The sequence below is a fragment of the Corvus cornix genome, chromosome 2 (assembly GCF_000738735.6).
Source record: "Corvus cornix cornix isolate S_Up_H32 chromosome 2, ASM73873v5, whole genome shotgun sequence".
NCBI lineage: Eukaryota > Metazoa > Chordata > Aves > Passeriformes > Corvidae > Corvus > Corvus cornix.
In genome coordinates this window covers 15,381,214-15,453,302 of record NC_046333.1, presented here as the reverse complement: position 1 = coordinate 15,453,302, position 72,089 = coordinate 15,381,214, and the positions used below count along the sequence as shown (strand labels likewise).

Genomic DNA, 72,089 nt, shown 5'->3' with positions numbered 1-72,089 from the left:
CCATTGTGGGTATCCTGTCAAGCCTCCCTCTGCACAGACCGCAGCCAGTAAAATGAGGACAGGGATTCTTCTTACAAAGGGTTTTAGACAGAGAAATATCTGGTTTCTTATGAACACGAAAAGCATGTTCAGTATTTGTTGACAAAACACCAAAGATACAAGCTTGTTTTTGAAGGGTATTGCTGCTGCTTGTGTAAGAAAACGCCACAGTTCTGTGTTTAGTGGAAATATGCCAGTGTGCTTGGACTGGCCTGAGCGTCCAGCGCGCCTGCTGCTGGGTTTCTAATGACAGTCCTCTTCCACAATTGCTGCAGCAGCACTGCTCTGCGTGTATGAATAAATAATAAAAGTTATGACTCCAGTATGGAGATTTTATATGACAGTGTACAAAAGATTTAAAGTTCATTCTGGCTACTGTCACACAGAACCAGCTTTCTGGCTCCCTCCTTTAGGCCCAAGGCTTTGGTTTGCAGAAGGCATCCATTTTATCACCAGTAATTTGTGAGCCTGCATAAGCACCCATGACATACAGCAGAGCCCTCAGAGTGAAAAAGCTTTTTGTTTTCTTCTCCTCATCTTCACTGAGCATCTGTTTGGCTGCTGCTTGATAAGATGAAATCAAACTAATGAAATTTAATGCCTTGGATGCAGGAGCAAAATACACAATTATGAAGCAACTTATAAGAATTACATAATGTTATATGCAATTCCAGTTTAATATATGTGAAATTATTTCTGCAAGAGTCAAATGGTGTATTTCAAGATTATATTTTAATGCAATACAAGGTCTTTGCCCTGAGTCAGTCTAACTGGTAAAATCCCCGATGGGCTCCACTCTGTCTGTTGCTTATTCTCACAAGACTATCATGAGGGCCATTCAGAGAGATGTCTTTTCTCTTTCAAACTAATGCATCATGAATAAGCAGTGGAATCTTACTATCACACCTCTGAAATTCAGCTGGTATCATCCTTCTGTTTCCTTTTCATCAGTACTCTGACTAGGCAGCAGTTTTAAAAGAAGACCTATGGAGGAAACAGATACACTGATTTTGCATTCTGTTGCTTGTTTATCCTGTAAGTAAAGAAGGTCTGGGTTTTTTGTTTGATGGTTTTGGTGGGTTTTTTTAAAATACCTTTTCAAATCTGCCTGCATGGTTTTATTGGACAATTTGTTGATGTGACAGAGGAGAAGCTTTTACTGGCACCCTTCTGACGTTCCTTTTCAGGCCATTAGATAGATATCATCTACAGTGGGATTAGGCTCTGCTTGAGGGCCTGGAAGAGCTGAGGTTCTTTTGGGGAACTTGAATTTGAAAACAAAAATATCACAAAAGCCAAAGCATGAATCCAATTTCCCTTTTCCATGAGCACCTGGAGAGGTGAATATAAAACCATAAGCCCCCAGCATCATAAAACCTTCTGAAATAACAGGTGGAAAACAGATAGCTCACGGCATTTGAGCATGGCCTCCCCAGCCCACAGAGGGGGAAATGGCAAGAGAGGAGGATGGATGAGCAGAAGGGCTGTATCAGAACAGGGCACAGCCTGCAGTCCTTGGGGATCTCACACTGCAGTTGCACACACGACTTCTCTGAGATCAAAGCTGTTTAAAAATGGCTGCTCTGAGCTGGCTCCCTTCCTTTGTCCATCATGCCATTACTCTGCTTGTAGAGGTTTTTCATTTCAACCAGACATGAAACCCATGCATTAGAGGTAAAAATAACCTCCACAAGTCCACAACTTTTTTTGAAAAGTTTCTTAAATTTGCATTATGGCACAGTTTAACAAACAGTTGCACTGGTGTAAGTAAAAAGATGCTGAAATATAGCACATGGGCAGAAATAAAAGTCTGGGGGCAAGAGCTCCTTAACCTTAACCAAGCAAGACTTGCTGTTAAGGAGAATGCTCTCCCAACTGCAGCCGGCGTTTGTGCTCTGCCAACCAGGCAGCTGTGGGAAATGCTTTTGCAATGGATGCCTCCTTTATTCTTTAAAATGTTGTTGTTCCCAGTCCCTTCTGTAATAACAACAAAAAATTAAGTGTGGGCATCGTTTGTAAAACCCATGCAAACTGTGGTTCAAAAGGTTCTGGAAAACAATTATTTTCATCAGTCCTCTAAGCAACTCCTTTGCTTCCAGGGGCTTGGTAGGAGAGCTCCAAAATGGAGGAAGGACCTCCAGTGGGACTATACCACCTTACACTGAAATGTTTTCAATTTCTATGGTAGCTTGAAGTGATCTCAGATGTGTGAGATTCCCTTCCCTTTCAGCATGATGCAAACTCACAGGGTAAGTAAGAGCCCTTCCCATGCTGTGATCGTAGCAGGGTCTTGGCCAAGGCTTTCCAAAACTTTGCTGCAGCCCTGTGCTGACTCCTTCTCCCACAAGGAACATGACCAGTGGTAGAAACACAGTCTTTCTCACCTTCCCTTATATCTGTGGCATGGGAGGAAGAGAAGCAGGGAAGGAGGTCAGTCAGGCAATGTCCCTGCTAGCATCCCTGTTCTTTTGGTTAGTGGGTGCTTGGACAGATGATTAAGTGTCTGTACATTTTCACTGAAAGGGAGCCGTTTCAGGTTTCCCATTTTAGCTTGGCCTTTGCTGACTCTAGGACATGAAAAAAAAGTCCCCATAACACTGGTGATTCCAACAGCTGCAAGAGTCTTTGCATTTGAGATAATACTTTGCTCACTAGGTTTAAAAATCTGCTTTTCTAAACTAATCTTTCCTCAAGCTACAAGATCTTGGGCACATGGACCTTGTCTGCTTTTGCATTTGTAAATTTCTCGATATATGGGGAGCTGATGCTCTGCCACAAACGTAATGGATGCAATAGTGAAAAAGAAACCCCAAGGCTTGTCATCCTGATAGGACTAAATTGCAGCTCTGGGCACTGCCTCAGTACAGGCTGTAAAATGTTATTCAGCCACTTGAGTATGAAGTACTTCCTCTCCCACCCATTAATATCTCTCAGCAGGTTCCTGAGAATAAGATTTAAACTATATATACAGAGAAATCCCATGTGTGTGCTGCTCCAGGATAACCCTAATCCTTCCTGAAGAATTTAGAGTATTTTTCCTCCTCATTTCTCTCCTGTTATGTTCCCATCCTGACAAGGTCGCAGCAGTTCTTGTGTGACATGATTTAAAAAAATCAGATGTTTTAAAAGTCTAGAGACTGCAAACAAAAAGCTAATCAGAAATGTTCAATCCTCACATAATATTACTCTAAAAGGGTTATTTACGGGTCTTATTGTGCTTTTGCATAACCTTCTAATTTTAGTCTATTTTATAATGTTTAATAACAAGTTCCTAGATTTGAATTGCCTGTCTGGGACTAACAATAGTATTTCTGTAGCATTTTACCCTTAAGCTATGATACAACCTCGGAATTAAGACCAGGTTAATGCAGCTTTTAAGACTGGAGTGTCTTCCAAACTATCCACATTGGCTGCAGGAGGGGCTCCAAACTGTGATATCCCATTTTTCCAATGGAAATCCCTTGTGGGGAAAGCCCACACAGTTAGTATCTGCTGGGCAGTTTGAACAACTATTCTGCCATAGCCTATAAAGTTGATCACAGATATTTTGTAGCATATAATAATAAAAAAAAAAGTAGTAGAGAGAAAACTGGTAGCTGTGATTCAGTTTTAGTCTTACTGCTGACATGGGAGAAATTAGTTTGGGATTCTGGCTGTTTGGAATGGTGAAAGCAGTCTACAAAGATAAATCAAAAGGAATTTGAGGGACTGTGAGTGCAATGGAACAAAACAAAACAATTCTCTTCTTTCCCCATCTCCCTCTCTGCCCCCTTTGAGCCTGCTGTAAGCTGCCCCTAGCAATTATTTTTTAAAAAGCATAGTCATACTTAGTAGGATGGTCTTCTTCAAAACTAATGCCAGTGCATTGGTAATAGCAGCAAGGAAACAGACCAAACACTAAAAAAATCTGTTCTTTGTTTTCTGTGGGAAGAAATTAAGATCTGATGGCAGGGATTTTTCTTAAGCAGCAGCAAGTAAATTGTTTCAAAGCCATGTATGTTCCAGCTCTGCATATAGTCTGTGATAGACTAAATCATCTGCATTGGAAGCAATGGGAATTGAATTACAGTCTTCAAGGATTTTGGTGGTGTATGGTTTGAAATGATGAATAAGAGCCACTACTTCATTGTAATAAAGAACCTGATGCCTTTCCCTGGTATTAAAAACAAGAGTCAAACACGGTTAGAAGGGAAAAAGGGGTTTTACCTTTGCATTTATTTTAAGGATCCTTAGGTGCACCACGTCCAGGTCGAATGCACCTCAATGCCCACCACAAGGCACACCCCCAAAAGATCTGGTATCACATTATAGGTCTTACTAATTAGCATATCTATCAAAGATTCCCCAATGAGAGGCTCGAATGAGCCTCCCTCCCCAAGGAACCTTCCCCTGGACGGTTCTATCTTAGTTTACAGAATGTGTTCTGGAGAGGACCTTGGGGTCTGGGACACACTCATCCCTAGCTACGAAGCTTCTAAAATGTTTAGTCTCTTAGCTTGGCAAACAAACCCAAGAATGTAGGGAAAAAGCACTAAGAATACAGAAGTTGTAAAAAAGGTATAACAGGGGTATAAAAGAAAAGGCAAAAAATCACCATGGCATCAGAGCAAATATGTAATTGTGGGATGATGACTAGAGGTGACTCAGTTCTGCAGGACTCCGAGTTCTTGGAGTCCTGCAAGTCACTTAAATTCATGCTGAACATACAGTGAGGGTTGCCCTTCACCTCAAGGCCTGCAGGCTCTGGTCACCTATAAGCACTGGCATAAAGAACCATGATTCCCAGTAGCCTAGGAGGAGGTGAAGGTCCGCTTGGCTGGCAGGAAGATGGATGAGCTCGTGGTCGGGTGCATGCTGGGGCTCCCAGCAGAGGTAGCTGAATGGGCTCTAAAGCTGCTACCGCTTTCCCAGCAGGACAGACTATTCCTGCTTTCAAGAGTTTAGAAGTAGGTTTTTATAGGAATTTGAGCTTTACCCTTTTCCTCCAGAGGAAGTAAGCACTTTTAGCATTCTCTAAGAAAAAGAGGGAATGAGCACAACTATTTGAAAAATCAGATTTCTTGGGATTTCCCTGCAGCTCCCTTCTGCAGTGAGGGGCTGAAGTGATACGGGAGGGAAGGGTTCCCACAGCCAATTCCCAGTGTTCAAGATGCATTGCTGTGATACACTCCTGTAGGGTTCATTCCTTAACAAGACACGCTTTAGTAGTTGTATTATGTACCTGCTCTGACACGTTCCTGCAGAAAATATTCTAGTCACCAGCAACTGACCCCATGTGAATTAAAAGACTTATTTATTAGGAAATCAGATGAAAGGTAGCTTTATGCAAGCCAGCTGGAGTTGTGAAAGGAAGCCACATTATAGATGAAAGGGAACACTTAGTCCAAAGTAAAATATGTACTGTGTTTGGTCACATCCCTGGCATGACAAAGGATGGCTTCCTACCCACAAATGATGATATTGTCTTCAGATAATTGCTCCCTTATCAGATAAATCACTGAATTTCTCATTAAAAAATGAGTATATTCTTCTTCTTGAGGACGCCGTGGTGCCAGTCCATGACGTGTGGGTGGGGACAGAGCCCTGCCACGACGCCAGCAAACCCGGCCAGCTCTGCTGGGATGACGGGCTTAGTGTTTCCAACAGTTTCCTTTTGTTTGCTTTCACCGCCATTTCAGACAGCACTGAAAAAGTCCACTAACCCCAGTATCTCCTCCTTGTTCCTGCTGTGACACTGGGAGCTGCGTGTTCTGGTGCTGCCAGCTCTCCCCCTGCACCACGGAAAGAAACCATGGCGTGTTGGAAGCTGCTTAAGTTTGTTTGGATAAACATCTGTGTCTCCATGTTGCACTTCTGTATGTTTTCGCAAGTCAAAAAGGGGGGATCGGAAGCTCTTACAGAGTCCAGCAGCCATGTCTGAAAAGTACTTCTGGATATTTGGGAAAGCTCTGCTGTTGAACCTCATAGATGTGCATGTATGATGGACACCTATAACACACTGTGGCCCACATGGTATCACTCAATCTGCAATGTCAGAACTTCAGGGAGTACCCCACAAGGATGAGAGCTGGGAGCTCAGGGTCGTTTGTACTACCTACCAGCAAACAAAACTCTTCTACACCCAGAGGCACGGCTGCAAGAGTATTTCTGCTGTGTACGGCTCATTTCCAAAACAAAATTAAAGGTCAGATGAGAATTCTGTACTTTGAAACTTCCCCTAAGTGGATGCTGGCACTGGTGACACTGAGTGGCGAGGAGGTGGCTTGTAAGGGAGGGTGTGCTGAGCACAGCCAGGTACTCCAGACCAATGGTTCACCTGTGTGCCCAAAGTAGGATTTCAGTGAAAAGGTGCAGAAGTATATACATAAGGGTCAAAATTTCCCAGCACTTAATGGGAAAGTGATTTTATAAAGACCTGGTTGGTCAAGCTGGTGCTGCATTTGTGTCTCTAACATGCCCTCATTCAGATGGTCTCTATGGCTCAGAATGGCTTTTATCACTTCAGAGGAGAGTAATACTTTCACAGAAGAACATTTTTGCAAGCAGTAGTGAGTAGTACTAACAAATTTGTAACTTCTTGGATTTTGCTTAGGTATTAGATAATTAGCAAACACACAGGCAAAATTAATCCACTCACTGACTAATAGTCAATTCACTCAGTTGCAGGATGTATGATCAGTAATTTTATTTTTAAATAAATGACTAAATAAATGTAGATTGCTGTTTTTTATTTTTTCAAGATTCCGCAAGAAAGAATCGGAGAACTACTGCTGATAGTTGGCTGTTTCCCCAGAGAGATTTCAACACATCTTGTGTCCTCTTCTTCTTGCCAAGTGCCAAGTGTACAAGCATCTTATCAGATTAATTCTGGTGGGAGGCTTTACAATTATTGTTATGATCTTTTACTCTAAACACTGATGGGGAATTTAGAAAAACATATTATGTGATGAAGCTCACATGCAAGAATTTGATCACAGAGAAAATATAATGAAGAACTTATTTGTATTAGACTAATATCACTGATTAAAATTGAATTTTTCCTGATTCACACCAGCTTGAACTGAATTAAGTCAATAATGCTCATCTCCATTCAAGGAAATACTGTGAAAACATGCTTAATCAGTACAACTAATGGAGAGAAGGTAATTTCTTTCTTATTGGTTCAAACTTTGTCTATCATGAATGGTATGGTAATTCCTCTTTGTGCTGCAAATGAGCTGTCAGCCTTTCTAGCCCCTGCAGCAACTTTCAACACTGATTATATTTGAGATCAGCTGCTTATTTGGACTTCTAACACTTAGAACTTGTATGAGAACTGCCATGAACTACCAGGATCAAATGCCCTTAATGATCATAAAAGAACTGGTAATTCAAGTCTTGTTTTTCAAATAAAATTTTTATCCTACCAGTAGGTTTCAGAGATGACTGTAGCCGGAGCACATTATCTCAGTTTGAATTTCTCAATTAAACAACAAAAGAAGTCTTTGACAAATTGACATTGACAAATACTGTAAATCTTTGGATATCAGCTTTGCACCCTTAAGGAACAGCTTACTGCAATTGTCCAAGTCTGTAAGTAGAGGAGAGGATGTTGTCCACATAAATTAAAAAACCCCATACTTTGCAACCCTTAAATCAAAAGAAGAAGTCTCCATATTTTTTGGAGCAGCAGCTAAAACATCTTCAGGCATAATTTATGCTGTTGACAGCCGTTGCATATATAACACCAGGAAGTCTGGTTTTAATTCTTGTAATATTGCTGGGGAGGTGGGTGGCTTAGTTAATAAACTTGATCTTTCACCTTTGGAATCAGATTGAGTTTCCCTTGTTGCAACATGTCTGTCTTTAATTTGAATGCTTATTTACTTACAGAGGCTACCTGCTGACCTGCAAGAATCAGAAATTGATGTCTAACACACATCACCAAGGCCACAGGCAGATGTGCAGTGAGAGGTGCACAGAGATGGTCATCTGCCCTGGGCAGAACATCAGAGGGGCATCCTCTGGTGGCCAAGAGGCATGGGTAAAGGGGAGGAAACCATGGCTTCATCAGGTTAATGCAGTAAGGAGACATTCCTGAAGTGTTTAAGGCTGGAGATATATATCCTGTCCCATGTCCCCTGTGCTGCCGTGGTTGGTCTGTTCAGGGTGCTGCCAGAACTCACCTGCTCCAAAGGGAGCAGTGAGGCTGGGATGTCAGCGGGATGGCTGCTCCTCCAAAGATTGTTCAGGGCCATCAGGGGCACCGGTGAAGACACTTCCAGGCAAAACAATTCAGCAGCTACTGAGCATGACTCTTGCGAGACAGAGGCCATCAAAAGCAGGTATTTTTTAAAGTGACAGACTCCCATGTGCTAGCTCAAGCCCCAGCCTCAACCCTACTATAAACAGGAAACAAAGCTTTTCAGTAACAGAGAATATTCCACCTTGGCACCCACACACACCACATGGTCACTTCCCAGCTATCATGTCCCTGAGGCATTCAGGTTCCTTCATGCCTTAGATTCCTTGGCTCTCTCTTGGATAGCCATCATGAAACACCCAGAAAACAGTCCCTAAAATAAAGGACAGCATCAGATTTTGACTCCTATTAAGACAATTCAGTGTTCTTAACATTGTTGCTTCCTGTACATAAAAAGAGGCTCCCAGAGGAGAGCCACTAAGTCCAGAGGAGAGCCACTAAGCTGACCACAGGGCTGGAGCACCTCTCTGATGAAGACAGGCTGTTAGCATTGAGGCTGTTCAGCCTGGGGAAGACAAGGCTCTGGGGAGACCTTATAGCAGGCTTGCTCTGCATAAAGGTGGCCTATAAAAAAAGCTGGAGATGGACTTAACACAAGGGCCTGTAGTGACAGGACAAGGGGGAATGGCCTTAAGCTAAAGGAGGGTAGGTTTAGACCAGATATTGTCAAGAAATTCTTTGCTGTGAGGGTGGTGAAGCACTGGAACAGGTTGCCCAGAGAGGTTGTGAATTCCCCATTCCCTGAGTAGTTCAAGACGAGGCTGGATGGGACTGTAAGTAACCTGGGCAAGTGGAAGCTTCCCTGGCCATGGCAGGGGGTTTGGAGCTACATGATCTTTAAGGTCCCTTCCAACCCAAACCATTCACTTTGTCAGAGGCTGAGAAAGGCATAGAGCTCCCCAAGCAGCAGAATTATTTTAATTTATAGGCCCTGGAAAGTATTACAATAATTATGACTTGAAATGCAGTGTTTTCTGGATCACTAGGTTAATATCGGAAAGTGCTATACAGGGACATAGCCTACCAACAAGTGCCTGCTTACTGAACTTTCTGTGCTCTGCCTGATACAGCAAGAAAAGCCTGTCTGTCTGCTTTAGATTTTGAAACCCTAGACCTAACCCTAACCTCAACCTGAAATGTACCTGGGTAGCAATTCAAACAGGAAGACATCCTCTGCTCGATGTGCTATATTCCTCTTACATCCCATCTCCTCGGCTGGCCACTGCAGGATGATGCAGTAATGATGTCCTAAAATTCCTTCAGCTCTGGACTCCTAAACAGCTTCATTCTCAAATGTACTTAGGGTGCCAATTGTGGAAATACTTACAGCTTTTTACCGGCTAGGCTTGTAGTTCAATGCCTTAGAAAGCCTCGGGCAGCCTAGAGAGGTAGCACGGGCAATCCAGCATTTCAGTAGCTCTAAAAGCGGCAAATATTAGCTGCAAAACTGATACCACTAGCAGAAGCAAAGAGGGAGAAATACAGCTTTCAGCTTGCCTAATTCCTGCAATTAGAAGCTTTCAAACAGAAACAGAAACACACAGACGTTCGTAGAAAGGGTGCAAGCCAAAAGAGGGTGGACCCCCTCTCGTGCCTTCTTTTATTCGGAGAAGGGGAAAGGGGAGGACTGGGGGCGTACCCGGGGTGACCGGCCAATCAGACACTGCTAAAGAGTTTGAGTTACATTTGGTTTTGCCCCCGCTTGGAAGGAAGGGGTTCAGAGCGCATGGCAGAGGCAAGTGTCTTGGGGAGGAGGAAGGGAAGCTCGGAACAGGCAGCAACAGCCAACCACTTCTGTGAATAGTGCAAGTGCCCCACTAAAGGCAGCTCTGTGCCTGCCTTTCTGGGCTCTGCAGGTTGTGACAAGAATAACCTGTCTGGCTGCTTTTGCTTCTCTGACTTAGCTGATTTCAGGAATGGGATGGCCCCATGGGCCACATATCACTTTAGGGGTAAATTTCTCATGGTAGACATTTATGCACTTAAAGGCATTTTTACTGAGACATGCTGTAAAGCCTGGGCAATAAACCATGGGGGCTGAAGGCTGTTGTGTCCTGCTATATAATTGCATTTCACAACACATTTCAGGTTAGAGGTCGAGAAAATGAAGCAGCCAAACAAGTTATGCTACCTGTATCCTGCACAGACCAGAAAGAGAGGAGGAGGATTCATACTAAAGGGAATTGGGGCTTCTAATGTAGTTTATGGTCCCCTGGGAAGTTATGATGTTAGGGATTAAATTACAGTTAGGGATATGGGGATTTAAAGCATCTAGGCAGTGTTTTTATGCAGGGCACAGAGAGTAAGAGAGCCATCTGTTTATGGGGTTCAGCCTGGAGCTATCTTGGAGTGTATTTACTAATGTCAGGGTGATGGGAGAGTACCTAAAGCAACTAGAGAGCGTCTCCTTGCTGCATCCTGCAGCTCCTAAAAAAGCAGGAGGGGACAGAAGTTAGAGATACTCAGGTAAGGCAGATCCTGTCTGCATAACTGCCTTGGATGCTGGGTGCAGATCCCAATGCATTTAGAGATATTTTTCTTAAGTTGCTTTGCAGCAACAGGATTTTGGGAAAGAAGAGTTCTTCTTCGGAGGGTTAAAGTCGTTACATCATTGTGCATGACCCAGTGTTTTTTATATTCCAAGAAAGGGTTCCCTCAGGATTAAGCAGACAGGCTAAGTTAATGTCAGGTTTAAGGTTTGAGTTGGACAAGCAAAAGAAACTGTTCTTGGTGCTTTCTGCAGAGCTGGGAGGGTTTTATGGAGAGGAGTTAAATTTGATGGTCAAGATCCTTTTATTGTGACTTCAGGTAGGTATGGCCTTTTGGAAATTTCTGATCTTATGCATGGGGATTGGTTTTGAGACCAAATGCCTTCCCTGTGGGATGTGGAGTGCCCAGGCAGAGGTTGAAAACCTGGTGGTGAACAGAAGGCTATCTGTCCCTCATGCCTCTCTATATATGGAGATTCCTTGTACATCCATCTGGGACTTGTGGTTGGGAGTAGGGGTGAAGAAACAGCCAAACATGATTTTCTTGCTGTGCAAGACCTCAGAAGGATGAGGTGAGAAAAAGAATTTGGCAGCCCTGAGCCCTTCCGTGATGATTTTGGGGAAGGTGCTTCTCCCCATCTACCTGCTTTTGGGGTCCAGGTCTTGATGTGCTGCCTTGCATGCTACAGGCAGCAAGGGTGGAGGCAGCTGATAGAACAGTTGAGAAGCTTAGTTTCAGTCTGAAATAACTCCTGCTGAAATGCATTTCATGCTGGCTTTGGGTGGGGATTCGGGGTAAAGCTGGAGGGAGCAGAGTGGTTTCACAGAACCAGATGCAACCAGAAAGTTCATTATTCTTCAATACTACACAACACAGAACATTTTGATGAGAACAAGAGCTCTTGTCCTTTTATTGTTATTTACTGTATGGGATAAACAGCTTTTTAGTTATCTAGATCCTCTCCCCATCTTTCTAGAATGAGCAAGGCACAGCAAGACCAGGCATTCTTCCTGCTGTAGTTTCTTAAAATGCAACCCTGACACACACACCCCCTCCTCACCTCAGTTTAAGGCATTTTTTAATGAAAATCACAAGATACTGTGAGAAGTCTCCAGTAAGCCCAGTTGTACTTGAAGTCATAAACAATCTCCTGGCCTCACATTTACCACTCATCTCTATGATGCTTCTCCACCTGCAGGATGCAACAAAAAATAACCCATCTGGCAATTTTGTCTCTGTAACACTAACCCTAGCCTGAAGGATACCCACATAGGAATTCAGAAACTAGGAGTTAATCTTGGCCCTTCAACTCTACTATTAGTTGCTTCCCCCTTAGTGTCTGCAGGACACATACTAATACTTTTAGCTACCTAAACTCCCTGCCCACAAAGGGTTCCCTCATTCTGATGAGGGTAATTTTTGAGGCTATTAGTTTCTCTAACCCTAACTCTAACCTTAAAATAAGATTTTCTCATGGGATAAAGTTCTACCTTAGGATCAAACTTTATGTGACTTTAAAATTTAATTTCTCAACTCCTTTTTAAAAAAGTCACCAACTTCCTAGACACAGACCTATGTAGTAAAAATATACTACTTGACTGCTTTAGGTTACAACTGTAACTCTAAATCATAATCTTAGCATGAAATGTAGAAGAATAGTAGTTCATACTCTAGGACACCATGGAAGGCAAACCCTCTTCCTTTCTTATCCCTGAAGAAAGTCACAGTAAGATAATATTAGCTCTAGCCCTGTCCATGGCCTTATTTACCCTGTTAATAATTCAGATGGTCAGATGTAGCATAAGGCCTTCACCTCATAAATTTGCAGTATTGTGGGCCTTGGAAGACAACACAAAAATAGAGTCTTCAAGTACACTATATTGTAGCACCTGGAACCCACAACATGATACGCAGCCAGGTCATTGCTTCCTTTAACTCACGAGACAAACCCTGGGAACCCCCCTAACACGAGTCCTATCCCTAACTTTTCAGACTTTTCATGGTGCTGCAAAAATAAACTGTCTCTTTGCTGGAGGTTTTCTAATCATAAACCAACCCTCACCGCCCCTGGAGTTGCTGTAAAGATGCACTAAAACCTGTCCTGCTCTGTGTTACTAAGCCCCACAGGGTGCAGCAAGACTAACTTGGCAACACGGACAGCCCTGTAATACCAATCTTTGTCGTGTGGTACTGTTAGAGCAGCATGTGTGGTACTGTTAGAGCAGCATGTGTAGATCCCCTGGCTTTACAAATGCTAAAATTATCATCAAGCTATTTGACAAGGCTTCTGGGTCAGAAACCCCATGTTGTACTGATGCCATGAAGATTTTTGCCTTTTCTTTTATACCCCTGTTATACCTTTTTTACAACTTCTGTATTCCTAGTGCTTTTTGCCTACATTCTTGGACTTGTTTGTCAAGCTAAGAGACTAAACATTTTAGAAGCTTTGTAGTTAGGGATCAGTGTGCCCCAGACCCCAAGGTCCTCTCCAGAACACATTCTGTAAACTGAGATAGAACCGTCCAGGGGAAGGCTCCTTGGGGAGGGGGCTCACTTGAGCCTCTCATTGGGGAATCTTTGATAGATATGCTAATTAGTAAAACCTATAACGTTATACCCAATGTTGGGGGGGAAGGAAGAGAGACACAGAGACACAGGGAAAGACTCGGTGGGGTGCATCTCGATGCATATGACCTGGACGTGTACACCTAAGGATCCTTAAAAATAAATACCAAGGTAAAATCCCTTTTCCCCTTCTAACCGTGTATGCCTCTTGATTTTAAGACCAGGAAAAGGCATCAGTACAGCAGTGGGTAGCACCACACTTCTCCACACTGATCAGGGCTTTGAAAGATGCAGTAAATGTGGGTCGTCTAGATGTGTTTTCTTCTAGAATGAAACCTGATCCTATCTCTAAGCCATAAAGAAAGGAAGTGCCTTGTGCAACAAAATGCAGTATAAGAGGCCTACAGACCCTCTGCTTCAGTTTTTCTCCCAACCTTTCCATCTTCCTCAAGGCTTAACAAATACAGATTTTTCTTCAAGATGCTTTTTATTATTCAGCCCTAATGCAAACTTGTAGGGTTTCCAGGGACTTGCTGTTACAGAAAAATGAAACAAGCCTGAGAAGTACTTACAGTACTTAGTTGCTTTCTAGACTCTGCAGAATGCAGCAATAGTTAATGTATAGAGTTCTACATTCCTAAACACTGATCCTAATTGTAATTTTAAAATTATCCAGGTGCTGATCTTTATTGTCAAAGGTAATCCAGTATCTGCATAGTATCTTCAGCACCACCAGTAGCAGTCTTGACCTGTACTTCATTGCTTCAATACACTCAGTTTAAGTATCTGGAGGCATCCAGGGGCTCTCTCACACCATCAGCCCTACTAATCCTTTCTGGCTTCTGCACGAGGAAGCAGGAAGTGCCTATCCATGTCTTCAGGATCTGGATTACATCCCTCAGTACTAATCTCAAACATTAGGTACATGTATGGGGCCAGACTTTAAATCTCAATACAAGGACTTGCAATGTTGAAGTGAGTTCTCACTGCACTTTTCTAAACTCTTCAGGGTTTCATAAGAATGATGTCTGTATTGTTAGATTCTAGAAGCCTAATCTCAATGTTACCACGCTTCCTTAATTCTGGAAAGAACCCCAACACCTGCTTTGATGTTTCCTGAATCTCTATGACCTGCCATGGAGCTGTGCCACTTCACACAGTCCAGCAGATGTTTCGTGGTATTTCATTCTACTGATGACTCATGCCAGAAAATTATGTTGGGAAGTTCTGTTGGGCAGAATGCATTTGGGAGCAAAACTGAGAGAGAAGAGTTGCAGTGCTCGAATGTGTCCCCTTCTCTGTGCCCCACATGTACCTCCTCCACTGTAATTCAGCGCTGACAAAATGGTAAGGAGACAGACATCACTGCTTTGTTATTCCCAGTACCTCCAGGAGTGGGAAACTGTTTACATTACTTTTTGATTGCCAGGTCCTGCTATGCTGGCATTTTCTTATGCTGGCCTGTTTCTTTGCCTCTCTGTTGGTTGGCCATGGATTTCATCACAGTAGGGAAGCAAATGGGCCAAGTTCAAGCAAAGAGAATTCCTTATCTCCTACAGACTGTCTCTACTGGGGTGTGCAGTTTTCAATGGTCTCTACTGTAGCAGGCAGGATTTCTCCTTATTGGTATCATCTGGGTTCAATTACATCTACATTCTTCATCTGGAGAATTCAAGTGCAAACCTCCAGCTACTTTTGGCTGGAGTTACCATGGACGTGGCTGGAGAGTTAATCTATAGACATCTGTGACTGTAATTCCACTGCTGTTGCTGAAGTAGGAATTTTCTGAACTTTATTCAGCATTTAAGGAGATGGGTAGATTGAGATTTAAGTTACATTAGTTGTAGGTACTGTTCAGTGTGGATATTTTGCACACAGCATCTGTTATACTGAGGTCACTATTTTGTGACAAAGCCAAACCTTCCAGCACCAGTGTCTTAAAATAACATGAAACCAAAGTGTAAACCAGTTAAAGAGCAGAAACAGCATGTGATGATGTAGGTCTACATAACAGGGCTCCAAGAGCTCTCCAGGCCTGGACTCTCGCCTATCTGAAGGCATCCTTTCAGAAGACCAGATCACTTCTCACGCGTCCCGTATCCTATCCCATAATCTGGATTAAGGAAGCATTTAAAGGGATGGCTCCATCTCACAGCCTGGAGGATGCAATTGGCACCTGATGCTGATATCCAGAAGTCATTACAGACGGGTGTGCGCCTCAATCTTCACATTTTAAATGGGTGCCCTTGCTTCTAGACTTTAAAACTGGGAATGAACTGTCCTTAATTAAATGGATGTTTAGAAAATTTGACTACTGTGCTGGGAGTAGTCTCTTAGCTCTCAGACATTAGAGCTCCAATGGCTTCAGAAAGTCAAATGGCCAAACAGTGGTGCCCACAAAGCTAGAGAGTGGCTTAGCAGTGCCTCAGGTAGATGGGGTCAAGTAGCAAGGCAGATAAAAGACCAAGCACTTCTGCAGCTGTGTGTCTTTATGAGCCTTGAAAAAGTCACCTTCCTCTGTCTTTAGAAATGATCTCACAAATACTACTCTGACTTAATGAGAAATTCATAACAATCTATGGTTTATAAAAATGGTTCTTCAGCATTTCCTCTTGCCTCTACCTAGTCCAGAACTGTACATCTTCTGGTTCTTATCAAATTGAGACCAAGCATGATGTGCATAATTCTTACAAGGGAATGGCAAGTACCACTTCTCTGCTGTTCCTATGAGAAAAGGCTGAGAACTAGGATTGTTCAGCCCAGGGAAGAAAAGACTTCAGGGTGATCTGATTGTGGCCTTCCAGTACCTGAAGGGAGCCTACAAGAAAGATGGAGAAACACTTTTTAGAAGAGCATGTAAGGACAGGACATGGGGAAATGGCTTCAAACTGAGAGATAATAGGTTTAGATTAGATATGAGGAAGAAATTCTTCCCTGTGAGGGTGGTGAGACACTGGAACAGTCTCCCCCCACTGCCATGGAGTCCTGGGAGAGGGGCCCTGAGGGCACAGACACGGGGTTTCCCTGCCCCTGCTCAGCCTCGTTCCCATGGGTTGGTTTGTGTTCCCCGGTGTGGCCAAGGACCCTCGGGTCCCGTGATTGGGGGAGTTCCTGAGCACAGCCCCGGCCATGCGGCTGGAGAAATAAACATCTCTGAAACATCTACCAAGAATCTGTCCATGTATACTTCTTTTCCATGGGATTCCTGGTTTGATATACGCGTGTTACAGTAATCCCTGCTGTAACAAACTGCTGGTGAATGCGGGCAGACACCGATCCCTGAGGAAAATTCGTGAGTAAAAAAAGCCACTCTAGACCTCTCTCTTCTCATCTTGGTTTGGATATTCTCTCTGGACTATGGAAGAATCGTGGGAATTGGGGCTCTCTGAGCCACAGAAAAAAATGTATCTAGAAGTAAAAGGAATCCTTGAACAACAAAACAAAAAGGTATTGGAACCGGGAGATCTAGAACATTTTTTTAACTGGCTTTTCAAAAGGTTCTCCTATATTTCTCAAGACTTACTTTTTGATATCGAACCTCCTGGATCTTGTCAGGGGTGTTTCTGGGACGAGATCTGGGATAAGGTAAGGGATCAAAGAGAAGCTTTCCGTGCATTCCCAGTTTGTTACAGCGGGGATTACTGTAACACGCGTATATCAAACCAGGAGTCCCGTGGAAAAGAAGTATACATGGACAGATTCTTGGTAGGTGTTTCAGAGATGTTTATTTCTCCAGCCGCATGGCCGGGGCTGTGCTCAGGAACTCCCCCAATCACAGGACCCGAGGGTCCTTGGCCACACCGGGGAACACAAACCAACCAATGGGAAATGAGGCTGAGCAGGGGCAGGGAAACCCCGTGCCTCCCCCCCAGGGCCCCTCTCCCAGGGCTCCATGGCAGTGGGGGAGACCCCAACAGTTGCCCACAGAAGTTGTGGCTGCCACATCCTTGAAAGTGTTCGAGGCCACATTGGATGGGGCCCTGAGAAACCTGGTCTAGTGGAAGGTGTCTCTGCCCATGGCAGGGGGCTTGGAACCGGATGATCTTTAAGGTCTCTTCCAACCTAAACCACTCTACAATTACATGATTCTGTGATAGAGATTTTTTCATTGATTTGTGTTGCTTCTTCCCTTCACTTTTTTTCCCCCAAAGACTATTGCACCTATAAAAATTCCAATACTTTTGTTTTGAACTGGTCTAGTAGAAATCCATTAAACAGTGCATGACAAATACATGAGGCAATTCATGGCAAAACTTTCTGTAACATCCAGTAGTTATCAGCACCATAAAGTAAAAAGTGTCATCTTTAACAAAGTAACAGTTCAAGTGGATGCGGTAGGCTGGTAAAAAATGCATGGTGTACTGAGTTAATTTAGCCAGCACTGAAAAAAAAAGATTTTCTGCCCTTCTGTATGGAAAAACTCCTGGAAACTAAATTGAGGGGTGAGATGGACCTTTGGGTGGAACTTTCTCTCCTATAAGAATCAGTGCTCCAAAAGGCTGTGCTCAGGACTAACCAAGTCCCAAAGGGCTACAGAGACCTGGTCTCTGAGACATGAATTGAGATCACTGAGGGCTGCAGGCTTGTCTAGACCCTGAGAAGGCTTGCTGGTGCAATATGTACAACCTCCAGGCAATGGGAAGTGTTATATCACATCTGTTAGCTATCAGAGGTGGTTTGTCCATTGAGGCATTAAAAGCAGCTACCTAAGGATTTCAAGCACATATCACACAGAAATATAATTTGTTCCAAATTTCGGCTACGACTGTATAAAACCTTAATTTATCCAGCTGAGCCTGAGGTCAGTGTGATCTACGAAAGCAGGTCTGTGGTCAGAGGGAGGACTACACCCATGACTGGTGCTGGTCCTCTGCTTGTCTCCATCTGCTGTTCCTCTTCCCATAACCTGTCGACATAGCTGGGTTTGGGGATGTGGCTAGGAACAGTGCTGCTATAGCTTAAATTCAAGTCTGTGTGCAAGCATTAATCTGTCTCATGCTCTGATTTTTTGAACCCAAGTTCATGCTCATTTTGGAGTCTTTAGAAGAGACCAGAGTGTGAGCTGGGCAGCGAAGCTGAACAGCTTGATTGATTTTCCTGTTAGCCTGTGGCAAAGTACAGCCCTCTTTCAGTGCAGACAGGATAGATCCTTTGTGTATCTGTTGTGTAGATCTGCAGTTATGGAAGATTTTCCAGAGGCAAGGATGATTTTGGTTCATGACAGTAACTCTGGTGAATGCAGTGCAGTGTCTTGGGATGAGTGCTAAAGTTTCTTGCCAGCCTCCAAAAACGAAGTGAGGCCATATCCATTCCTAATTAGCTCTACAGAAATTGAATTAGCTTGAGTTTCCGTGGAGAGCAGGGCAGGCTCTGGAAGTGATTCTGCTTGTGGCCCAGATGCTAACCAACATCTGTGCTGTCTGGGCCTTGCCTGGGCTGAAGCCAGATAGCATGTCAGTAAATACGTATTTATTGCTTTACACACATATCCCTGTACAGAGCACAGCCCACGTATGCACACACATTTATCTTTGTACTTTACACATGTGAATTTCTTATTTTCCGAGGAGGACATTTTAACTGGAAATAATGTCTGGAAGCAGATGGGTTGAGAGCCTTTGATGAGCAAATGGTTATTGTTAGTTTCAGCAACAAGAGCAGTCATCAGTTAGGGAGAGTGCCACTACAATTGAATGATGATGGGTTTTAGTATTTCTGTGCATAGAAAAAGGCTGGGTTGACTGAGCTTTAAAAACCAGTATTCTGCAAATGTTTTATCTGCATAGTCAAGTTTCTTTTCTTGGTCTAGCTTGGAAAAAGGTCAGATGCGTGCAAGACTTCAAGTGTCTCTGAAGCATTTGTTAGACCTTAATTTGATTTCAGACTTTATAAAAAGTTTTTTAGAGCCAGTTTTGTTTCTTTAGGAGTCTTTTAGTTTATTCTCTTCAGATTTAGAGACTAACATTACATTATGAAAGGGACACAGCCTTGTAACAGGTGGAAAACTAATTTTTTTGGAGACACAATAGGCAGCACAATTCAATTTGGTATATAAGAAATCATTTAGCTGAGAAACAAAGTCGAAATCATTTAGCTGAGAAACAAAGTCAAAATCATTGGGTAAATAATTGGGTTTGTAGAAGTGGGATTCCACTGCAGTGGATGAAAAGACACCAGGACCACTTCATAAGGGCCAGCTCCTCAGGGAAAGAGATACCAAATGGGCTTTGGATGTGAAGTCCAGATTTTCTTTTCGTGAAAGCATAATCTTCCTTTTCTGTTTTTTTTTTTTTCTTAAACCTGACTTCTACATACGATTTCATTACTGCTCCATTCACTCAAAGTCCTATTTAGAGAAGTGGGTCCCTAATGCACCCTGTGACATTTTCGATACATTTCTAGAGATCCATCTTCAATTATGTGTCCTGGCTCTCCTCTAAATTAATCCTAAAGAAATAGATAATTGGGTTAGTCTAGTGATTTGCCATTTACAGATCCACACTGGCCCACAAGATTTCTGTGGTAAATTACGACAGGTATCCTCAGAGGATTCCTAAGTACAATTTCTAATACATAATTTTAGTCCAACAATAAAAATGTCTTTGAAAATAATCTCCTGATTTTGTTTGGTAGTGATTGTGAAATAGAAAGGAAAACTCATGCTTTAGAGATTTTTTTTATACTTTGTCCTTTTTATAACTGTAAGAGGATTAAAAAAATTATCTGGACATTGAGGTAAGGTCTTTTTGCAATCGATATCTTCATAAAAGAAAGTGCATGTTCATTTTGGTTATATTAACATTTTGGACACTGGTGCCGTTCAAGTCCATGCATTCTTTGATGCAGGACTGACATGATGGGAGGTGCTATGAGGTGTTATTTCTGATGTGAAACTGTCCAAGAATGAAATGTTTTTCTGAGTTCTGTGAACATATCTCACCTCTTGCAATGTGTTCACAGTGGTCAGTTCTGTGCCTTTTGGGATGGCAAAGCAAGCAGGGATGAGCCAATGTTCCAGCTTTGTGAGGAATATTTCCCTCACAGAACTGTCTCATAATCTTTTTTGTTTGAAAAGTTCATTGAAAGTAGCATATTCCTTTGAATGCCTACAGCAGCTATACGCAGGAGATGGGGAGGAAAGGGTGAAAGAGAAGAGTGCATATATATGGTGCTTGCCTCTGCATATTCACCTACTCTTCAAATTAGACTTAATTGCTGTCTCTTAGTCCCCATCCATGGGCTCTGGGGGGCTGTGGCAACACAGCCCAGCGTGGCTCTCGCCATCAGACCATTCCTTGGGTGGCAGGATGGAGCTGGGTGTCAGATTTTGGTGACTGTCCTTGACACTCCGTCACAAATCTAGGCAGCCAGACAGATTTTCAGACTTTACCTCCAGAATTTGTGCTACCTTGGAGGTACAAACATACTGTAAATCATGCAGATAGGCCAGTGGAGATTTTTTTCCATGCTGAACAGAGAAGAGAGCTCATCCACAATTCAGCTGAGCTGCAGTGAGCTTTGTCTGTCAGACCTGCCCAGCAGGCTGGACTCATCTCTGTGGTAGGGCAATGGCTCCAAAAGGTTTAACCACCTTTGTTCCCACTCTCTGGACATATTTTGGCTGTTGCTGGGGATGTAGCTGCCTCAGATAAAAAGATCACAAGTTTGCATTGTTCTTAACTAGCAGCATTTCTCTGTAATTCTCTAATTCAAAACAGCTTTGCTCACTTTGTGCTCTCTATACAAGCCACGATGATGATAGGATTTCCGAAATCAAAGCTGAGCGCTGAACTGAATTAAGAGAGAAAAAGCTGCGCTGCCTGGTTTGGGAGAGTAGAGAATAATTGTGGAGGATACTCCCAGCCAGTTTGGCAGTGCTGGTAAGGGAATGGTTTTCTTCTATCAAACTTGTTTTATTTTTATTGCAAAACAAACATTTTCTGGGCATTGCATGGCAATTACTCACTCTGCCCCTCCAGGGATGAGGTCGCACCAACCGCACATCACAGAGGAAGGCAAAACTTTCCCATTTAGATTAAAACTTACATCAAACAAAGTGAACATCAATGGAGCTTGGTGTTTGTTCCTCTTAAGACTGGCTCACGCTATTTCTCTGAACACTATGTCTGCATTAACACATTGGGCTTTGAACTTTGATTTGATGGATAAACTGCTCTTCAACTTTTTGCCACAGTACGGCAATAAGGCTTATTCCATATTCCTTTACCTTCTTCTTTCCAGGAAAACTTGTTCACTGGGGCAGGCCAATCCATTCAATAACTTCAGGTATGGTATTACAAAAAGTTAATTAAATGGGTTAGTAAATTTCTTGAAAAATGACTGATTATTAGCTAAGGTCACTCACCATGGCAGAACATAACAAAAAGAGTAGTTACATAAGATATTTGAGAAATAATGTGAAATTGAGCCTAAAGGAGCAGTTATCTTTCAGACTGATCTAAATTTAAACTGCCCAGCCCTGCACACAGACAGAGCGATTGTAAAGTCAGAAATACGTGATTTCGCAGCTCCTTAAGGTTATCCTCCCAAAATATCTTCAACTAATACTGACAGTAATCAAGTGATACCAAAACATTTGGTAAAAAATTAAGTTTTCCATGAAGTTACAGCTGCCCAGTTAACAATTGTCTCTTGCTTCACAGGGTGAAAGAAAAGTACTTTAAATGCCACCTCAGGGTGACTGGTTTGCTAATGCTGCTTAAGTAATGGTTACCATTTCACTTTTATTGTGCTCTTGTTAATTAAGTCCCACAATTAAAGAAAACAGAAATTCAATAAGAGGAAATAGAGTTCTTAAGTTATTAAATGCTATACATCTGTGAAATCTGGCTGAGAAATAAGGCTTTAGTACTTGATTTAGTGTTTAATAGTTTTTTATTAAGCTTTAGAAACTGAAAAAAACTTCTTTGACCTACATAGCAAGGATAAACCTATTTTAAATGTTGAAGATAAATAAAGAAGGAGAAATACTGTCTGTATGTTCAACTTAAAATGACTAAGATTAGCTCAGCTGGTTAGAGTATAGTGCCAGTAACACTAAGGTCATGGTTTTGATCCCTGTATGGGCCATTCACTTAAGAGGTGGACTCCATGATCCTTGTGGGTCCCTTCCAGCTCAGAATATTTTGTGATGTGTGCAAATCTTGGCCATGGACCATATCCGACTCACAGCTACCTGTTGCATTAGCCATTGGTGGTGTCTTTGGTCATCCATGAAGAGCCACTGCTGGGGCTTGGTTACAGCTTCTTTTCAGGTTTCCTGCTCCACTGCAGGTGTCTATGAAATCTAAAACTGGAAAGCAGGAATCTATTAAACACTTAAACAGAAAATTATAGAGGATCTGAACTGTCTAATTAAGCAACAATTTTACTTTGTTGGTCAGACAGGTGTGTTGACCTATTTATTATCCAGGCTGCCAAATCTATAGCTCTGCAGGTTCCCAGGAGTGGGGTGTGACAGCACTGAGATGCTATTTGAGTGCATGGCAGTGACCCCACACACTCGTACTTTGGCTGTTTTGTCCTACCACTCTTTTATTTTATTTTCCTGAAGGTTACATAGAATAAACATTTTGTCTCAGACACATTCGAACGGTGTCCCAGTGGAATGGTCTTCTTTTGCCAGTATGAATGAACTATATAAAAAAATTCTGCTTGGATAGCACATACTGAAAAGCCATGAAACTATCTTCTAGAAAGTTTTCCCAGCTTTCTCCATGGCTAAAGGCACCCTTTTACTCCTACATTCTTCAAATTCAAAAATTTACTTCCTTTGTATATTAGTGAACTTTTTAGCTAAAAATATTTCTGATTTGGACAGTAAGGACATGTACTAGTTGCATTCTGTATTGTCTGGCTACATCTCTCTCACAAAAGCTGAACTCTGCATCAGCTTACCTTTCTTGCATTCCACTTCTTTTTGACTATTAGAGATGACTGCCAAGCAGAAGAGTACTGAGCTTGGTTTTTGCTCCCGTATGATATATAAAAATGTTCTCTTTGCGTTAGAAGTTCAGACTTAATCTGTCCTTGAAAATTCTACAGGTTGCTGTAGGAATGAAAAATTAAACTCAGCAGTACTGGGAAACAGGAAATTATTCTTATCCCACTGGGTTTGCAAATACAAATACAATGCTTGGTGTGTAGAACAACTCTTCATTAAAATCCAGAACCATGGAAGTTATACCACATACTGTTTTCTGTTTCATGTGTTGTTATTTGATTCAGCTATGTTCACAAGTCTTTAGGTTATAATTTTTTAACTGTAACAGTAAGTGAACTGTGAAAATGTGTATATGATGTTTCCATGGCTAGTCCAAATTTAGTTATAAGGTTTTAGCACCTATTTTACTGGCATTGTAACTACTTGATATAAACAGATAGAAACTGATGCAAAAATGCAGTATAGGGTACATCAGGCTAAGCTCTGCTAATAAATACTTAAACACAAAAGTGACAAAGATTTTACTATTCCCACAGAGGTACAAACATATCTTGCAAAGTTAAATGTTAACCTATCTTTCTTAGGTCTGTGGTAGTTCACAAGATTAGAATATTACATTCACAACATTAAAATAAGTAAAAATATCAATTAAAAAAAAGAAGTGATTTTTTTAGCCTGTATGGAATACATACGTTATGTTGACTTCGAGTAACAGTTTTCCAAGCTTACATGAAATCACATCTAGTTCCAACTCCCCTGTCATGGGCAGGGATACCTCCCACTAGACCAGGTTCCTCAAAGCCCCATCCAGCCTGATCCAGCCTGGCCTCTTCCTTATCAGCAGTTACTGCTTTCTAAATAGGGAAAAAAGCAAAGAAGTCCTCAGTGTACCTATGCTGTCCGTGAGCAGCAGTAAATGCTCTCGCCACTGCTAGGTTTCTTTGCCCTGCAAAGCTGCTTCATTCCTTATGTGTTCTCTCTGAGCCCCTGTGAGTCTCCTTTGTCACTGCCTTGTCACCGCCTGTATCACTTCGGTGTCTGTTCTGCTGCCCCACCGTTGCTTTCCGCTGCATTACTAAAAATACTGGCATAGCGGAGATTGTAAAAGAGCCAGATTTTTAATCTTGGGCGTGTCCATTTATTTCTGTATAAATATTTGAGTTAAAATTTAGAGTAGTACCAAACCAAACACTTTGGGGAAATTCAAATAAACTGCATCAGTCAACACGGTTACCTTTATCAACAAGAAATGTCATCTTCTCCAAAACAGAAATGGTTTGTTTGACAAGATCTGTGCTCCTTGAAACCCTACATGCCTGTGCTGGTTCTGTATTACTCTCATAATATTTTTTTTTTCAGAGACAATATGTTCCATTATTTTGCTTGGGTAGAGAAGCAATGTAGCAGTTCCTCGGTAGATCCTCTCCATCTTTTTCAGTCTTGGAAAAATAAGAACATATCAAAGCCAGGGGAAATGCCAATCTGTTTACTCCTAACGTATGAATTTCAGCAATTCCCCAGCCTTTAGGACCCTCTGGGGTAAGTGCTTTGGTCCTTTTGATTTAAGAAGATTCAATTTTAGTAGATTCTGGCTTGAATTCTCCCTCATGAAAGACGATTAGCTTTTCAGTGCATATATGTCCTATGAGTTGATTCAGTTCTCCCACTCTGTTCTGAAGGCAAAAGCATCTATTAAATATCCACAGTCCTTTTGTTTGAGTTCCTTTTCTTCCTAACACATTTTATATACCCCGTTATTAATGCCACTGATGACTGAATTTTCATTAATTTCTTTACCTTTTGTCTATTTTATCAGTTGGCTCCAATTTCAATTTGTATCTCACAACTTGCTATTAACTTTCCTTTTATATTCAAACACCATTGTGTCACTTCTGTTGTTCTGGTCAGTTCTCCTAACTGGGGTGTTTTTGTGGCTAGAATAACTGTTTTTCCCCCTTCCCTCTCTGGATAGTCAGGCTGGGTGCATCCAGTAGTGTGTCCTTGAGCAATTTCCAGCTTTTGCTAGTATTTCCCACTTCAAATGATGTACATTGCAATGGCAGTGAATCAGGAACTGACAGACAGAATTAAAACCAGTGTTCAGCCCTCCTCAAATTTGTAGGAGAAGTAATGGAATAAACAATGTCAGAATAATTTAATACTGAGAGAAGTAATTGAATTAAAGCACTCTTGTGTACATAATGTCAAAATGCATAAAAGAAAGTAAGAAACCCATATGTGGAAAGGAAACTCAGATTTTCAACAAAATCATTTTCAGAACATGCAATTTTCCTACAAAATTCCCTGTTTTGTAAATGCAGACAATTACTCACTTTCTTGCATGAGACACAGCTGATGGCTTGGTGCTCACCCTCAGATTGAGCTAAAACTCAATGCTCAGTCTGTACTGCTGCATCTGGGGTTTAGTGCCCAAAGATCTTGGAAGAACCCTCTTTTAGGATGTGGTGAGTTACCCACCATTGGGAACTGTCTTCCCAATGAAATTCACTCTATTTTATGTTGTTTTATTCTACTTTCCATAGCTAGCCCAGTTTAGGTGCCTTCAGTTGGCTGGGAGGAGTGCCATCTGCAGGGAATGCTGCAATGGAAGGTGGCAGAGGGCCACTGGGGCTGGGGACTGCCAAGCCACACAGTGCCTGAGCACAGCAACAAGCTCATGGCCAGACTGGAGGAAACCTGGGGCTAAAGGTCAGGGAACTTGTTCTGAGTCCTCCAGATTCTCAAGGAAATGCCTTGGGATGCATAAAAGTGAGGCTAAAGCGTGGCAGGAGGCTTTGGCACAGCTGAACTAAGGCTTAGGGATGTCACTGATGCCATTGATGTTGGACCAGGGACTCAGAGAGATGTAGGGCCTGTGCTGTTGCCCCTTTAGTCCCTGGGGCAGCCTTTTTGTATTGGGCTGTGTTATGGCTGGTACCATGAAAAATACAGGAAGCTGAATAATTTCATGATTATTTGTACACAGCAGCTGCTCTCATCTCAGTATTCAGGATCCAAATTCCAGCCTGAGAAGGGGCCAGAGGGATATTGTCCAATTCCTCAAGGATGTCCCTCCACACCTCCCAACATATCGGTCACCTGAGGTGAGTATTACAGCCATGCACAGAAGGTTTATCTGGGAATGTCACCTTTTTCTCGTGGTCACCCCCAACACAGCAGAGCCTTTGTAGGCTGGGGTATGGGAAGCTGCCCCAAAAGCATGCCCACCGCCTTCCCACCAATTTACACACTCTTTTTATACTTTCCTGTGAAAGTCCAATTATTTTTCTTCATCTGTGCTCCCTTTGGTTCAAAGTGGGGAAATACCTTTGTAAAGGCAAAAGTCACGTATTGCTGAAAGGAGACCAAATAGGAGGCATGGAGATAAGAATGACTAGAAATGGGAGTTTACCTAGGTTGTTAGAGAGCAGGGGATACCTGTGGTTTAATGGTTCTGCATGCTCTGAAGCAGTTTGGGTGGAAGAGACGCTACTGTGGGGTAAACACAGAGCAGAAATTATGGCTTAGATCTGGTAACACTATGCTCAAAATGGGACAGAAATATCCCAGGTTCTTGGAAGCAAACCAGAATGCTATCTTTGCAAAACCTTTGAAAATGCCAATGTTTGTGAGGAGTGTTCATGGTTAAAATCCTATTAAGAATAAAATGCTTTATTTCCTCTTGGAATTTATAATTTAGGGGATATCTCAGACTTTTTTTCCTACTGCTGCATTCTATTACTACTACTGAGATTAAACTGGCTTCATTTCTTTTAACATAGACTGTTATCTGTTTGTATCATTACATCAATCTTTCTATAAATACTTACTGATATTTGATAGCTTTCCAGAGTAATGCTTTCCTTTCTATAATATTATGCATCTGATGAGGTAAAGATTTTAATTCTTAAAGAAGAACATGTTAATGTATTTAATGATTTTATCATTTTCCCTTACTATTCTATTTTTATGGTGAATTTAGCCTCATAATTTAAATATTTTACTATGCACAAAAGAAATGTCACAATCATTAGTGTAATGCTCATGATCCATATCTTATTTTCTGGTAAAGTGTGGGACAAAAAGCCATAACAAAGTGGGTTATTTAATCAATGTTCAAAATGTATGGATGGGAAAGGTGAGCACATGCTTTCAGGACCCTGAGAATTTTCTCTATATCTTGTGAAGAAGTTCCAGGAAACCCCTGCTCTCTGTTTTTAGGGAAGTTTTGAGGCATACCAAACCTGAAATGCATACTGTAGATTGTCAAAGGCAGCACAAATTTCACTAATGGCAGACACTTTGTTTTCAGGTATTCCTAATACTTTAAGAACCAGAGACTACATTAAATACTATGCACAACTTGTGGCTGCAAGCCAAAAGGAAGCCCACATGACATTTAGTGCCCTTGTCTGCAAGCTGATAAAAGAGTCTGGATTCTCTAAACTCTTTAAGTGCTCAGTGTCAAGCTGGAATTCAGTAACTACAGCCTGAACAACTTATGTTATTTAAAAATGCACACTTAGCTCTAAGAGGTTTCCAAGCACTCTAATGCTGGGGTATTTGAACAGAGTAATAGGGTGCTTTTAAAAAAGCTTTTTATTTTGCAACTTTATGTTCTTCATCTTGTTCAAATATTATTTACTTTAGAATTCATCTGATAGACTCAAACTTAAACATGCTACTCAGTATAATGGGGCAGGGTTCTGACAAGCCTCAGGAAACTAAAAATGTTTGAAGTATTTAGACTTTGCTATATCACAAAGTAAATTTTGCACAGTTTGAGTATGTGCTCTGAGATCACATAAAAATGCTAGACAGAATTATTCCTACCCAGTCATTTGAACTACCCAGATCTGCCAGTTTGTAACATGCAAATGAACCTGTGTGTTTGCTCCTTCCAGGAGCTCCAGAGTTGTATAAAATTGTGCTGAAATCCTGTGCAGAATAATCCAAAACGTCACTGCAGCAGGCTCTTAGTCCACCCCAGATAGGAACTAAATTGCCTGGTCTTTGTCTTGCCTGTACACAAACAAGTACAGTTCCTAACTCACTGCAGGCACAGCTATTTCTTGCTGGAAAGGATATCATGCTTGTTTAGCTCCTTTCCTCTCCATCTGTCACTGGAGCCATGGCAGAGCAGGGGATCACAGCCTCTTGGTAGGACTTTGCAGAGTCCTGCACTGCATCCTTAATTCTTTTAGTTAATGAGCATTTAAATGAAACAGACTGTGTCTGTGTGGACTGAACATCTTCCATAATCTTCCAATGAATTAATGAAAAACTGAATTTCTGAGAAAAGAAACTATTTTTGTGTCTGACTCTGTAGCAAGAGGAGAATTTACAGCTAAAAATTAAAAATTAAAAATAAGGTACCCTCTGAGACAGAAAAGAATTTAATTCTCAGTGGAATTCCTGAATTCCTAAACCCTACAGCTCTAGGGAGCTGTAATGGATATGCTTTTTAGCTCTGCAGAGGGTTGTCTGTCAACAAATTTAAGTTATCTCCTTCTCCTGTCCCACACCAGTGAGACCTAGAGCAGAGGGGGAATTCCTCTCACTTAACATCTCTAGGAATCCTGCAAAATGGAAGATGATTACAAATTACTTTGCTTCCACTGTAGTAGCATCCAGTACAGTGTCTGAGAGACAAACTCCATACACTGAAATGTGTCAAGTGGTGCTAGAGAGAGTACAGAAAGGTTCATCCATCCAGACTGAACCTTTCCACTGCCCTGAGATGCAGATGCTGGCAGCTGGGGCCAGCAGTTAGCCAGGTGGATCCACCTGGGAGTTATCTTATGCTTCAACCAGCTGGTGTTGTCCAGCTGAGGAGCATTACCAGTGAAAATCCTGTGAGCAAGAGTGTAGATACAAAAAATGTGAGAGGATTCTGAAAGTTCTTTAAAAGAAGCTGCTCAGACAGACAAAATAAATATAGCTAGGGAAGTCAGACAGGAGAGAAGATAAATTTGTTTTAAAGCTCATTCTGGTTCAGTGGTGAATGAGGAACAAGTTAAAACAAATAGCAAGTACCCTCTCCCTCCACCCAAGTGCCAATGAAAAGAGATTGCAGGTTGTATAGTAGAAAACACCCAAGATGGAAGATGAAAACATCACTGGTGTGACAAGCTGGCAGCAACGTGAAGCAAAGGACATTGAAAAGAAAAGCTTTTTACCTGTATCAGGAACAAGAGAAATGGAAGCAATGATACAGCACCACTATTTGAAAGAGACATAATAATGATATGAAATAAAATATTCAATAAACCCCACTATTTTCCATTTACGAAAGAGGAAGATAATGGGCTACTACCACATGAGGATGATAAATAACAGCAATCTGTTAAAGACTAAGTGGGCTGTTGGACAAGAGCTATTAGAAATAAGTATTTTGAATAGGTGCAGATTAAATCTCTCATTTGGTGATGTTTATTTACTATAAATCTTGAAAAGCCATGTTAATTTCAAAAGTGCCAAAGAAAGTTAAATTGATGATATATTAAAAGATATTTCAGTGGGTTGGACAGCTGTTAATCTGAATTCCATATCATGGAAAAGCTGATGCTGAGCTCAATTACAAAAAATTTTCCAGAGTCTGTTTTAATAGGATAAAATTTGAAATTTCCATGCAGGAGAAAAAAATATGAAACAAAAGGAAGGGCTATTATCTAAAAAAAGTATCTATGAAAATTATTTAGGGTTTTTGTGGCTGAAAACAGCTCAGTATAAAAGAGCTGTAGAGCAAGAACACCTAACATGACCTAAGAGAAGCAGATTCTGGCTGGTTACTCAGAAGAAAGACAGGGATGGCATTGTCATTTTGTTGAGTTACATTCATAGGATATTCAAGGGCTCTTCCTAAGCAAAGAAAGGCATTGAAAGAGGAGAGAGAGAGAGAAAAAAACTTTTATTTGTGAAGTTGATCATGTTTTAGACAAGGCAGATAGGGTGTTCCTTTGCCTTGATATCCCCTGAACATCAGATTTGAAACAGAGACAGTAAATGTTAATGCTGAGAGCAAAGTGGGGACAACCTGTTCCTGTTTCACTAGCCAAGGTGGTTCCATGACCCACCTGTGCAGGAGGAGCACAACTGGTTCTGTGGAGTGAAGGGTGGGATGCTGGAGTTGGACAGGTGATGATGTGGTTATCTCAAGGGAAAAAGAGACAGTAGAAGGCAGAGAGAGGTTAGAAGGGGTAATCAGATTGGACAAATTAACCAGCTAAATCCAAGATTTGTTACATCCTGAAGGGTTCCACCAGTTTAAAATAGTTTATAGCTTTTTGTTGAGACCCAGGATCAAAAGGCTACAACAGCTGTTGCCTGAAAAGTGCTCCCCTCCTGGTAAGAGGTCTGTCCACTGCCCATGTGAGTTCACCCCAGTGCACCGTGGGTGTTCCCTTTCCCCTGTGTGGTTTCTGCCAGGTCAGGCATGGGGTGAAGCATACAGCTTTCAGGGAGGAATGGCTGTAGGATGCAGGATGCTGATGGTGTGGCCTTGGAGGGCCTTTATGTGGGGTTAGGATTCATGTTGTTGCTCAGACAGAGTCAAGCCACTTCACACATCTGACAGGAGCTTTGAAACTTTGAAGTCTGCAGTCTCCATTTCAGATTTGGTGTAGAGCTTGAATGACCCCAGCCTTTTCCAACTTGATCACCTGCTCAAATAAAACATGATTTCTCCCCACACACATTGCCTTACTTGTTTCTAGCTCTTTAAAGGTTATGTTGTGTGAGGATGTGTATCACACAGAAATTGTATACAGAAATTTGATTAAAGACACCAGGATTTTTCTCCTTTTGTAAATTCCATTTTTTTGAGATTTGTTTGAGGTTTGGGTTTTTGTTTTTAATTTTTTTTTATTATTTTTTATTGCAAGCAATAAAGTAACTCAATTTTTGGAGAATTTTGTCCAGGTCTCCTGAAAAAATGTGCAGACCTGAAACAAATGTCTGGATTGAGTTGAGACCTTGGAATGAAACTGCAAACCACAATAATTTCTTGTGGTTTCTAGTAGCACTGGTATTAATATCACCTAGAAAGTGTATACCATACCTCTGAGTTGCTAAGGCAGGCCTGCAGCAATACTTCAGACTGCAGTCAGACTACCAGCTGCTCAGTAAACTCTGCTCAAAGCACAGTTTGAAGTGGGGTGTCCCAGAAGTTGCCACCAAAGACTCAGCCCTAGAGAGATGGGTAAATGCTTCTTTAACACCACTGTACACTGTGTAGTAGGTAGACAGTTTCAAAAGTAAGAGAAAACAATCTAGAGAATGGAAATCCCAGCATCTTTAGCTATCTGCTCTAAGAGTTTCCTGTCAGTGTAATTTTGGGGCTTTTGGTGCTGTAACTTCAGAAATGCTGCTTCCCACGTCATTTACTTTCTTGGTCCTAGGCTTACAATGAGGGCCTCATATTGGAAAATATTTCTTTTTTTTCTGTTTGGACTAGAATGGCACTAGCTAAATCTACAAGTCTGATCCAATTACTCTTACATTTATTACATCACTACATAGAACAAAAAGGGGAAAGATTTTGATTAAACAACAAAAAAAAATTACATTGCTATCAAAAATCCAGGAGAAAATTTTGCATAAATAAATTAAAACAATAAAAGAGAGAGAAAGTAGTTGCATAATGTCTTGTGTTCATGTGGTATGGCAAGTTCAAGTTGTCTCGAGAGGGATGATTCCAAAACCAAGTTTGTGACATGCACTTAGGGAGCTCAATGAAAGCCAAATTGCCCTGTGAAAAATGGGATCCCTAAAATTGCAGCTTCTGCAAATAAGGTAGAAGCCTACTGTGAATATTCAAGGACATGCATCTGTGTCACATTTGCCAAAATGGTTTTGTTGTTGTTTTGTGTTTTTTTTAGTTTTAATTCTAAGATTCAATTTCAGAACTGGTTCTAGTTGTAAAGGTGAGAAGCACACTGAGAAAACATCTTGCAGAGTAGTAAAAATGTATAAATTGCACCCTGGTGTGTGCTGGATGGACTGGGCTGGTACGGCTGTGCTATGGACACTGCAGCTTTCCTGACCCTGATGCCATGGAATGGCCTACACTCTGCTCTGGGAAGACCAGAAAAGCCAATCAATAGTAATACAGCTCTGGCTCTCCTTCTTTCTCACTTAACAATGGCCTTTTGGTCTAAAAGACTAACAAAGCATGGGCTTAGAGCAGGGAGTCAGAACACCTGTCTCCATATCTGGCATTGTTCTGCTCCGATCCAGAACAGATGGCAGGTTTTTGCTTCACTATTCCTTCACCTGCAAAATAGAGGCAGCACCCCAGAGGCATGAGAGTTGGGAAATGTTAAAGTTATAATGCTGCAATGGTGCTGTTATTATTTAAGAAGTACATCTTCTTCTTCCATAGGGAATGAAATTCAAGACTGTTCAGACGTGCTTTTCTAATGCTGCAAAAGGAGGAGAGACTCTTACCCCGATGGAAACTTGGGAAAATGCTTTGGCTGGTGCCTCCTGGGAGGGTGTTAACATCTGTCTGCAAAGCATGGGCAGTGTGTGACCTCTCACAAGATGGCCATCTAGTCAGGAACCCTGCTTGTTGGCTGCTGAGACTGATTCTCAGGTGTCTTACATCAGGTACAGCTTTTTACTCACCGTGTGAGTCCATATCCTATGAGCATAGCAGTATGGGGTGACAGGCAAGGCAAATAAGGCAGCAGAGAATGAGAATGAGAAATGAGAGATTTTGGCTTGGCTTATGGCTGTACCCCTGCAGTGGAGTTGCATTTTCAAAGCCACTATATAGTCAGAAGCACTCAGGAGTGTTTCCAAGTATGTAGTAGCTGGAAACAAGGACTAAAACCTTTCCAGAAGCCAGAAGCCATTGATTTCAGTCAAAGGATTTCTTCCTAAAATGTACAGCCTGCTAGAGAAGATTTCCAGTAGTCATTAAAGGTGCCCTAGAGGTTACCAGAAGTGAAAGGTGAATTAAGACTAAGATGAAGTGTTGCATCAGGTGAGATAAAACACAGGTTCCCTCTGGTTGAAGCCATGATAAGCCTGTGTCCTAGGAAAGTAATTCTGCCTATATCTTGCAGGTGCTTGCTTCAACCAAATAAAAGCTTGGAGAGAGATTTCTTTAGTGTTCTGAAGACACTTAAAAGCAATAACATTTAGCTGATGTGAAGTGTTTGATGAAAGTTTCCAACGCATGCTCAACAAAAGTCTTTGAAGTAAGAATAGCAGGATTATATTATTCTGGAGGTGTATAATTTAGTGTAAATAGACATCTCATAGAAGCACAGGGACAGGAGGAGGATATGTATTTGGAAAGTGCATTTAATATAATATAATAATATATTACACTACACAAACAAATCTTCTCTTTAACATGTGCTATAAAAATTGTTCTTTGATGCTTTCTGAAGCAAGAGATCTATTTTAACTCTCTGTCTTTCTTGTTCTGCTAAACAGAGAGACGTCTAACTGCCTCACAGGGAAATCATTGCTTCTGTCATTAATGAAACAGGATTTGTGATCCTTTCAAGTCCAGGAGGAGGTTGGTAGTTTTGATGACCTTTTTCGTTACTTACATAATGAATAATTTGGTTTAAAAATAGTTGAAGATCTCTTGTTGCTGTTTTACTTTGGATTTTTAGAGGAGGACAATTAGCTACCGTGAATACAGAACACATCCAGCTGATGCATCACTGAAGATGGGGAGCTTTTACAATTTCATTTGTTTATACACCCTTAATGCCATCCTGTGCTCCTGCACAGATGAAGAAGGGAAACACTGCATCTGTGGGGGAAGCCTCACCTCAGAAATCAGATTGCAGGTGCTCGGCATGTCGAAGTGCTGATCTTGTGAGGAGTAGGAAACAAGGGGAGAATTTTCCCTCCAGCTTCCTCATGCTGTGTCCGTGCTCCTCATGCCCCATCCTCTCTCTGGTATGGCCTCATGCACTCAACACAGCATGGTTTGTCCAAAGGAAGCTGAGACAGAGCAAGACACAAAAAGTGAGGATTTATCTCCTCTTTCCATCAAGACTGCTTGAAAGAGGACGCTGTTTCACCAGTGGTCCTGCAGGAAACTTTCTCTGTAGCAACTGCTGGTTTTAACAGTGCAAGTCAGTACATTGCTTTGATGAAATCTGCTTCTCTTTTAGTCCGTGTGAAAAAACTTAGCCCTGAGTAGGAGCCATCCTCTGGATATAGGCAAGCATGAATTAAGGTCTCTGCCTAATCACAGACTAGGAACCTCAGCAATTCTTCGGTATTTTTTTCAATTTATAATTGATAGTGCAGTTGTGGTGTGCTGCTTCTGAGGCAGTCCAACTTGGAAAAACACATTTCTCCATATTCCTTGCCTTTCCATCAACTGTGCCTTTAGAGAGGCTCTCTGTGAGGCTCCTGGGGCTCTGGGGCCCTGTCAGGTCTGAGGATGAGCATGATGGCGGAGTCCACCAGGATTTCGGATCTGGGATCTATAGCCCTCCTTGGTAATGGAGATGCTCTGAAATTTGTGAGGTTGTGTTTGTGCCCATGTATCCAAAGGGAATCAGCGGGGACAAGGATGCATGCAGCACATTTTTCATGGAGGACTAACTTGGTAAAACTTGTGAAAAAATGAAAATCACAGTTGTGTGATTTACCAGAAGCTTTCACGTAAGACGAGTCTCAGACAGAGGAGTGAGGTAACATGCAGCTGGGTATGAGACATAGCAGATGTGTCCATAAAGTGTCACTGAAATCAAACACAGTCCTCACCTGTGCATCTCTCACTTATGCCTCCCTGTCCATGTTTTACTTCACGGACTGAAACTAAAGTTTTAGTTTCCTTGTGCCTGGTACTTTATTTTCTTTTTTATTTTTTTAGGCTGGTTCGGTGTTCTCTATGGACTTTCTTTATGTTGTTATTTTTTCTGAGCCGTTCGGTCCTTAACACTCTTTCAGTCTCCATCTTTTTTTCTCTCTTTCTCTCTCTATCTCCCTCTGCCTCCCCTTCACTTTTTCTCATCTGGCTACTTCCATCAGGATATTTTATAAAGTAAATATAAAATTAACTGCTTCAAAATCTTTTCCCTCAAAGATCTCTCTGCCCCCTATCATTGTGTTTGACTCACCGTATGAGACAGGTCACCTGTAAGTGTCCTTGTTCCCTGCAGTGAAGAGATGGATTTTGTCCCTTGTAACCCTGCTCAGATGTGAAAGCATTCTCAACACTTAATCCAGTCAATTTACTTCCCAACCAGTCAATCTCTCCATGCTTCCTAGCTAAACCAGTTGAACCCTTTTGCTGGTTCTCAGTGCAGACCTTCAGTTTCACTGGGAACACGTATGCCCTTCTGTCTCTCTTAATTGCTGCATTCATCTAGTCTTTGTTCCCTGTCCTCACGTAGGACTTTGTGAGCAGTAATTATCTCATACCATTGTTTTAAAATCCCTAGTCAGTTTGTGAGGTACAGCTCCAGACATGCCATGTCTTAAACATCAGCTCTGCCCCAAGTATGTAGTGTAAGAGCCCAGCTGCTCTGTATGAGCTCTGTAGGCTGATTTCTCCATGCAGTCACTATCACCTCCTTTCCACCTTGTCCCAGTCTCCCCTTGGCCTTCTCAGAGCCCCGTAGGCTTTCAAGTGTTAACCCCATTTGTGGTTTCTCTTCTCCCCATAAGACCCCAAGCACCCCCTAAGACCCCAGGGTTCAAAAGCAGCCTGGTCTCAGGGTGGGAGACAAGCAAGGCAGAGGTGTTGGGTTTTTTGTGAACTTACAGCAATTTTTCAAGTGACTTGTAATGGATTTCCTTCCAAGTACTTGTCCAGTCTCCCCTTGAATTGGTTAAAACTACTTCTGTCCTTTGCATACTCCTTCAAGGAATTCCACAGCCCTGCAGCAGTGCAGTACTTTATAGAGTCACCTGTCCTAATCCCACAGCCTGCTTCTTGATAGAAAATGGTCAACTCCATTATCAAAATCTGGTGTGTGAAATCAGGACTGGTTTTCATGGTGTTTTTTTCTTTATCCTTAGCTACACTGAACTTCAACTGACATTTCATACAGTCGCATGAGATGTGTCTGCAATTTGTCACAACCTGCCCTTATTACTTTAAACAATTTTGTACCATGTGTGACCTTTGTCTCTCACTGCTCATGCCCTTTCCCATGTTATTTATGGGTATTTTGAACACAACAGACCTCAGTGCAGATCCCTGAAATTTCCACTGCTAACTTCCTTCTATTGAGTTAAATGACCATTTTGCCTGTGCTCTGTTTCCTGCCTTTCAGCCATTTCTCTATGCCACGACTTCCCCCTTCCCCTAGTTTCTTAGTTTCCTTAGAAGTCTGTGGGGATAGACTTTCCTAGATAACCTTCATCAATACATTTGGTACTTCTTTCAAGAACTTTGAGAGATTGGAAGGGCAGGATTTCCAGAAGCCATGTTGGCTCTTACCAAGTGGATCATATCTATCCAGATCATACCATTTAAAGGTGTCCACTAGTTTGATCTTTTATTGAAACTTTTATTACGTTGGCTGGTACAGCCCTCAGGCTTACTTGCCTCTAGGGCTCCAGATCCTCCTGATCCCTCTTTTAACCTTGGTGTCAGTTTTGCTTCCTGACATCCCAAGGTGGGCACTATCTCAGTAATTGAGTCCAAACATCCTTAGGTAGTCTTGAATCCCTTGCTGTTTGCTCCTGTAGTCTGGCAGGCCCCATCCTACCTATTTTTGCCACATACAGTCCCACTGAATTTGAGACACACTCTGGCCAAGTCCTCTCCCAAGAAGGTTCCAGTGTGGAAATCTCCCAGTTTCTGCTACAAGAACCATGGACACCAAGAATTCACCTTGCTTCTCTACAGTGGTCTTGCCCTTCCTGAGCATTGCTTTCAGATCCCAAACTCAGCTGGTCTCAGAGTCAGACCTCTGCCAGACTTGATCCTGATGTGTTGAAGCAGTGCTTAGAATCAGCTTTGATTCCTTTTATGCCATTGCTCCTTAAAATATTTTATGGCCTAACTATATTTTTACAGTCAGCCCACTGAATTTGCCATCACCACTTGGATAGAGCTCCTTGAGCGACACTTTTGGAAATCAACCAACCTCTTTCACCTGGTGATTCAATCAAGCAAACACCTACCCTTTCTCAAGCCTCTCCTGCTGGATGCTGTGTATGTTACTCCACTTCAAGTGTGGTGTCTGCCGTCCAGCGCTCTCCACAGTGCAAGGAAGATTTGGCTGCCTTACCTTCTGCTTTCAGTTTCCCCATTTACACAGTTCCCCCTCTTTGCATTTTGTCACATCTGTGAAAGAGTTCTGGGTCTCTTTTGCTCAGGAAGGGATGATGGATCTAAGTGTGTGATGGTGAAAAGACAAAGGGGTGTTTCCTTACTGAGATCTTGAACCAACATGGTACATCTCTCTATCCTGAGGACCGGGCAGGGTGTTGGTGGTAGCATCCCAAAACCTGACCCGTGTTTCACCTCCTCGTGTGGCAAAGAGTAGGGCACACAACAGTGACTGAATTCATTGGTGCAACCACTTTTCTACTCATGCTACCCCTATGACTTCTCTCACCATTCTGCTGTCAGTGCTGCTGTTCCTGCAAGACAGGCAGAAATATAGACCCCATGTAAAATTATTTCATTTTATGCCTAGAAAATACAGGTTTAACTGTGCTTAAATATATGAGTGGTTTTCAAAAAAGTTTCTGAAAACAATGCAGCCAGTACTGGCATCCCAGATATTAACCTCTATCTATTTCAATTTAATTTATAGTCTAGTTTCTGGTCTATTTCTGTAACTCTTCTTGCTGAAAGAGCAATCAAGATACACATTTGCCACCATTTTTCTCTTAGATCAGTAGTGTTCGTCAACATAAAAATATTTCAGTTCTGTTTCCTGGTCAGACATGCCTTGAAAATTATATACTTTCAACATAGCGCATAATTGTGTACATGAAACTACTGTTCATTTTGTTTTATAACGTGTTTCTCATAGCCTGTGGTCTCCTGTCATCGTTACCCTCTCTCCTACTCCCTTACAACAGTTTTGAGAAAGAAATAACCTCAGAAGTTTGGAGGTGTAACATTTAACTGCCTGTGCCATTTCTAATGCAGTATCTGCTCATATTTCAGCCAGGATGATGTAGCATCCATCACTTCAGCACAAATGGATGCATTTTCACAGACTTCTTGGTCAGAAGAGCATCTCAGCCAGCCTATCTGCCCCAGAGCACACAGGGTTCATCTGACATGACCAAGTCCTGCTGAGCTGAGGGTGTGGGGGACAGGACTGCACCACCTTTTGGAAATCAAAAACAAAAGGACAGAAACGGAAGGAATGCGCATCAAACAATCACCTCCTCTTCCATCATCTCCTCCTGTTTTCACTGTAATCCCCAATGCAAGCTGCCTCAAAATGCAGAGCCTTTCAGAAGATTATCTGTATCAATGCAGGCTTTGAAGTACAGGCTGCTGGCATCTCATTACAGACAGAGATCAAACCTCGGAGATTACCATGGTTCTGGGCCTGCTGGACTTCATTCACACATCACAGAAGTGCTAAGCTATCAAAGTGCAGGGCTCTGTCTGTGTGTTACTTTCTCAGCCATAAATCCAGCAGCACAAACCCGCTGCATTTTTTTTTTTTTTTAACAAATGAGTCCTTTCGGCCCATAAGGTGTCTTTTTCTTCATGGGGCTGAATACAGTTTGGGAAATTGAAATAGTCCAAGCTGGAAGATAGATTGAAGTAATATCCTTGGGGTATTTGGGCCGGATGTTAACTGTATCTTTTTTTCCTTTGGTAAAGCAAACAGGAAGCCATTTGAACTGCAGACTTGCCCACTGAGGGCAAATCCCAGGGTACAAAGGGCAATCCCGGTGCCAGCCATTTTCTGCTCTCTTCTGGCACTCACGTCTGTGCAGAACCATGTCAGCTGGAGGAGCCAGAGCCTGCACATCCTACTTTGAATTAGCTTAGAGACAGCACGTCCCCTCCAGCCCATTCCACTCCAGGCCACCAGTCCCTTGGGCAGCAGATGCTAAAGTACAGGACGTGGGTTTGCTTCCACCTCAAAATGTTCTGAAGATGGGAGATGACTACAAAGCCTTTCTAAATCCTGTACCACAGCTGCATTTAGAACAGGGTTGTGTTAGTAAGTTGTACCAGAGCCTAAAGGCTCAGGTATGCCAGCTCTCCCCACCACTGCAGCAGCAGTTGGGAGTTCACAGAGGCCATTGACATTGTTTCTGGGCTAGAACTTGCAGATCATGCTTAGCCTTCTGCTGTCACTAACATGTAGCAAACTCAAAATGGTTGTGACATGCAACACCAGGATTCAGAGGCAACTTCATTCATGAAATCTACTGGCATGCTTCTAAGCACTGTGAGAGATGGCTGCCTGTCTGGGTGGAGTTTTTCTGGCTGGATCCACATGTGCACCTTGCTGAAGGACCAGTGACAAGGTTCTGAGAGGATCATGCTGGGAAGGTTGTTTGGCTTGGAAGTTAGAGTCACCCACATGCCTGGCAGGCACATCAATATCATGTGCAAGGTGTTCCAACCCAAGTGAGAGCACAGGTGACCAGGTTCTTTGAAGCTTAGCAGAACAAAAAGGATGATCATCTACACCCACTATTCCATCATAATCCTGGATACACAGTCTTGAAGGTAACCAGGACCTGGTGGAGATATGTCAGTATCTCAGCAGGATGAGCTAACTCTGCCTTGCACCTCAGCAGTGTCTGGGTGGTCACCAGCCTCCAGTTTGCCTCTTGTGTGTGTGATCAAGGTCTGAAAAACACCCTGCAGACAGGCCTGCTTGGGTCCATTTTTCCCCAGGAACCCTTTCCTTTCATCATCTGAAATTGATTATTTTTTTAATTGTTCTTTTAAAACACTCATACGTGCAACTTAACAGAATTTTGATCAAAAAAACACAGATAGACCAAAAAATATGAAAAAAAGAAAAATATGAAAAAAATATGAAAAATTGAGGTGCTCCTGTTTCCATCTATCCTTAATACATGAAAAAAACAATAGTCACCAGTCATCTCCCTGCTTCCCAACATTTTAGTTCCAGTTACACCGTAACTGCTGGCATCACAACGTTAGCTTCTGCTGTTGGAAACAGCCTTTGAAAGGAGAAATGGGAAGCAAAAATACTGGAGATACCTTACTGTGGCAAAGGACCTAAAAATGAAGGAATGAGGGGGGAGGGAGGGTGGTAAGAAAAGCATGGGGACAAATGTTGTTTGTAGACGTTCAAGTATTACTTTAGAAAAATTCTTTTAGCAATATGGAAGGTTCCTAAAAATATATTTTTATCCCTTCTACTGTTTGGATTTGTTAACAGCACAGAGTGACCTCTCTTTTGACAAGAGGAGCCTTATCAACAGCTTTGGATGGTGCTCTGTCCACTGAAGACCACTTCTGTGCAAAACCTGAATGTGCTACATGCTATGTAGAAATGCCTGTGCTAGTTTTCAATTCAAGGACTCATTTCATGCACCATAACAACAGCCTTGGCTTGGAATACACTCTCCAAAGGTGGGACACTAGTTTTTTTGTTCACTCCCATCTGCTCCATTGCAGAGAAGATCTGCTCAGATCTGAGCCCTACATCAGCCAGGTTCAGAACAGATATGCTTATTTGGATGGGAACCATCAAGTTTTAAAGTAGAGCTGACATTTTGAAGTGAAACAAGAGCAGGAAAACTTTCAAGGCATCAATACCCTGTGCTACTCAATTCCAGGAGAGAATAAAACAGGTGAGGCCAGATCCTTTAAGTTTGCAGCTCTCCCAACTCCAATGTTGCTCCCAGCAATGACAAATATATTCTTAAAGGTCCTAGCAAGAGAAAGCCAAGCCAAGAAGAATGTACTTTCAGTATGCAATTAGCATAAATATACTTTGTGCTAAACTGCCCAGAATTAGAAACAAAGAGCTTGAGAAGGTTCTAATTGTTTCAAAGGGAATGCATGTCATGGAGAAGAAGACAAAGGGGAGCTATGTCCAAGAAGACTTGAGACAGAGGCCAAACCAGCAATTTCCTGAATCCAAAACAGTCCCAGAGGCTGTGTCTGAAGACCTGCCAGTGGACTCAGCACTGGAATTTGCCAGGGACTTAGCCTAAACCCAGCCACCAACCTTGCCACTCATGGTGAATGATACATCTCAGTTGGCACAGTGAACCTGCCACGCTTACTGTGAGAATGGCCACAATTACTGAGTTTATTGCTGGAGTCCAGCAGATGAAAGAAGGGACAAGCACATCACTAGAAGCACCACATTTAAGATGAATCTTTGTAATTGCAAGATTTCTTAAGAACAAAAATGTTTGCTTGGAGCTTTTTTTCTTCTAGCTCATGGTCAGCATGGAGATTGTCAGTATGTGGCAATACAGCAAATGCACAGGGAGACCTTCAAACTGAATTGATGAAGAATGACAGCTAACTCTAACCCTGCTCATTTCTGAGCCTGCCGTCCCATGGGATTGATAGCATTTACTTGGATCATCTCTCAGTGGCCAGCAAATGAGACTCAAAATACAAACTCCTCCATCTGCAAATCCCATCTGACCCTGCACTGAGAATGTCCGTGCTTTCTGGCTGCTGTCAGGCAACACCATGATAACTGTGACCAGAGACACCATTGTAGCCAGCACAAAGCCTGTGCAGGCAGTGATGTGCAGGCAGGGCAGCAGGTGGGGAAAGCTCACACTGCCTTTGATCCCTTCTGCATGTGTCTGCTCCGATTTGATGTTGCACATACTGCAGGTTTACCCTTTGGCTACACAGTGCTGGGTCAGGTCTATTGTCCTTAGGCTTTCAACATGCCCTGAGTATTTGCAGCCAGGATCCTGACAGCTTTCTGTGCCAGGGCCTTTTATGTGATGCTGCAGATGAGTCCTTTGTCCCCAGCTCAGACTTTCAGACTCCTCTCAATCTAAAGTTTCAAAATTGTCTCTCAGACCAGCTCACCACTCTTACTTCATGCCACCACTCCCCTCCCCCAAACAGTTTATTTGACTTGGAAAAGAGACAATAGTTTTCTTCTTAATTATGAAAGATGTGCCATACAGAATATGTCTCCTAAGACTGTGCAAAATTGCATTTAGCAACAATGAAGTTACAGTGCTGTGATCTGAGCCTCAGAAGCCATTTGTCTAATCTTCAAACTGGTTGGCAGTTTTCATCACTTCCCTTTGTCACTGAGACTTCCTTTATTTGTCTGTACCTCTTTCTTTCATATGAGATGCAATCTTTACTATGTAGACATGAACATAAATATTTAGACACAACTGGAGAAGCTTTCAGATATTTGCTCAGAAATAAATCTTTCTGTGAGTCCTTGGTTCAAGATGGAAGCAGGAAGTAATTGCCCATGAAATTCCCTTTGGGTTGGCAAGAAGAATAGTTACTTCATATCTGTCGAAGGATGGCTTTGGGTAAATGGGCTGCTAGAAGTAAAACTGATACTCAAAAGCAGCACTTTGATGAAATTTTTTGTGAGATTTTGTTTTCTTTCCTAACAGCTTGAGAGACTCTAAAAATGAGAAATATCAAAAAGATTGTGTTCATGTGTTAAGACTTTGTTCCAGTGACACACTAAATGCCAGAAGTACTGTGTAGATGTACCAGATCAGTAGCTGTAGTGGCTCTTGTTTCCCTTCCCTCTGTCTTGGGCCAAAATCCACTGAAGTGAAAGGAGAGCTACCAAAACCTCCTTGCAGGCTTTGGGCAAGATGAATAAACAGCCACTGTGTCTCCAGCTCGGTCCTTGCTACACCTGCCCCAGTTACATGTCAGCTGAGGCAGAGACTGTCCACAGATATGCACAAGTTTGGCTGGGGAAAATATAAAGGAATCAAACCTTTTATGAGGGCTATGATGTGCAGTGGTGTTACTTGGCATTTTGAGAGTACAGACAGCTCAGCTCATGGTCAGCAATTGAAGTGTCAGGAATCTGACCTTGTTGCTGTGCTTTTAAACTTTCAGGCTCACCCCATTCTCAAGAGGGTCTCAGTCTCCTGTTTCAATGGCATAACTTGCTTGCTCAGCTTTCCTGCTTTTCAATGGGTTTCCATTAGAGACATTTTTCCCTTTCAGGTTTTCTGTCTAGTAAGGAGTGAGCAACCTGAGATGCTTGGGGAACATCTGCTTTGATGCTGTCAGTCTCATTTCCAGGCATCAGATGCTCATGCTTCCAGAGTCACCTGGAAATCCTGAAAGTTTTCTTATGAAATAGCACTAAAAAATGTTGAATTAAAAATTCTACATAAAGGAAAATTTGCACATACATATCTTCTTGTGGACATTTCCCATCTTCAAAGATTAACAGTTCTATATAGGAAACAGAACTGCATTTCACAAAGTATTACAATTTCAGTTACAGTTTGCAGTGGTATATTTTCCTCCAGCAAAATAGGAGGAGTAGCTTCCATCCATGGCTGCAAGTCATTTAGTAACTAAAACTGCAATGCTTCACTCAAGTCTCTTTGTGTTTTGGTTCTCTGGGAGGGTTCTTCCTACCCATCCCCATGGCTGAGACTCACCTCTCTGCTTTGCAATGGCCAAGGGGCTCAGAAGCCTTCTGAGACCAGCAGGGTGAGCTCTGAAGTGCCCCTATCTGGAGATCAGAACAGCTCATGGCTTCAGCTTAGGAGGATGGGGAGAGGGGTGGGGTTTGTTTGGGTCTTTTAAACTGTTTTGTGCTATTTGGCGTAGAGGCACCATGAGGTCACCTCTTCCTGGATTCCTTGTCTGCATGCCAGCACCTGGTAGCTGAGGACACCAAAGGTATGGCAACTCAGCTTCAGGATGAACAAAATCAGAAACAGGAGAAGCAGATGCCAAACAGTAGCTGCATCTGGATTTTGGGTGATCGACTCCACATGTATTTTCCCATTACTACATAAAATCCTAAGAAAACATTTTAGTCTTCCTTTGCATCCCAGGATCTCTTCATGTCTCAAACCTGTCTTGAGCATGTTGAATGAAAAATCTGCTAGATCAGAACTGGTAAGAAGATATTGTAGTGCAGTGGATATATTACTTATTGAAACCTCCTCCCATGGGATAGCTGTATGAAAACATTCCACTAAACACATGCTCCACAAGCCAGGGAATATAAGGCAAAATGTGTAACTAGAGGCACAGTGTATCCAGATCCCAAGGATCTGGCTCTTGCTAGATTGAGCTTATTGAAATCAGGAGGTCTTTCCTTGCGTTGGCGGCTACCAGACAACAAATTGGATGTGAGGCTGTTCTCAACTTTTCATTCCTTTCTTTTTTAATGCTATTTTTTCCTTTGAGCAGATGTTTTTAATACAGCATCCTGAAATGCTTACAGCTGTCAGTGTCTAATGAGCCTCTAACATGCCATTTCATACTATCGGTTTATGTCATTAAACTTTACCACTTACGGAAAAAAATGTTGTATTTGTATGGTTTGCAGGATTTCTGGAATAATCTAGTTCCTGTCTGTCAGCATTTATTGTCAATCTTTTTCTATATAAAGGTTTGCCTGTTGGGAGAGAGACATACACAGACACATACATATTTTTTTTGTTAGAGCTCAGTAGGAGATGAGCCAACCAGAAGCTCTTCTGGCAGTTACTGCAGTGAAAGCATATCTATGACTTAACAAATTAATTATACAAGTTCTTGCACAGAAGTTCTTGGTCCTTGGATTAAAAAAGTGAGGAAAAGGCAATTTGATTCCTGAGAAGAATATATCTGCTCATAAAGGCTGGATAAGATACATATGTGTGTGCCTTTACCATAATTTTTTTAAAAATTACATGAAAATGTTTTAGTAAACGAAATGTGCCTTTAATTTCTTTTAATGATACTTCCGGATCTGTAAATAAAGACGATTATAAGAAATAATAAAAAGGAAGGAAAAGCCAGATGTTTCAAAGAGCAGCATCTCTGATTTCAGTGCAGCTCCAAAGCAGTTCACTGTGCAAAGCACTTGGCCCTCAGCAAAAGCCACTGCTGTGTAGTTTGAAAGCACAACCATCACAATGAGACTCCTCAACTGGGTGTACTAAAAGCCTGGGACCAGAGCAGGCTTTGAACAAATTTGAGAAATACGCCCCTAAATGCCAAGTGGCCCCTCTTCTGTTACTAAGTGATCGTCTTTGCTGTGGGGTCTTGGCTGAGAAAGAGCTGTGCATGTTCCCAAATGCTCCATTATAATCCTGCTGCTGGTCTGCCCTGCAGCCCACTGGGGATGTGATGTGGCACCATGGGACACACATTGACAGACATGGCTACTTTAAGCCTTTGAAATGCCCTTCTGTTCTCTCCTCAGTGACAAGGTGGCATTGCACCCTACAGAGCACAGACAGTCTCTGAGTGCTCAGCCCTTCTTGGAGGAAAACTCATTGCTGACACCTCTTCCTAACCTTTTTTTTACTTCTTTGAGGACACTGCTGTGGCCTCCTTTGTCTCCCCAAGGCTGTACCAACCTCCCTGCCTCTTCTAAACCCCAGACGTCCCAAAGGCAAGGGGCCAGTGGTCTAATAATGTAATGTGACCAGTGTAGGACAGCTTTCAACCAGCCCAAATTATCTGGAGCTCAGCATTACTGCTGGCCTGGCTTGGTTGTGAAATATTGCCTAAGGTACTGAAAAATAGCAGATGGGGTTCTGCACAAAACTGTGAATCAGAGGAAATACTAAGCAGCATTCCAGCAGTGTGGGAGGATCTCTGACACTGGTGCCTGGGCAGAAGCAAACCTCCAGGAGCCGTAGGCAGTTACCTGTGGCATCACCTGGCTGGGAAACAGCACCCATGTGCCTAGAGCAAAAGCACCCAGGGAAGTCCTTACCACTGTGCTGCTCTAGAGGAGCAAGCCCAAGTCCTGGCCCTGGTGAAGGGGACAGAACAGCTTGCTGTGTCCCTGCCCATCACAAGTGCTATCCTACCCCCAGGCAGCTATAGGCCCCTTGACCACCAAAACCTGAGTTTGTTATTAGTTCTTGCAGCATCCTTGACATCACTGTGAGCTGTCTGACCCAAGCACAGAGGCTGACTGGCATGAAGAGGGGCTACTTCTATGTATCAGAGTGTCTAGTGGGGTGCTGTGCTGGTCTGTGACAAGAGCCATAGGTATCCCTGGCAAAGTACATTGCAAGCAAGAGTAGACACCTCAGCATGGGAGAAGAACCAGGCAGACATTCAAGTCTCAGCTAAAATAATGTGTGATACAGCAGTGTTCCACACCCCCATGGGAATTCCATGGTGATCTCTTCTCTGGAGTAACAATAAGTTGGGTTTGAGTAGGAATGATAAAGGCTTTATGGAAAGGGGCTCCTGCTGTGATGACAGCAGGAAAACATTGAATGATGGAGGGTACCAGGCACACAATGCCTGAGCCTCAGGTCAGGAAGACCAGCTCACTGGGTTCAAATATATTGGTAGAAGAGGGCATAGAGCACCACAGAAGTACTGGCACACAGCCACATGGGCACACCCTCTCACACTCACAGAGGCCTCATTGTGATGGAAAAACAGGGTAAAACCCCGGCACAATGGGTGCCTCCGAGCAGAGACATCTCCTCGGGATGTACACTGGAGCTCAAGCAGCAGGGAGGCTGCAGATTACTCCCCTCTTCTCCTGGGCTGGACAGGGAACGAGCTGAAGGTGTGGGGCACTTTGGGTGCCCTGAGTTTTCCAGTGATGATACAGTGAGTCTGCTCAAGGCCCTTTCAGGGAACCATGTCTACTTGTGGAAGGGGTCATTTATTTTACAAGACAGACAGACCAAGCTGAGCAATGCAGTTGACCACACAACATCTCCTTTGATGGTGAGGAGTTGCTCTCAGCCTGTACTGAGCAAAAAGTTTCAGTTTCTGCATCAGGCTTGGAAAAGGGCATGTGTGACCAAAGGGCTTGTCCATTTTTTCCAGCTCTGTTCCCTCTCTCCACAAACCTTGCCTTGCCACAACAGCTCCCACAGTACTCATGCCATACATGGATGGTCACTAGGGATTTACAAGTGACAAGATGTTCTCCAATGGCCCTTGGAGTAGATCAGAGCTGGGATTTGCTCTGTCAAAGAACAGTCCCTATTTGAAAGTCTGGGTTCCTATGGCTGAGAGAGTACTGGTAGTTCATGGAGGCAGCTAAATTGTGGGCGTGTTTATTGGAATTACAAATAGCTTTATACAGACGGGCTAGCCTGGTCACTGGGAATTTGTATGGGTAATTATGGGCTCATTATTATCTTCCCTGCAGGGAAGACACATGACCCAGTAGTCTGAGGAAAAAATTGGGCGCCAGGAACTCCTGGACTCTAATCCCAGCCTCGACACTCCCTTCTCTGGCCCCAGGCAAGTGACTTAACTTTGTGCCTTGGTTTCTCTGTCTGTGAAATAGGGATAATATCTCTGAGGAGTGTTGTGAGGATTAATTAGATAATGTTCACTTAATGCTTTGAAGATATGAAATGTGAAATCTTATTATGCAGCTTGGAATGCTTTCCAGGCTCTTTTGATTTCTGACCGCACGCTTTCATTAGATCACCTCCTTCCCCGCGGAGGTGGATTCGCTTGGGAGCCACCCCAGCTAATTTGGGAGTTGTTTTTTTCCAATAGCTTGGAGCAGTTCCCAAACACTCTGACTCACACCGGCTTGCTGGAGAAGCTGCCTCTGACACCTGACCCTGGCTGGGGAACGCCTCGCTCGGTGTGTGCTGGCTTTCCAAAGACAAGTCAGGGAGTGGCTGGAGACAGGATGAATCAGGTTTAACTGTCTCTAATGAAACCGGGGATGGATTTTGCCCTCTGGCCTTCTCCAAAAGCATCTGCACTACTGGGATTCCTGGCTGACCGGGGATGTGAGGAGCAGCTCCCTTAACGCTGTCCTTCCAAAGCTGCAGATGCTTTCTAAGCATTTGATTAGACCCTGCTTTTGTCTTGATACTTTGAGGCACGGATCTGTGACATAAGGGATTTTTTTTTCAAAGGAATGAAATTATCTCCTTAGTCATTCTCTTTATATACAGTCAGCTTCCTGAGAGAGTGATTCCTTGGGAAAATGCAGTCTTCTGCAGTGCTAAGTCACTGTGCAGGACACAGTAAAGTTAATTTTTCCTGATTGAGAAATAGCCAAAGTAGGCCTTGTTCCTCAAGTCTACTTTTTTGAATAGTTCAGTGATCCTGTGAGCCGTGTCAGTCAGCTCCTCCTGGGAACCTGCCCCTTCCAGCACGGTCCACGCTGCACACCCACATTCAGCAGCGCTTCAGCTGGAGCAGCTGCGGTGACAAGGACACGAGGGAGTGCGATGGGTGCCGTGGCCAATCCAGCTGCTGGGAGGGTGGCCAGAGCTCTGGACACCTCGGGCCGAAAACAAACAGGCTTGGAAACGCCTTGCCTCACCCAGGAGCATCTCAGGCTCCAGCACAAGCATCTCCTCAGCCTTCCAGAGGAAAGGAGTCCCTGCGTGTAGCCGCCCCCGGCACAGGGGGTTTGCCACCCGCAGGATTTTGCCTGAAGGTGCTGAGGGTTTGATTTGGGCTACTCAGAAGCAGGAGCTCCCTCGAGTGGAGCGAACCCCCCACTGCAGCGCGGGGGCGCGGCCGGGGACCCCCGCCCCGCAGCGCTCGGGCGGCCGCGGCTCCGGCGGCTCGGACAGACAGAACCGTGTTGGGAGGAGCAAACAGCGCGGAAATAATTGATGAGAAATAGTCACTTTCAGAACCAGCTTTTGCTTCCTTTGAAATCGGGACCTTCCTCAGGGCAGACAAACTGCTCAGGAAACTACTCCCCATCACTGAAAAGTGTAGGACAATCAGAGAAACACAGAACTGCTCGATTTTAAAGTAGCCCCAGTTTACTTGCTCTCTCCTACCTTGAGAGGGAAATTCATGTCCAGAGGGAGGGCTTTTCTGTTCACTGTTGTCCCCCCCAACATACTGAGAAGTTTTGTGGGGATGTAGGTCTCCAAAGAGTACTCGGACTGTAAAATTTGTTTGCATGTGCCCTATCTCTAATGCCTGGGGGAAGATCAGTTCTTTGCCATACATCTCAAGTCTTTATACTACACCAAGTGAGTGAAAGAAATCCAAATACAAGGGTGGAAAACGGAGCTTTCACTCTTCACTCTGTAGCTCATGAGTATGACAGTGTGGTCTTGGGGTGTTGGCAGTAGGAAGAGGGAAACAGTTTCTCCACTTAGGGGATGCAGATCATTTAACATGTTATCAGTCACGAGCAACACAGGCTATACCTAGGAGTTATCAAACAACTAGAACAGATTGTGACATGGTGCCATGGTGTGGCACTCTTCTTGAGTGCTTTGACATGCTCTGCATCAAACAGATGTAAGTTTTGTTCCTGAAAAATGGGGAAAAGGGAGGGAGAATGAACCAAATACCGTCTGGAATCATAGAATCATAGACTACCAGGTTGCAAGGGACCTCAAGATTATCTGGAATAAACTTTCTGGCCAGCTGCTGATGAAAAAATTTGTGCTAGGCATCACTGCAGGATGATCAATGAACAGCAAAAGAGGAATCCAGGAGTACTTCCAGACTGTAAAAGCCCACGTTAAGGTGAACATGGACCCTCACCACAAGGGCTGTTATTTGACCCTGGGACTATGGCCAAGGCTCATGAGCTTTTCAGTACCTGTTGTTTGACACTGTTCCAGATCCTGATACCCTATTAGGCACATCCATGCAGACCCATGCATAGCGTGCTGTAGTCAGCACCCAGGCAGAGGAACAGTATGTCTGTAGAGAGCAAACCTGTTTCTTCAGCTAAGCTTTGATTATATATGCTATCTGCTAAGTCATTGAAATCTCTTGGAATGAATATATGGAAGAATAATTGTAATTGAATCTAAGTAGTGCTCAAATTAATGTAAATATGACGCATCAGCCTAATAACTAAAGTTGTCAGGTATGGGTTTTATTCAGAGCTTGAATTAGCTTCCTGCTTGAACTTGTTGATTTGCCTTGGAGCTTGCAAGGCTGAGCTCAAAAGGCAAAGTGCTGTGGGAATGCTGAAAACAACACAGTGAGGCAAAGGGCTCTTCTGCTCTGCTCTGGGGACCTTTTCTCATACTATCTGCAGCACTCCTCACTGGGGACTTTGCTTTATATGCAGCAGCCCCTTTGTTTCTTTTAGAGAGGCATTTCACAAAGTGTATGTGGCAGCTACAGCCCCCAAAGGTCGTCTTTCTCCCAGCCCTCTTCACCATAGGACCCTGGCAGAACTCCCATGTCTCAGCCTATCTGACTCTGGGGCCAGGAGCACGGCTGGAGCAGGCTGGCTCTGCCCAGGGCCACTTGGGCACCTCCCCAATGCTCCCAGCTCCAGCAAACAGTGTTGGTAGAGTTAATTCCCTTGGGAACCACTGTCTCACCAGTTAGGAGCCACTAGGCTGGGCTCATGTAACCACAAATTTCAGTTGGAATGACCCCTGGAAACAGCCTGGTCAAACTTGCTCTGCTCTGCCTGGCCTCAGAACAGGGTGCCTGAAAAAGCACCCTTTAGGAAACAAAATGATGCATTCCTATGGGTATACCAGTTCAGCATCTGGCTCCAAGTGCTTTAATTTTCAAGGCATGGTTAGGAAAAAGAGGCTTAGGTTCAAGTTTCAAAGTTGAGAAAATACACTAAGAGTAGTAAAATGGTTCCTTTGGAGAAAAAAAAAAGCGCTAAATCAACTGGACCACACCTTCAACACATGAAAGTCCAATTAAAAAAAGAAAAAGAAAAGCCCTCCACCCCCCCTCCCCAGTAAAATTATTCTCATTTTTTCTGGGACATTTGTACTTGCTTTGTGTGTTTAAGTCAGGCATTTGGCTATGAACATAGATGGTGCATGTATTTGTGCACAGATACACCTCAAACATGCACAAATACACACATGAATGAGGTCCAGCCAAGCCCTTGCTCCTAATATTCCATGCAAAAGTTAATCAGGGATGTCAATAATTGGGAGGGAAGTTATAGCCCCTTCTGTGTAACATGAAGTCGTAAGCAAGTTCATGACTTGCCCATGTCTAGATGGCACATGATTCTGGTGGTTCGTGGTGACATTCACCAAAAGGTGGAAACTATCAATGACCAAGTTGCCAAAAATATCATTTTTCTGTGGGAAATTTGCAATTAGCAGCAGAGCAGGCACAGAGAAACAGATACGTCACCTAATTCCCTGGAACTCATGTGGGTAAGTCTCTCTACAGTGTCACACCAGCATACTTCAGGATTCCTATTTTAAACATAACTTCTAGCTGGGTGAGCTCTAAGGAGGTTGGACACTGCTAGGGAGGCAGTAGCATATTTGGGACAAAATCCTGCTGTCAGACCAGCCTGGCACAGACAGATACAGACAGAAACAAAATGGAAAGTTTTGCCTCTCGGCGTGATGAAGAGATGTGTGTGCATGCTGTCACCGCAAGGAAAGCCACCTTGGACAGAGTATCTGCACTGTCTTGCTCTTTGGGGGTTGTGTGACTGTAACCCAGCTTCCTTGCAGCTGGGGATGAATCCTGAACAAATGATTAAACAAGACCTGACGATATGGGTCCTTCCCTACATGAAAACATTGCTCATGCTGCTACTCACTTTGTTACAGGAGGTGGGATGAGGCTGCCATCCAGCCTAGGAGGGCTGGGGCATGGGGAACAGGGGCAAATTGTCCCAGGGCAGAAAGAGCAGGGTTGGCAGGGACAGACCATGAGGGCAGTGAGACTGTCCTGGTGGCTTGAGGCTCATCTGTTTCCTGAGATGACATTATAAGGCTGGTATTTGGCAAGATGTTTGGTAGTATGTCCCCTGTAGCTCATGAAAAGGCTTTGTACAAGGGGACAGCGTAGGCTGCCTTGCAGAGAGGCTGTCTTCCCACAACACCAATTAAGTATAATCTCAGCGACTCAACTGTCTTTTTCTGGGTCTGGAGCTGTTTAGCCCACTCAGAAGCATTTTATGCCCTTGCTGTTGAGCCTGGTGGAGCTGAACATAGTCCTTGTTTTTTCTATCTCACACAGAGCTGAGATCACCAAGCTTACATTTAGCCACTCTTATATTTAGCATTTCCTCCTGCAACATCACCACCCCCTGCTCCTCCAGGACAGTGGCTGCCACCATCTAAACATATTTACAAATGGAAGGGGGAGCACATCTGAGCAAGAAAATAGACTAAGTAACATTCCCTTTTTCTCAATGCAGCTAAACAGAGTCAGCATTACTGTGCACTCCTTTCTTCTTCTGAGGAAAAGGATATAAAATATAAAGGCCCATCTTTACAAAAGTCAGCACCGGCTTTCCTTGGGGGTGTGTCCTTGGAGGTCTGCGCACTCAGGCAGAGCACTGTGGAGGCTGGAAGTAGAGATGTGCTCAGGGTCCCTGCTTTATGTTATTTTCTTGTTTATTTGCATGTTTTTGTTTTTGGTTTTGTTTGGTTTTTTTTTTTGTTTTTGTTTGGTTGGTTTTTAGGTTTTTTTCCTGGTAAACCTTTCTTTATAGTGCTAGCTGTGTGGGGGTGGAGTTGGAAATTGGCCCAGAAGTTTGTTGTTATGATGACTTGATATATATATTTGCTGTTCACAGCACCCATGGTACACTACAGGTTTTCTACTCTTCAAGAAGGGACAGACCCAGCCCAGAGGAATAACTCCAAGCTCAAGGAGAAGTGGACCAAAGAGAGAAATAAATGAAGATTAGCAATTAAAAAGACCCAGACCAACCCTATGTGCTGTTCTCAGCAGGTGGCACATTGATGCATGGGTGACCTGACCTGTAGGCTGTTCCCCCCAACACCAGCTGGTCAGCTGCAGGGGTGGTGTGCATCCCTGGGTGAAACAGGAGCTACCCATCCTCTGACCTCGAAGTCTGCATCCTCCCCGGCTGCAGCCCTTTGCCTGTCCAAGAGTGGGACAGGCAGCATGGCTGCAGAGCAGCAGGCACAGCCCTGTGTCATGCAAGGATGTGGCTTATCTGAGCTTGAGTGACAAGAGGCAGCATTAACTAGAGGTAAGTATTAATGGAGGCATGGGCTGTAGGCATGACAGTACAGCCTATTGCATCAGACCATAAAATAATCCCACTGGTGAGGAGCAGGGCTCTAAATCCTTGCAGTGGGTATTGTCAAAAACTTTCTAGGCTGGAGCCAGCCCCTCCTGGTTAGGGCTTGGGTTTGCTTTTGAGCTGGTGGTCTTTTGTTGTGGAGAAACATATCTCTTCTGAAGACGAAGTGCAAAAATACAATCACAGTTCTATTATGCCCATAACTCGCCTGTGTGATTTTATGCTTTCTTTATGCTGGTTGATAGATTGCTCTAATGATTGTGTCGACATGTATTTAATGGTATTCACTTGCAATTTCATTTAATAAAAGTCTTTTCTCACTTTGAACTGCAGCATTTTCTCAAATGTGGCCTATGGTGGTTTGCATTTGCTTTATTACTAATTAAAAGTAAACGCCTTTCTTGAGAACATTTCATTGCCATGCAGATGAAGCCAGCACCTTCAAATAGATTTTTTCCACATTTTATTTCTTTAAATGTGTTACCTCCTAAAGCCTGATGAAGTAAGAATTTGAATAACTATTTTCGAAAGGTAGAATTCACTGATAAAGTTCAGATTCTTATCATCTCAATTTAACTACTTTGGCTTATTTAAATAGGGGGGAAAAAAGCAACTTGCAATTCAACAAGAACAGCTTCTCCAGAGGTTTTCACTTATGTTAGCTTTGGACTGGGTTCAAACGCTGTGAGGATGCCTTTATCCTGTCAGCACTTCCATGCTCTGAGTTCTCATATTGACTTTTCAGCCCATACAAGCCTGCTGAAGCAGTCCTTGTTGCTGCAGTTGTGTCCAAATACACAGAGCCAGTTCTACAGAGTAAGTTCACCTGGGGATGCTCGGGATTACCTGCAAGCCTCAGCTGTCTGCCCTGTGCTTGGATTTTGATGCCAGATACTTAAGGAAAAATTCTGATGCCATGCTGTTTCAGAAAAAACTCACCTCATTTGAATGCTTAGTCTTCAAAGGTCTCTGAAATTCTCTTTTCTAGATGAAAATTCCATGCCTTTATGTCTGCATGTGGGGTTCAACTACTTCTCTTTTCTTGCTCTTATCTTCCAGATGGAGGCTGTTCTTGTTGCCATCTTCCCTTCCCTTCCCTTCCCTTCCCTTCCCTTCCCTTCCCTTCCTTCCCTTCCCTTCCTTCCTTCCCTTCCCTTCCCTTCCTTCCCTTCCTTCCCCTTCCTTCCCTTCCCTTCCTTCCCCCTTCCCTTCCCTTCCCTTCCTTCCCTTCCTTCCTTCCCTTCCCTTCCTTCCTTCCCTTCCTTCCCTTCCTTCCCTTCCTCCTCCTTCCTCCTTCCCTTCCCTTCCTTCCTCCTTCCCTCTTTCTCTATATTGCCTCTTTTTATGGACTGCTACTCTCATCCTGATCTACCAAACTGACAACCTGTTCACATTCATGGGTCCCTGTAAAACCTAATTTCCCTACAGTGTCCACAGAAGGAGATGCTAAAAATTCACGCATCTGAATTAAAGCTTTAGGTGCTTCCTTCATTTGGATTTTCCATATGCCTGTGTGCTCCAGTTTCATCTTTGAACTATTTAGTCTCTTGAGCTATGTCCTACTTTTTATGCTTTGGGAGAAGTTGAAAGGAATAACTTTTTATGCCTTGGGAAAAGTGGAAAGGAATAAGTGATTAATAACTAACTTTTTAAAGCCATAACTGAACAGTATAGGTCCAATGATAAAAACCCTCTCTCATTTAACTCAGAAGTTCCTGACCAGGAAAGGTGAGGGATACAAGTGAAAGGATGTCTGGAGCTGAGATATAACAGTGACTCACCAGGACTTCCACTGCCAATAGCCAGCAAGCACCTCAGTGGGAGAGGGGAATGTTCTGAAACGGGGCCTTGCTGCTGGTGATGTCCAGTGGTTCTGTGTCTGAGGAGACACTCACAAACCCCCAGGATCCCTCTGTCCTTTCTGTACATTCTCCACTTATGAGCAATGGAGCCTGAAGGCTGATGGAGCCTGGGCATGGCTCCCCAGTTTGACACCAGTTTGCTCCAGGGCAAATGGGAGCAAGCAGCAGAATTGGGCTCCCCTCGGCTTATGTACACATCACTATGCAATCAATGACAAGCTCTTCTCATTTTATGTGCAAGCCATGGGAGCAAAATGCAGGGGGGAAAAAAAAGGAAAGAAAATTTACAAAGGAAAATAGAGAACTTCCAGCTTGTCTCAAGGAGGTGCCTTATCCTGACAAAAGCAGGTAGAGCCAGGCTGCTCTCCTAGGCTGGCATGAAGTACCTGTGCACAGCAGAGCCCAGCTGCAAACGCCAGCAAGAGAGGGTTTGCAGGAAGTTGTGGAGACAGCAGTGAGAAACTACACACACTGTGCCCAAAGCTAGCAGCAGTGATGCCATGATGATGTTTTGCCTTTTCTTTTATACCCCTGTTATACCTTATAACTTCTGTATTCTTAGTGGTTTTTAGCCTACATTCTTGGACTTCTCTGTCAAGCTAGGAGACTAAACATTTTAGAAGCTTCGTAGTTAGGGATCAGTGTGCCCCAGACCCCAAGGTCCTCTCCAGAACACATTCTGTAAACTAAGATAGAACCATCCAGGGGAAGGTTCCTTGGGGAGGGGGCTCACTTGAGCCTCTCATTGGGGAATCTTTGATAGATATGCTAATTAGTTAAACCTATAATGTGATACCAGATCTTTTGTGTGGGGGGATTGCGGTGTGCATTAAGGCGCATTCAATCTGGACGTGGTGCACCTAAGGATCCTTAAAATAAATACAGAGGTAAGATCCCTTTTTGCCTTCTAACCGTGTTTGATTTTTGATTTTAAGACCAGGAAAAGGCACCACCAGCAGTGTTCCTGTCTGGCCCAGTTATAATAACTTTAGTAAAGGAAAGTTCAAAGGTGAAATCTCAACACCTAATATTCATCTATCTGTAGCCATGTTTAAAGATGTCTTGATTGATTAGCTGATACCTGGCTCTCTGAGCAACCACAACCCCCCAAGATTTAGCACTCTGTAACATGGAAAATCCCTGGTCTTAATTGAAAAATGGGACTGAAATCCTGGGAACAGTTAGCATGGTGGCTTGTAGCTTATTTTTCCTTCCTGAGCACAAGGGTTCCCTGTGAACAGGCATGCAGTGGTCACAGGCAGGGGAAACAGACAGTGTCTGCTCATCTGCCCACCAAGGACTGCTTTTCCAGGCATTTTTAGCTGCTGTCCACATAGCCTTTGTTGTCTCATTCCCAGGCCGCTTGGAGAGGGTGAGGTAAAGCAGCAAGATGGTTCTGCGTGGGAGAAGGGCAACCTCTCTGCTGCCTGGGTGTTTACAAACAGAAAGGCTGGTTTAGAAATCCAAAATAGCTATGGAAACTTTTATTTCAGCTTACACTTAAAAAATACCCAGCTCTCTGAAGCTCAGCCTTTATTCCCAGTGAAGTTTCTTGCACAATCATTAAAAATGTGGGCTGTTTGTACTCTTGAGCAACAAACCTGCTGTAATTACTTGTGCAAACTGAGTATATGTGAAGCTTGCTTCACTTGGGGGGGATCTGTAGCTCCACCCCAGCAGGGAGGACATGAGCTGCCAGCTGCAACCACTGAATGCTGGACAAGAGTCAGCAACATTGAATATTTTTTAATTGGCGAGCTCAACATATTTCAACCAGCTTCAGGAGCATTGCAGAAAAACCTTGTGGAACAGATCCCACCCTGCTGTTGTGTTTCTGCAGCCTACATCAACATCTGATCCATCACTCAGGTTTTATGCTCAGAAAAATGGGGAACTAACTTGCTGCGTAGCACCAACCACTAATTTTAATGACAGCTAACTTAACATGGCATTAACAAAACTAATTATTTTATTTTCCAAAATCTACTGAGTTGGAATACATTTTGAGGGAAATCTTCTATGGATATCTTATAGAGACTCACACTCAGCATTCTGGGAAACTTCTGCCCAGTTTCTAAGGATAATGCCATATGTACTGTTTCTCCCATTTCTCCCTGGATCCACAACAAACATGAATAAGATGCTTTCTTTGGACACTATCTACAAAACATCATACTGCCAGTCTGACCTGTGCTCTCTTTCTCTGGCCATGACCCAGTAGCTCACCCCCATTGCCCTGCCCTGAGTGAAACACAAACATCTTTTTGTCTTTCCTTTTGGCAGTGATCTCTGTGCTCCATTTGCATACTCTCTTCCTTAGACTTTTTTATTCCTCACCTCTTGCACAGGTCTCCATCCCTTCAGAGTTCATTCTTTAGCATTCACAGACCACAGGCTGGAAGCAGAGATGGCTGTCCAATGCTCACCTTGTGGGTGGTTTCCCCAGGATATCCAGGACACCAGGGGTTTTTAACAAGGTTTTCCAGAAGTAGACCCAGGACTTGAAGTTTCAGGATTACATCCCCTTCTGTGTATTTTTCATTATCACAAATTTTTCCTTGTCTATTATTCTGTAATTATCCCTAACCTACTGAATTCCAAACATTCAAGCTTGAGAAAATACCTGTTAGGATTCAGTATGAAAGGATCATGGTAGCTTTATAACTACCCTGAATATTTATAGCATCTGGAATCTCGAGTGCCTCAGTGCTCAGGGCTTTGGCTTTTATTCTATCAATTAGTGGAGATTAACTGAGCTGAGTGAGGTGACTTGGATTTCCTCCTCCTTGTGTAACAAGGACTGTTGGATCCCAACAGGTCTTCTTTCTGTGAGTAGATGTGACTGGTCATCACACACAGAGGCTATTATTTTATAGATCTATATTGATTTTTTGTTGTTGTTGTTTTTTAACTTCACCTTGCAAGAAGTTTGGGAGATGATACTCTCTTTGCTGCAGCCAGCCATGAATTCTAGAGGTGTATCTGCATTTCCACAAAGGTGGTAAATAGTTTTTCTGTGGAGGTGACTGTCTTCTCTTCACACATTAGCTTATTTAAATATATTCCTTAGCACCTGTGTAGACAGCTCACCTTGGCAGAGCTCAGGGTAAGGTCCCAGAGCTAAGACCTTCTCATGCTGGCAAATCTGCAACCTCCTCCTTGGGTACAGGGACACATTCTCTGAGCTGTGGTTGCTGCAGAGGGTTACACTGTCCCTCTGTTCTGTTGTCACTAGGACTCAAAATGGGTAAAACAAAAACCAAGGATTTTTAGCTGTATTTACAAACCTTGAAAAACCTGGAGTTACAGAGCAACTTTTGTTGTGGCATTACTGTAAGGGCCCATAAGATCATGTTTCTTAGCAAGAATTTATTTTATTTCCTTTCAGACCCTGGCACCTGGCCTAGCCAATGCATTTTAAGATGCACTGAGCAGGACAGACATTCCCATCTCAATTCCCACCAAGATTCCTGGGACTGGACAGGGCTTTGCTGGCAGGTGACAGAGACATCTTGACACCTAGAGACTATTTCTGTGCCTTCACTTTTCATTGCTGCTGCCCGGCACAACATCCTACTTTGAAAGAAAAATTCAGCCTGGTACCCCTTTGTCCTGATTTCTGCTCCCTGGGTTTCATTGTAGGAGGTCTGGAGGCGTCACAGCTTCAGAGGTGGCCACACAGCATTGAAAACCCATTGCAAAGACCAAGAAACATCTAGGTGTACATCCATGTTAAACAAGACATCTAAAACCTGTTTCAGAACACAACTGCAGACTGTATAGTGCAATGCACATTATTTTCTTTTAAAGTTAGGTTAATAAAGAGTGAAAAAAGGAAAACAAAAAGCAAGCAAGCAAACAAACAAAAAGTCAAAAAGCCTGGCTACACAGCAGCTTTTATGAAGTGGTTAGCTCAGTCCAGCCCTAAGTCATTGCTATTTCTTTTCTGTAGGATCTTAAAACTGGAATTCTTCACAAGCCTCCCGTAATATGCTGCTAATGACTCCTGTAAAGTTCTTTGTCAAATGAATTAAAAAAGGATACTGGTGCCTCATTGTTCCCATTTTCATGATTTTACAGGCACAGCCTCAGTCAGCAGTGAGGTCTTCTCTGGCTTTTATCATCCAAGATTACCCTGGTGCTGATGACTTAACAAGATCTGACAAGATCGTAGCACAGGGCAGTATACCTGCAGGTAAAACAAAGGTCGCTTTGGAGTAATTTTCTCACAGTCTGGAGCACATAAATATTCAACTCTTAGATGTCTTTCAGTGGCAAGGGGAGCCTGGTAGCCCAATAAATACAGTTGTGCTTGTTGGAGGTGCACCTGGATCTCCTCCATGGGCTGATGGTGGTCTGTAGAACATCACCAGCACAAGCTCTGTGTGCAAATGAGTTAGGGGCTGAGATAATTTAGCAACCAGCTGTCAGATGCAGGAGAAGCAAGCACAAAACCAAGTCCTTCTTGTAACCCAAAAGGCAGTCAAAAGTTATCCCAGCCTATTTTAAACTGCAGGGTCCACTGTGACCCACTGTGAGGGGAAAGTTTCCCGTACTGCTCAGAAGAGTGTTGCCTGACTTGTCCCTGCCAGAGCTATCCAGGACTAATGCACTGTGGTTGGATCATGCATATTCTGAGGAGGACTTGGTCCCCATTATGGAGTTCTGTATATGTACAGTCGGATTTTACACTGCTTATTCCCATTTACATTCCCTCAAAGAGTCCACAGCTCATCCTTGCGAGTGTCCTCTATAGCTAATGTCCAGTTTATTTCAGTCCCTTGGTAAGGCTCTGACATAGGTCAGATCTTCTTATGGTCATCTTTAGGTCAGATGTCTCTGCTTATATTGCAGGGGGATCGGACCAGATGACCTTCAAAGGTCCCTTCCAACCCAAACCATCCTATAATTGTATGATAGGATGAATTCTCATATAATTTTATCTCCCAGTGATTGTATCTGTGTTTGCACAATGAAAAATGGATTTAAATAACCATGGAAAAATGCAAATATCACTCAGTTACACTCAGCCTAGGTGATGTAAGCCCCTTTTCCTTCCCTTGTTGGGAGCACTAGGAAGGCAGAGGTGTAGCACTCGTGTTACCAAGTTCTTTACAGACCACCCGATTACTACCCTTTCTACCCCCAGCATGCCTTGCCTCTCTTTTAAAGAACAAACTCTTTTGGGTCCATTTTGAGCTGGTTTGGGCCAGTGTGACATGGCCAAGCAAACAGCACGTATTCTAGGAAACATAACATGTTTTCTTTCAGGAGTTTTTTCTGTGTCTTCCCATAAATCTTGGCTATGATTTTCTGAGCTCTTCCTTTCCACTGGAGGCTTTGTCATGCACAGAGGCAGACTGTGAATTTTCAAGACCTATTTTCTTGAGACAAAATCTGAATGCAGATAAGCCACGTTCTCTAGTGCCCAGTCACAGGATGAACAACAGCATGATGACAACTGGGACCCATCTGAGACCCTGGGTGCATGTTTGGGCAGGGCTTCAGAGAGAAATGTTTGCATCATAGGCAGGGAACAGCCTTCAGCAGAAACTCTGGACCCAGTGGTGCTGGAGGGGGAAGCACAGCCTTCCTGAAATGTGAGTCAGCCACCAGGAGCATGACAACCAATCTAGCAGTGACCATAAGCATAGCAAGGATTACTTTACCCCTTTACTGGGCTCTGCAGAGCCATCAAGCCTGTTGGAGTGAGGCTGTGGGTGTGCTCTTGTGCAGCAGAGCTGCCTGCACCAATTCTGTGGTGGAGTCCTGGAAAAGAGACAAAAAAATGCTGAACTGCATGTTGAGATGGTTGCTGCAGAATGCTTTATCTACGTCATCTTCCCTACTGCTTTCTGTAATGCAGAGAAGTGATGCTTCCTCCTGTGACTGATTATATTGCTTTTTATTAGAACATCTCAGGCACTGGCTGTTTGGAGCACCCCATCCCAGGGCTTTAGGAGGTGTGCAAGCACTGTGAAGGTGGTCCCTGCCCCAAGCAGCCCATGCTATAAAACAGAATAATGGGTAGATAAAACAGCAAGATTGGGAGGCAGCAAGAGAAACCAGTGGGACAGGTTTGGGAGGCACGTCAGCCAGTAAAGGCAGCTCACCAGTGCAATTTTAGGGGAATTGTGCTGGTAGAGGCGTGATTTGAGAGAGGTTAGCTTTGGGCTGTTTCTAATGGGGGTTCCTCACTATCCAGGAGACAACAAGAATTTTCTGGCAGAAAATGTGCTTGGGCTTTGCTGTGTGTTGGGGGAGTTGGCAGCACTGACATCTGAGAGATGAGACGCTCTGAAGACCTTGGAAGCCAAGAAACGTAGATACCAGCAAATTCCCATGCAGTGCCCTGACTGATAGGTATTTTTCCACTCTGAGGATCCAGAGTGGCTGACTGTAGCAATCTGCAGGGCCATAATATTGACTGCAGTCTCCCCCTCCTCCTCTCCTTTAATTTTCCTTCCTTCCTTTGTGCAAATAAAGAAAATGCACTGGGAATTCTTTTGAAGACAGCATGGTTGGGGTTTGCACTGGAATTTCATAAGGAAGCTTATGAGACATTATAAGATGTCTTTAGAAAAAAGCTCTTTGAACCTTTTATCTTAATGTATTTACCTCTAGAATACACAGACTTTGCATTCAAGAAAAGCACTTTACAGGGAGAAAATTAAATACATAATGACTTGCAGGAGACAGCAGACTCCAAGATCACTGTGTGTTAGCACTAGGGAAATTAAACCACTGACATACTCTTGACCTTGATTTTGGCATTTCTGTTCCATGACATAAAACAATTGAGTTAGTAGGAATATTTTATTATTGTCCCCTATAAATAAACTAGGAGCAGGATGCTGTAGATCAGTATCACTCATAATGGTGTAGTTGGTAGAAAATTCTGTTTCAGTATTTCACTTCAATTGTAAGAGCTCATATTGCCTTAGGTGAGTGTGATAAAAAAATCCCATAATAACAGGTTATTGTGCAATGGACTGTAAAACCATCAGACAAGGGTGTAAGCTTTTTTTTTAAGTGAAAACCAACTGAATAAAGTGCCTGAAGTAATTTCTGTTATTTTTCTGGCGTTCCTCTGGTTACTTTCTAGTACATGCTGAAGACATGCTGTAACTTCTATTAGCACAGTACTGTTGACTTACATGAAATGAAGAAAATTATTAGGTACAATTGGATGAATCACCTTAGTTAGGAAGGCAGGAAACTTCAAATACAATGTATTCTTCTAACAACATACATTGAAAGGAAATATTGAACACCGAGCTGTGTGTTTCATAGAGAGGTTGGATACTGAGACGGCTGGTGGTGTTTTCCTTAGGCAATGTGACAGCACTAGCATGGTCTTGGTTAAACATTTATTGAACTAATGAAGGTGTGTCTAGAAAAGGGGTGATTGCATTAGGTTGGTCTAAGGCACCTGTATCCAAGGTGGATCCAAGGCCACTGAAGTACAGCACACTTGGCTAAACCTGTTTCACCAAAGCCCAATCAAACTGCAGAGCAGATGTTGGCATTAGGCATTTTTGAGATCTTCTCTGCAGCTCTCAGATGAGGATGTTTTGTACTTTTTACAACAGCGTTTAGGAGAGCAAATGGACAAGTGTGTACTCTGACAGCCAGATAATTGTATACAAAAGATTGTCTAAAATCTGTGGCTTCAGGGGCCTTCTTGATAGATGCAGGGTTACACATAAAATTAAATTACTTAAAAAGCATACTGCTGTGGAATTGCATAGCCCACCTTTTGATCACCTATGGATATTTCACCTGTACTTACCAGCAGTGGCACTAGTGCTATAGGATTTCTTTTGTCTTTTCATTATCATGCTATCCCTTTAGCCTAGAGCAAGATATGACGACTGAAGTTATGGGAAATAGTTGCCAAGGCAGGTCATGGATCAGGTCATCTCCTGTACTTTGTCTTTGTAAGGGAAAATGTGTCCAGAACTGCTAGGAAATAAAGGGAGCTCAACAAGGTTATCCCTCCAGGATACCTACCCAAAAAAAAACCCCTTGTAGTCATGCAACATTGCCTGAAGTAAATGTAGAAATACAACGGAAAAAAAATCTACTGGTTTGCAGTTGCACAGAATAGTACAATAATAATACGAATTTGCCATGGAATTAATTATGGGTTAAAGTTCTGTGCTAATTTGTGCCTCATAAAATAATGAAAAGAGCACTGAGGCAACAGATCCATCTCTTCTGAGTCACTACTTCAGCTATTAGATGTCTTAATATTGTGAATCAGAAATTACATTGGGATTTAGGTCTTTAGCAAAACTGGTGTTCCAGTGTCTCTAGCTGCTATCCTGCCAGACTCACTCTTTTCTGTTGGAACACGTTTTGTGAGGTCTTGCTTTAACATCTGTGCAACCAGTTCCTATGCAAAATCTTGACTTATAAATAAAACATGTAATATATACATGTGTGTGTGCATGTGTAGACCCACATGCATCCATGTAGATTTTGCTGCTTTGTGAATTCCTAAATGCTTTTAGAGACAGACTACTTTGCTTTGGTGGCAAATGCTGCAGGCAGACAACTCTATATGAAAGAGAGGAGTGATTCCTATAGCTCTGTGTCGCAATGTGTGCAGGCACAGTTCCTGCCTGCTGAAGGGGTTGATTGCACAGAGGCTCCCCAAGTGGAAGCAAGGAGTCAGATGGCATACCAACCGTGTCCTATCAACTGATCCCTGCCATAATCTAATCTTTTTCCTCCCTGCTGTTTATGATGCGTTTTATTTTGCTGTTAATGTTTCTCACCTGATGTTCAGGTTCACTTCTGCAGTAGCATCACAGCACCCAACCTCTGATCCTTGCCACATGTCTGTCAGCAGCTAAACCAGCTGTGCCAGATGGCTTAGAGCTAATGGAGGGATTGGTTCCTTTATGACTAGCCCCCATGGTGGATAATGGAGTCGATAGCTCTCAGTGTCAGCTGAGATGCAAAATTCTGCATTTAGCCTATCTCCCACTGGGTGCTTAGTTCTCTGCTCTGAATTGATTTTGTGTGATACATTCTTTCTTATCTGAATTTTTATAAATTATTTTCCAGTGCCAGATTTGCTTTGCTTTCAGTGGATATGCTTGCACTTTCCAGTGGCAAAATCCTCTTTGGGCAGACAGTGACTGTGAAAATCCCCGGTCTCTCCATCGAAAGAGACCGTGAGAGCAAACTTGCCTGTACAGCAAAGCACTCCCATAAATAGCAGGCTTATTTGGTAAAGGGTGGTTTTGTTAGGCAGGGAAGGGAGAGACATTTCATGGCAATTTTGTATCACTAGATATTTAGGTTCAGAAATATCGTTATCCGCTTTGGGAATGCAAAACTTCCTGTTTTGACTTGCACTCTAAATATATATAATTTTTAAATTACAGGTTTACGTCAAGAGAACAATTTAGTCAAGTATTACTTTCTTTGGAGAATACATCCTTGTTGTTACTCATAAATTAGGGCATGCATTCAGGCATAAAGTATGTACGGATATATTAATCAAAACCCATGATCCACATTATGGGTTTTCTGCTGGAAATAGCTCTTTTGGACATGGGGCAATTGCTACAAAGGCGGCAAAATGAATGACAACGGGGGTCTGATTGGAGGTGAGGGGAGTTACTTGTCAGGAAGGACAAGAGGACATGTTAGAGATTTTGGAGGATCCAGTTCATGCCTTGATATAGCCTGTCTGCACTGCAGAGCTGAGGTGGCCCGTGATCAGGGTGTGCTTTGCCTTCCATCTTCCTCTGCTTAGACAAACTGGTAACTTCACAGAGTGCAGCAAAGTCAACCAAGGTTCAGCCTTGTTTAGCCACCCCAGTACCTGAAAACCAGAAATTTATCCTTCAGTACTGGGCTGTCTCTGTGCTGAGTCTTGCTTTAAGCCCTGGGTTGCAAAGAACTGAGTAGAAAGATGCCCCACATTGTGGATGTCCTTGTTAAGGAAACTTCCCTGTCTGGAGACAACCAGCTGGAGCTGTAATTTTGTTATTTAGTTATTGCACCAAGATTACATTATTATTTTAAGGATCGAGACGTCTTGAGGCTCTGCTATGGGAAATCTGGGGTCGAGCCAGTAGGGAAACCTGGTTTCACTGCGTGAGTGTTGTGTGTGTCACTGCGAAGGGGCTTCATTCACACCTTAGGTGGTGTGAGTGTGACTGCCAGAGTGGCTCCTGGATGGTTGGAGAGGGAGGTTTCCTTGGCATTCCTACTAGATGTGTTGCAAATAATACCATAAGAGGTTTACTCACCAGGGACAGTGCCTTGGGCATGTCTCCAGCCTGCATTTCTTTCAAAGGGTAGAAGTTTGCTACCTGATCTCTAGACAAGGACAGGGCAGTTCAGGGAAGAAAGGCTGCTGGAATTTTGTTCAAGGAGCAGCCTGCTGCAGTAAGAGTGGCAAATGTACAAGTGGACTAGGCTGTACTCCACACCTATGAGAGTCGCAGGAAGGATGCAGGTGGCCCAGACAGTTCTGATGGTGGTTTTTTTCAAAAGCTCAGCAGTCAGGAAGAGATCCAAAACTTTGTTACAAGGTCCTCCTTAGTCAAAACTTCAGACATATTTGTTTCATGGTGAGTTTACCCCAACAGCTCTAATGTATAATCATGAGAAGATTGTTCTTCTAAAAACAATTTTTCACATGTGTTTTCTGGTGGCTGCTGCAATTCCTGAGGTTTATAGTGATCCATGAGCAACTTTGTCATAAAATGCAAGCACAGTGTTTGATTGTATTAAAAGAATGATCGTATGTAAAATAGCATAATTACATACTCTTCTGAATACTGAATAGGGCTTATCTGTATGCAATTCAAAATATCATGCTTGAAAAAATGTGTGCTTTTCTCTCATGTGAATTGCCATAATAAAAGCTGAACCTGTCCCAAGGAACATTTGTGGGCATCAGTACCACACCCAGAAGCAAAAGGCCACTGCTAAGACCTTGAATACAACCTTTGCTTTCCTCTGGAGCTGGGAATCAGAGCCAGGTTATGCCCCTTTGGAAGGCTAAGTCTGCTAAGCTTAGAACTGCTTGGTGCACCTCCTCCCATGGAAGACATCCTGTAACTTACACAAATGACCTGCTTGTGTAGTTCTGCTGTAGCAGCCTTGTGGAAGGAAGATGGTTAATTTGTATATCCTGCTTCCACTTAGGGCATTTTATGAGATAAAAGTATGAGAAACAGCCATTGCCCCACCCCTCCAGAGCAGCATTTGGTGTAGCACAGGCAGTGATGTGTTTTGGTGTCACACTGGCTGATGTCACGCACATAAGTTTTTGATGGAATCTGTGTGTTCCATGTGACAAGCTCAAACACTCACATCCACTGTGTACATGCCTAACTCTCAGCCTTTCCCTAATTTTAGAGTAATCTGCATTACTTTGTGTAGTACATCCTACACAAACCTGCCCCAAGGAATATTTGGTTCCCAGTACAGAGGATAATAACATCTGTTTATGACCACTGTGGTAAAGAGAAAGTGCCATAAGAGTTTGGCAATGAGTTTTGAGTTTTCCCCATTAAGCTGATTCAGCAAAGCTAAAATGAAATGGCCTGTCAGAGCATGCCAAAGGGAGCCATTTACTGCTCAGAGAGCTCACAAAGTGTCTCTTTGTTTGTTTTCCCCAATATCTCAACCCCAAAACTTTCAGGAAAATGATAAACAACACCTCATTATGTTTATGTAAAAGAAATTGAAATTACTGCGCACAGCTATCAGTCACTGGCCAGGCTTCAGCCCAGAATGATTTTGGCTAAAGAAACCTTTGCAACAAATGTACCCACCCTCTTGCTCCACAGTGCTGTGAAATCTCTGAACCAGGGTCATGGTATCACTGGTAACACAGGATGTGCCGAGGCCCTGCTGAGCCCACCCATGTTGCAGCAGTCTTGTGTCTAGAAGATCCCCCAGCTTCCTCCACTTACTTAATCTTTCTCATATCATTATATATCCCCTTTGGAGCCAAGTTCCAAAAACAGTGCCCATCCTTTTCCTTTTCATATTGGTAATGTTCTTTTGTCCAGCACATATACACTTGCACGTATACACACACACAAACTGGTTCCAGCTGTTGTAAATTATAGCACAGAAAATGCTTTTTTCTTTTAAAAAAAAAAAAAAGTGAATGGAGGATCAGCACACAATCCAGATAGTGAGGGAGCAAATGTTTATCATTAGCAACTAGATCTTTCTCATGTTTTCCTGCATACTTGTGTTCCTTAGCTAGTTCCGTGCTCTTAATTGACTTGGTTTGGACTAGAACGCTTGCTGGTCATTTTTGAAGAGCCTTTACCTTCTGTGAGGCCAACTTAGTTGGTCTTTTTTTGTTTGAGTTTTGCACCTTATGGATTCTCATCTTGTCTGGAAAGAATATTTATGTCCACATCTTTGGCCTGAACTTTGGGTTAGCTCAGTAACATTCATAGGAACAGCAATGCCTTTATTAAAGGCCATCACTGAATCCTCTCACCAAGTCTCAAAAGGAAGGCATAAGTGTCACTAAAGGTTGTCTGAGACTTTTTCTGTCCTAATTATCTTTTCTTGGGACATATTCAGGTTTGTATTAAGATATTTCATATGTAGGACCAATGGTATTTCTTTTCTTATGGTATGTTTTCTTTAAGTTACTCTAGAGGTCAAAGAAATGTCCTTTCTAGACTATCCCAAAAGATTACAATGGACAGAGAAAACAAATTCATTCTTATCTTGTTGGACTGTTCTGCTCCTGCATGATGGCAAATTTTCTGATACCATTGATGTGTTTGAAATGTGTTATGGATTTCTGCAACTAATAATAAGCAGCATAAGTGTTGAATAGCAGATGGGATAGAAGCAGACCTGGTACAGACCTACCAGAGAGGAAAATATGTCATGAACAAAATATGAAATCCATGCCTAATGACAGTTGTTTGCATTTCTCTCACTATTGGTCCCCAGCCTTCAAACCTGTATTTTGGTCATTGAAGTATCTCATCTGACAGGCTGGTTTGTGCTGCTGCTCAGGCAGTATAATGAACAGTAAAATAAAGCCACGTGCTAGGAATATATTAGAACTGTTGCCAAAATGTGCTGAGAAAAGTCTGCTAAAATTAACAAGTGTGTTGTTTTCCTTGAAAACATTATCTGTCCTGAAAATGAAGTTCAAGACAGTCATGTTTAAACCCATAGGCTGGGGCCAATTTCTAATCCTGTTTACATGGACGTAATTGACATCAGAAGTCGGCTTGCAGTGTGCTAATACTACACCTCAGTGCCATTAGTAGTAACTGCAATAGAACTAAGGGCAATTTTTGAATATGTTCTACTTCACGTCATATATCCATCACAATGTCACTTAGCAAATGAGACATTTCTTTTATCTGTCTGCAGAAAATGTATACATCAAATTAACCCCTAGCCAGAGAGAAGCTAACAGACCTCACAGCTGAATTTTAAAGTATTCCATTGGCTGCAGTTTTCCTTTGCAAGAAACATTGCTCTGTCTGTAAGTAATTTTTGCTTCAACCACAAAGAATACGTTGGTGCACAGAAAATTTCTTTCAGGAATGTCTTGTTAACCTAGCAATTTAAAAGTGCTCTGAGTGTGGGAACAGTAAATAACCTTGGTTTCTGCTTTTCTAACTCTGTTACAGAAAAGCTCCATGATCTTTTAACTCCTTGGTCTGTGCATAACTCTTTCTGTGGAGACAAGACTGAGGGCTTCTAATGTCTTCTGCCAGTGCCATATTTCAAGCCTGGTATCAAAGACCAGCCAAAGAATGCACTTAGGCAACACTTGCCAAAGACTCCCAGTCTGATAGTGCACAAACTGTCAGGAGTTTTTTGATGATATTTCAAATAAATATGCTGTGACTTAACAAAAATACATAATCCCTGAGGCCAAAGACCATATAACCTGGGCAACCAGACTTTTGCAAATATCACCCAATTTTCTGTACATTTGTTGTCCCTGCCAGCTCACTATTAGGCATCCAGCAGCATCTCCAGCAGTACTTCAAGGCAGTAAGTACAAGGTTCTATTGAGGCAAAAAATAATTTAGGTCTTTTCTAGCCTTAACGATTCTATGATTCTATGCTCTCCACATTTGCAAATATTTAAATGCTCATGCATATTTATGTGTGTCAGGAAGGTTGAGATTGGATATTAGGAATAATTTCTTCACTGAAGGCACTATCAAGCACTGTCACAGGCTACCCAGGGAAATGGTGGAGTCGCCATCCTTGGAGGTATTCAAAAGATGTCTATTCATGGCACTTAGGGACACGGTTTAGTGGTGGACTGGGCAGGGCTGAGTTAATGGTTGGACTCAACAATCTCAAGGGTGTTTTCCAAACTAAACTGTTCCATGATCCTATGTGTGCTCACTCATTGATGGGCCCAGCACAGAGCACCACTGCTGATTCACCAGCAGAGCTTCGCCCCGTTCCCGCTCACCGGTTTTCACGGTTTGTCTGAGCCAAATGCCAAACATATTTGGCTCTGTTTTGCTGTGAGATCTGATGAGCTCACAGAAAGGAAAATCCCCTCAAGACATTGCGATAGAAATTAACCAAAAGACTTCCTCTTGGGGAAATGCCCTAGCAGGCATGAATCAAATGTCAACAACATGTAGATTACAAAAGTCCTTCCAATCTGGTGCCATATAAGGATCATAACCAGCAGGATGATCCCAGTCTGGATCAAAATCAGCACAGGCAAGGAAAAGGGCTTTCTAGAGCTGAATGTGAATATACATGTTGGCAGATAAGAGTCTTCAGTCTTCACTTTGTATCCACACACTGTATGCTGGTAGTGGGTTCATTTAATTTCATTCGGGGTTTTTTAGTTCATTTCACACACAAAGTTTTCATGTAGAAACATCCATGCTTTCCCCTGTCTCTGTTCAGCCATGAGATGGTCATCCTTTTATCTGCCAGGAATCATCAACTTGACAAATCTTAACCTAGTGGTGATTGAACCTGTCAAGTCTTGTATTTGCACTGTGGCAGCACAGCATATCTGGGCATGAAGTCTTCAGGAAATTCTGGCTAGCAGCAAGTAGTGTGAGCTACTGTAAACTCAAGAACAAACATTATTTTCTCTCTGTGCTAGTTATCAGGTCATGTGTACAGTCCTGGGTGCAGGGACCTCAAGCCCCAACTGAGGACTCTGGTAAACGCCATTCCATTTGTACAGTTAACTTTCTATACGTCTCTGTGTGGAGCAGAACTTCCTCAGGAGCAAGCTTTAGCAGAACAAGCTCACAAAGTCTCTCACAGCCCAGCACCGGCCTCCTCACTCCTTTTTTGAAGGTGTGCTTCTATGACCTAACATGCATATTGAGCCATAGGTAGTCAAAAAAAGCATGAACACACACACTCACAACTGCTTTTTCTCCTGAGGGGAAGGATCAAAGATGCTGACTAGCATTGATGCCTACTGATTTTTGCCTTTTTTTCTTTTACATATTCTCTGTATTTTTTGTACATATATTTGGAGCTCTGTAGGCTGTTACTGCATTCATAGCTAGTCTTCCCAGTGCTTTTCCCTGCTCTGATAGGCAGAAAGACAAAACATATTCCAAAGCTCCTATCCTATCTTGGTTCTCCTTAGAAACCAAGGCCGAAAAACAGCTCTTTGAGACACATTTTCATCAACAAGTTCAGTTTCCATCTGAAGGGGGAGGACTTAGAAGGAGCTTGGACTGTGAGGGAATTGCATCACCACTTGTGCTCCTAATTGGTGTTGTCAATTATGCTAATTTACTAAACTTATAAAAACTGTATTCACCCTGTGAGGGTGGGCTTTTGTGGACATTTTCCATATCTGCCCCTGGAGGCCTCCAAATAAAGACCAGCTTTTATATTACCTCCTATATCAATATTATCTCAAAAGTGTGTGATGTTTCATTTCTAGGTTGAAAAAGGCACCAGCATGTGGCAAAGTTGGTCTCTTGGCACAGCACAGGCAAGCCCAGCACATAGGCACTGGTGTGGGGAGGGAGTACAGCAGCCATGAAAAACAGAAACCAGTAAAATAGAGCAGCCTTTCTCACACTCCTTGGTTTTTGATAGTGACTTGAGGAATGTCCTGTTTGTGACACAGAGCGAAAGCAACCCATTGGTCTGTATATGCAGCCAAGTGCCTCATGCAAGGCATGCCTGTTACCAACAGAGACCTCGCTGTGTCCCTTGAGAATGGCCCAAGCCACAGTCTCACGTGGGCTAAATGGGAGGATCTGGGATGCAACCCCAGGCTCAGCAGCTGAGCAGCATGGGAAAGCTGCTGGGAAGGGCAGCACTAAAGGTGGGGGAAACATGCCACAGAAAAGGGCTGGTGACACCAGTGGGGCATCCGGAGAATGGGTTTTGTGGGAAAATTTTTATGGGGAAATCCAACAAGTTTGAGAGACAGTATGGTGAACAGAGAAAACAGAACTCAGACAAAACTTGTGAGAGCAGAACGTAACCTTCTTATGTGCTTGGGGTCTGAGGGAAAGAGAAGGAATGACTGTGTGCAGTGGCTGCAGGAGGTGAGGTATACAGGCATTATGCAAGCACCACCACCACCATAAATAAGCCACAGCTTTAAAAAATGTATCTCCTGACTGCAGGAGGTAACGTGGGTGCTGTGTTTAAAAGCCTCACATGCTGATGTCCACAAACATCCATGAGGATGGAAGAGAATCTAGGGAAGATGGGAAGTCAGCTCTCCATACCCTGTTCAGAAATCTCCTGGATTAAAAGTCTGGAGTTTAGCAGGGTAAACATCCTCCTTTCTCCACCAGGGACAAATAGCACTGACTCTCCCTGCAGAAGGGAGGACCTCCAGTGCCCTCTAGTCCTGTTCGAGGCCCCAGCTCAGCACACTGCTGTGCTCGTGCCTGCCACTGGCT

General features: G+C 42.9%; 1 long non-coding RNA gene across 1 annotated transcript; it reads left to right on the top strand.

Moving 5' to 3' along the window:
* The first annotated feature begins 26,295 nt into the window (after positions 1 to 26,295).
* On the top strand, positions 26,296 to 40,472 carry LOC109143990. The gene is made up of 4 exons (XR_002044469.2): positions 26,296 to 26,404; positions 32,683 to 32,909; positions 33,747 to 33,831; positions 38,413 to 40,472. It is a non-coding gene; the product is annotated as an uncharacterized LOC109143990 (long non-coding RNA).
* Positions 40,473 to 72,089: the final 31,617 nt, after the last annotated feature.